Raw genomic sequence first — 71,898 nt, 5'->3', positions numbered from 1 at the left:
CATGTCTTAGTCCATTCAGGCTGCCACAACAAAAATACCATAAACTGAGTGGGATGGATCAAACAACAAACATTTATTTCTCGCAGGTCTGGAAGCTGGGAAGTCCAAGATCTAGGCTCCAGCTGAGTAGATGATGGCGAGAGCCCACGTCCTGGTTAGCAGAGGGCTTTCTTACCGCTGCATCCTCGCATGGTAGAGAGAGCTCTCTGAGGTCTCTTATCTAAGGGCACTAATTCTGTTCATCAGGACTCCACCCTCATGACCTAATCACCTCCTGCAGGCCTCCCATTTCCTAATACCACCACCTGGGGGTCAGGATTCCAGCATATGAATTTTGGAGGGACACAGACATTCCATTTATGACACTCCATTCCCTCTCCCCCACTCCTGGCAGCCACCATTCTACTTTCTGTTTATGAATCTGACTACTCTAGATATCTCTTACACATGTTCTCATATGGTATTTGTCTTTTTTTTAAAAAAAAAAATATGTTTTTATTAGAGAAAGAGGGAGGGAGAGAGAGATAGAAACATCAGTGCGAGAAAAAAATATTGATCAGTTGCCTCCTGCACACTCCCCCAGTGGGGATTGAGCCTGCAACCCAAGCATGTGCCCTGACTGGGAATCAAACTGGAACCCTTCAGTCCATGGGACAAGGTTCAATCCACTGGGCCACACCGGCTGGGCAGTATTCATCTTTTTGTTACTGGCTATTTCACTTAGCATAATGGGCTCAAGTTTTATCCATGTTGCAGCAGGCATCAGAATTTTCTTCCGTTTTAAATCTGAATGACATCCCATTGTATGTATATACCACTTTTTGATTTTCTATTCATCGGTTGATAAATACTTGAATTGCTTCCACCTTCTGGAGAAGGTTAGAATTAGCACATAGTTGTTCCAGGCCTTAGTTTAGCTGAACCTTTGTCAATAAAACAGCACCTATCATCCAACAGGCCCTTGATAAGAATTTACTAAAATGTGTTCATCTCTTACTGCCTACTTACTGTGCTCGTTTGCTAAATTTGTAGCAAACGAATAAAATTTGTGTCAATCTTTGTTATCATGAATATTGTCTTTGGGATGAGCCTCATAGTCTTCAGCATAGTAGTGTTGACCTCAGGAAACCTCTCTGAGAACATTCTCACCTTAACTCCTGCTCTTCCACATCAGTTTCTTTGAAGAACTGGTAGATACTTTTCTGATTGGGCCTTTCAAATTAATCCCCCGTTCCACTGAGAGTTGGCAGGCTCTGTTATATTTCAGAGTTGAAATGCTATTCCTTCCTCACCAAAGTGATATATGTCTTAGTATATTTCCTTTTAATTAATAATGACTTAAGATATTTTTATTTCTCTGGATGAAGCTTTCTCATCAAGAGTCATTATGATTCACTCGGGAAAGCAAGCTGAAAATTTATGTTGCTCATAAATGTTGGAAAAGAAGCCACTTCACACTCCAGTGTAGGAAACTAGAGGTTTGTCATGTGCATGGCCTGTTTGAGAGCTCTTGGTCCTGAAATAAATACGCATCCAGTTAGGCGTCAGTGTGCGCAGCGTTTGTATGCCTGCCACGAGGTGAGACCAGTGAGCTCACCCCTGCAGAACCCAGCTGGCCACTCCCTGCTGCACTGGTGGGCTGTGTTAGAGTTACGTGATCACCTCCAACAGGCCAAGTTGGTTTAGATTTTTAGTTCTCAACTTTTTGGAGGCTTATGACATTCTACAAGAATGTAAATTCTAAATTCTGTGATAATAGACGCTTATATGATGCCAAGCACGAGAGCACATTTCCCGTTTCACTGGTGTGAGTTTAGCTGGGGTACCTAGTCATTCTGAACTGCGTGACTAAAGCAATTGTCCTGCTGTGACCCTCCCCCTGCAGCTCTTGCAGTGGGCGGAGGGCAAGAGTTTCCTCCTCTGAGTAGGGAGGACACGCAGATGTCCTGGAGGAAGAAGCACTTTTTACGATGAAGGGAAACAAAAGTAAGCATTGTACAGGTCTCCTCTGGAGGGCTCAGCTGACCTGGAAGGTCTGGAAATGCCTGGAGCTACCATCGTTCAGAGGCAAGAGCAAGAAGAACTAAATGTTACTGCAAGTCTCTGAAGGACTTGAATTAGAAACCTTTGGAAAGGTCAGAACTGATTTAACCAGGACCAAGGCTTCCACCCAGGGAGCGAGGGTCTGACATACAGAGAATGTGGTGAGGCTGCTCTGCCCACCACTTAGCTGGCTTGGTGGTCGCCGGCAAAGAAGTCTCCTTGCTAAAGACTTCAAACCCACCACTCAGCTGGCTTGGTGGTCGCCGGCAAAGCAGTCTCCTTGCTAAAGACTTCAAACCCACCACTCAGCTGGCTTGGTGGTCGCCGGCAAAGCAGTCTCCTTGCTAAAGACTTCAAAGTCTCCTGCATTTACCATGGTGGTCAAGTTTCCCAGTATGTGTAGTGTACACCCTGGTCTTCCCCAGTTTACTTATTTGATTCTCACTCCGTCCTTAGAAGACAGGCATTCTCTTTTCCCCCTTAAAAGGATCTGGTCCACCTGGTGCCTTAATTTCCCAGTTCCTGATTTGACAAGACCATTAGGAAGCCAGAAAACAAACAAACAAACAAACAAACCCCCCAGAACTCTAGCTGGACGAGCTGTCTGGCACTAGAGAACAAGGTAGAGTGCCCTGCTCCAGGACCTAATAACTGAGCAGATTTAAATCTTATTATAAACTTCTTATTGCCTCCAGAATGCCTGCATGTAATCAACACTTGCAAGAGGTCACCAGTCTGGTGCTTTAACCAGTAGTGAGAATATATTTATGGTAATGGTGCAAGGCATGGTTCTGCTCAAAAGAGGTCCTGGAAATACAGGTCTGTGCCTGGGAAGCCTGCTTTTCTCAGCTCTGATGTTCTAGGGGCATCGCCTTGACCCGCTAACGCTTCTCGTTATAGGTTACTTGCTTAAGTCATTAAATGAAACAATCAGAGCATATTTTGCCACCAGCACTACTCAAAATGTGGTACTTGTGGGCTTTGATTCTTGCTAATTAGCTTCACCCCACAGGTTTGAATCCAACTCTATAAAACAAAGGCACTATCGATAATGCTTTTTTTTTTATCCTCACCCGAGGACATTTTTCCATTTTTTGTTCAGATAGAGCGGGAGGGAGAGAGAGAAACATCGATGTGAAGGGACACATTGAGTGGCTGCCACCCGCACGACCAACCAGGGCCGGGGACAAACTCCAACCGAGGTACATGCCCTTAGCGGGAACCGAACCCGGGTCTCTCTGTACCGCAGGCCAACGCTCCAACCACTGATCCAAACCGGCCAGGGTGATAATGCTTTTTAAACATAAATAATCATTAGTTTGTCTGATATGTCAAACATATTTCATGCAAGTTTACTTTTTTTTAAAAAAAAAATCCTTACCCGAGGGATATGGTTTTATTGATTTTTTTAGAGAGAGGAAGGGAAAGAGAGAGAGAGAAACATTTATGTGAAAGAAACATCCATTGGTCACCTCCTGTATATTCCCTGACCAGGAATCGAACCCACATTTTTTTGGTGTGGGGAACAATGCTCCAACCAACTGCAACTTTACTCTTTTTTATTAGTTATTTATTTTTTATCTTCACCTGAAGACATTTTTGCATTCATCTTCAGATAGAGCCAGAGGGGGAGAGGAAGAAAGCAAGACAGAGAAACATCGAAGTAAGAGAGATACATTGACCAGTCGCCACCCACACGACCCCAACAGGGGTCAAGGAACACACTGCAACCAAGGTACGTGCCCTTAGTGGGAACCAAACCCAGGTCTCTCTGGACCGCAGGCTGACGCTCTAACCGCTGAGCCAAACCGGCCAGGGCTGCACCTTTCCTCTGAAATTGTAGGTCTTGGTTGATCAATCTGATGTTTTACAAGTGGAGCAGAATCTGTTCAAAATAAAACAAGGCTGTTCTCAGGCCGCCATCAGCAGTGGCCTTGAACACAATGATGCTCGTCTCCCACAGCAACCAGGACTGATTTTTCTAAAACTCATGCTTGATTATGTCATTCATCTTAAAATCACTCAGTATTTCCCACCGCCCTCAGGATAAAATCCAAGCTCCTTAATACGAGTTTGCAGAAGAATAATTGGACCAACTTAACCAAATATCCATTGGCCTATTCTCAAGTTTCACATGAACTAAACATTCTTTAGGCCACACACTCTGAAAAGGGAGGCAACCTGCTTATTTATTGGGTGACATTAATCCAAGAGAAGGAAGTGGCAGGCTCCTTGTCCCCCCCAGTACCAGGGCAGAATGTTTTCAAGGTTTAGACGTTCTTTTTTTTTTTTTAACCCTCAACCAAGGATATGTTCATTGATTTTAGAGAGGAAGGGAGAATAAGAGAGAAAGAGAGAGAGACATTGATGTGAGAGAAATGATCTGTTGCCTCCCATGTGTGCCCTAATCAGGGATTGAGCCTACAAATCAGGTATGTGCCCTGACCAGGAATCAAACCCTCAACTTTTTGGTGTATGAGATGGTGCTCCAACCAACTGAGGCACCTGACCAGGCTGGGCATTGTTTAAGTAGATGCCGTACTAATGGCTCCTCCTTGACAGGGGCTCAGTTGCAGGGTCCCCCAATGTCCATCCCAGGAGGATTAGGGGAGTGGGGCTGACTCAGGGCCTAGTTCAAACAGGATGTGTGTTATACTGATCCTCTAGAGCCTGGTCTGTGTCCAGGCCTCAGATTTGCATGAGGTTCCCCTTCTCTGTCCACTGTCCTCCAGCAGGGTTCGGTCTTTTCTGGATTTTCTTCTCTCAGGCTAAGCCCTCACCAGCGGGCTTTATCTCTCACTGGCTATTTCCTTACCCAGCACCCATTTCATCTGTGAGTGAGCAGCCACCAAACCGGGGCCAGTTGAGGCCACACTGAATATGAGTTCAGCTTTACCTGTTCATTCTTGTTTTTTTTCTTTTAAGAATAACTAGAAATCTAATTTTGTATATGTTGTGTTAGAATGCTTAATTAAAAATAACTCCCTGGGTGGATCAAGGAGCACAAGTCTCTGGACCACCTGTGGCCGGCAGGCCACCCACACAGACTCTGCTTCCACCCTGGAGGCGAGGCGAAGGCACGCTGGCGGCGCTCACCACGCTGGATGTGGCCGGGGCAGCCACTCCTCGGCCTGCCAGGACCGTGCCTGGCCCGCGGCGGGCAGTTTGTTTCCTGCTTACTTCATCCACTCCCCGCTCAGCAGCCTCTTCTTGGTGCCGGGGGTCTCCCAGCCCCGCTCTGTCTTTCCTCTCGTGTTTTTTCAGGCCGAGATCCTGGCGATGCCTCACTTGCCTGGTTGCCTGGGTTCTCTCTACCTCAAGGCTGACCGCTCCCTCCTCAGGACAGAGAATCATCTCCAAAGGCGAGAGAGTCATGCCACAGATATGCCGTGAAACCTCATCGCGTGGCACTTCTTAAAAGTTCCTTTATCCTAATCTCTTTTAATGTAAATAAGCAGCCTCCCTAAATGTCCAGAACTTGAAATGTGATGTTCTTGATAATACAGCTTCGTAAGGCAAGGAACCCCTGAAGAGAGGCCAGGTCACCAAATGGACCGTCTCTGGCGGAAGAGCCGTGGCTATGGCTTGAATGACAGCTCACGTATCTGGCCTGTCCAATCAGAAACACGAAAGTTTGACATGTATCACGATGCATAGCATCACCTTCCCAAAATAAACGGAGGCTCTTTGTTCCAGCTGGATCTTATTAGTGGGTTTCCTATTTTGCTCTTGTGCCCCACCCCCCACCCCAGGCAACGCTCCCAGGATGAGCTTCTTATAAGGCCAAGAATGGGTTTTCCATACACTGGCCCTGCACACACACACTCACACACTTGCACTCATACACAATACTCACACTCACACACACTCACACTCACACACACACTCATACACTTGCACTCATACACACATACACATACACTCACACACACATTCACACTCACTCACACTCACACACACATTCACACTCACACACACTCACACTCACACTCACACTCACACACACACACACACTCTCTCTCTCTCTCTCTCTCTCTACAGGTCCAGATGGCTTTCTTAGTAAATTATACTAAACAATTAGGGCAAAAATACTATCAATTTTGAGCAAAATCTTTCAGAAAATAGAAGAGGAGAAAATGCTTACCAAACTCACATTATAAGGCCAATATTACTCTGATACAAAACCAGTAAAAGACAGCTTAATAATATATACCAATAGTCCACATGGTGCAGATGGGAAACTCTGAACAAAATTTTAGCAACAGTATATAAAAAATGACAATATAACAAATATGTGGAGGTTACCCCAGGTTTGCGAGGTTGATTTAACATTGAAAATCAATCAGTACAATTCACCGTATTAACAAAAACAAATCCATGTTTTTATTTCAATACATGCAGATGATGCATTTGAAAAAAATTAGCACCCATCTAGGATAGAAACTCTTAGCAAACTAGAAATAGAAAGGAATTTTCTCGGCCTAATAAGGGGCATCTACAAACACAGCAAAACATCAGACTTAATGGTGAAAGACTGGATGCTTCTCTCTTGAAGCTGGGAAAATGTAAGAATATCTACTCTCCCTTCTCGTCATCATTGTAGCAGATACCCTAGCCAGTACAATCAGAGAGGAAAAAGAAATGAAAAAGTATAGAGTTGGAAAGACAGTAAAACACCAGCTTTGCCGTGCAGCTGTGAAAAGAAGCATCTATTACCCTTTGGGACAGGATGGAGATGACTATGTGAAGCAGAAGAAGCCAGTCAGACAAAGACAAGTATCACGTGATCTCACTTATATGTGGAATCTAATGAACAAAATAAAGTGATGAATAAAATAGAACCAGAGGCATGGAAACATGGAATAGACTGATGAATCTCAGAAGGAATGGGGGAGGGGTGTGGGGAGAGATTAACCAAAGAATTTATATGCATATATGCATTGCCCATGGACACAGAGAATAGGGTAGTGAAGGCCTGGGGTAGGGCAGGAACTGGGTGGAGGGGGGCAGTGGGGGAAAAGGGGGGAGGCATCTGTAATATTCTCAGCAATTAAAGATTATTTTAAAAACCATCTTAATTCACTAAATACATGATCATTCATGTACAAAATCCTAAGGAATCTACAAAAAGCTACTGGAACCCGCCAGTATGGCTCAGTGGTTGAGTGTCAACCCATGCACCAGGAGGTTGCTGGTTTGATTTCCGGTCAGGGCACAACCCAGGTTGTGGGCCAAATCCAAGGGGGGGGGGAGGCGTACAGGAGGTTGGTGTTCTCTCTCATCGATGTTTCTATCTTTCTTTCTCTCTCCCTTCCTCTCTCTCAAAAATCAATAAAGAAAAAAATTAAAAAACACAAAAAAGCTACTGGAACAAATAATTGAGCTTAGCAAGTTTGTAAGATACAAGGTTAATTTGTAAAAATCAGTTGTATTTTCAAATACTATAAATAAAACTCAAATTGAAATTAAGCTGCCATTGTAATAGAGATATGCCATACTCATGGATGGGAAGACTCAATATTATGAAAATGTCCATTTTCACCAAACTGATCTGTAAGAATCAACACCATCACAAACAAAATCCGAGCAGGATTTGTTGCAGAAACTGACAGACTGGTTTAAAAATTGGTATACATGTATCAAATCAACATGCAGTACACCTTAAATGTACACAATGTTATATGTCAATTATATTGCAGTAAAAATAATTTAAAAATTAATATGTAACATTTTTCTCCTCTGCATCCTCGCCCCTAACCTGGACCGAGTTTTGTTTGTTTCTATTTTTTCCTTTCCTTTTTCTTTTCACTTTTATGCGAGCTCTATTGTCTTATTACTGTTCTTCTCGAGGTAGCATTTGGACCCCTCCTTTCCTTAGAACTGTACTGGTGGCTTCAAAGAAAAATGATTATGTGTGATTAGAAATAAAAAACACATCAATTTATCAGTTTTAAAATATTTCCCCCATGAAAAAGAATGTTTGAAAACATAGGATGGGCTGCCTTGGAAGAGATTGAACTCTTAGTGCCTGGAAATGTTCCAGAGAAACTGAACTGTCTTCGTGTAACACTCACTCCCGGAACACCCACCATGCAGGCGCTGGGAATACAAGGCAGACATGGTCTTCCGTCCTCACCGGGTCTTAAAGCTTGGAAGCATGTCCCAGATTACACAGAGCACAGATTTAAACTAGGTGACTCCAACGTTCTCTTCTAGAGGTCTATAAATGTATGTTTCTTGATTTAAAAAATACAACAAAATAGACATTTGTCTAATAAGGCAAATGCTTCTCTTGTGCCCCGTTTGGGGCTTGCTGGTGACAGACTGAGTGCAAAGGGATAAAGAACTCCAACACCTATGAAAACACCCCTCTAGCCTGAACCACAATAATTTGCCTGATTCCCTTATTAATCAAATCCATCTTGTACACGAGAGCTCTCGTGGCCTCTGCCAGAGGAAAATGTCAAACACATGGTCTCAGGCCATTCTTACCCCCGGGGAAAGCTTGGAAGGAACTTTGTCAGAAAACACAAACCCATTTCCAGGAAAGCCCACCTTCTGGCGTTTTCCCCTTTCCCTGGCTCGGGGTGCGGCTTCGGGACTCCCTGTTGTGGGACAGCGAGGCAGCTGTGAGCCAACCCCAGCCAGAGTGCAGATGGCCTGGCATTCTGGGAACATTCTAGGCATATCCCTCCAAGAATTCCACAGAACAAGAACAGTCCCATAAAAACAAGGAATTGCAACTAGACTCGTGGCTTAGGCACCCTGGAGCAGCACAGAGTTCCCCAGAGCGGGCTTACTGGAGTCAGGCTGGAGGAGACAGTTGGCTTCTCCTGCAAACAAATCAGTCTAATTCCCCTGCCTTGTTGGACGTGATCACTGCTCCCTCCCAGACACCCCTTGGGCCCGCAGGCCAGATGCAGCTCTGATCTCTGGGAGCAGGCTTGGGGAGTTTAAGAAAGTGAATGGCCACCAAGTCATCACCTGTTAACAGTTGTGCCCAACGTGCTGTTCTGTGGCCTCCACGCCTTCCCCACGCGCTGTCTTCTTCCGGGGCTCTCTGCCTTCGCTGCCGCAGCCCTGCTTTCCTTCCCAGGGCCCCATGCTCCTCTTCTGTGCAGCTTCCTGGACCCCTTCAGCTCCAGTGATCCCTCTTCTCATAGCAGCATATCCTCTATAGCAATAGTAGACCTTACGTGACAGAATTTTGTAAAAATTATATTTTTTATTAAAAATTAAATTCCAAGTAACTTAGAGATCATATTTAACTCTTTCTCTGCATCTCACCCCGCCCTTAAGCAGGAGGCATTCTCCCCAGGATGCATTTGCAGGTGGTGGGATTAAGAAAAGTTGGGGGGAATGGACTTGAGAATAGTCTTTATAGCAGTGGGGAGGACCAGTGAGAACCCTCCCACTCCCACGAAGACCAAGACCAGGCCTCTCCAACCATCTCCAGGAGGTCACCCATGGCCCTTTTTGTCCCAATAATCTAAACAATTAGAAAACACAATTCACACCCAGTGATGCCTAATTTACCCCGGATCGTTGGGAAATAAACAGGTCCATCTAAGTGAATTTTCCAGATCACTGGAGCGTACTTATTAGAATCCAAAATTTTCAAAATGATTTTCAGAACATCCTTTTCTAAAGGCGGTTAGCATATCCCTGGAGAAGTCCACAGAGATTGATTACAGTGGCTGTATCCATGGAGGATAACTTGGAGATTAAGGAACGGAGTGGGAGGAAGCCTACTTTTCACTATGTACCCTTTTGTACCTTTTGCGTTTTGAATGATGTACATCTATTACCTACTAATTTAACACTAATGGCACACTTCCTTAATTCCTTAAATATAGTTGCTGAACCTAATTTAACTTTTCTTTCTAAATCAAGGTCATCACTGTTGTTTTATTGTTTTGTTCCTAAATAGCACTATTCCGACAGAGGATATTAGAGTTGTAGAGTCGCTAGCCCCTTACTGAATGGCTCCCAGACGTCTCAGCCTCCAGAGGTTTGGGGTTTGGTTTTCTGTTGGGTTTTCTCTCTCTTTCCTGGTAGCCATCAGTTTCTGTTGTTCTCACAGTGACTCCTTAGCAACCACTGTCCTCCTTTCTGATTCGCTCATCTGTTCTGATGTACCTTGGAAGTCGGATGGTCTCAGATGATGAACAGGATTCATTAAGTGGAGATGGGAAGGAGAGAATTCCAGGAGTTTAAAAAAAAGGCTCTCAGCTATGAGGACTCTGGTTTTCATAGAGTGCAGTTGGATGGTGTTCGACTTTTCTCTCACTCAAAATCACGGGGTGCTGAGCCTTCAGACAGCAGGGCCTGTGCGAGGGGGCCTACTGGACCCAAAGTAGCTACCTGCTAGAGGCAACACCTAGAAACCTACCAATAACACATATATTGCTGTCCACAGAAGACACAGTAAAACTACTGAGATAAAACCTAGGAACTCAGGAAGTGACAAAGACTGGTGTCATTGAATATATGGACTTTGTGGTGTTTTTTCCCCCCTCTCTCTGACTTTTCTGCTCATTTCTGGTTTTTGTTTTAGATCTTTGCATGTTTTTTGCTTATTTTTGACACCTGAGTGATCAGATAAGTGGCTTCTAGATAAGTAGAGTTACAATTAATATCATCATTAAAATTATTTTTTTCTCTTTTTATCTGAATGAGGTTAAAATAAAATCCTGGACAGTTAATAAGCAACATAGATTTAAGCAAGAATCGCTCCAAATTCAGAATAAGCCTCACCTCGTTAGTGCTTGAATCTGTCGCCGCAGTGGGGCCCTGAGCATCACTGTCCTGGGTTAAGGTAGAAATTCTGGAATTTTACTGGGAATCTAAAAAGAGAGTTGAAAAGTCAAAGGCAGAGAATGAGAAGAGGCCATACATATAGTGTTAATGTTTAAAAAAAAAAAAAAAAGCTCATTGTGGAAATTACTGGCCAGTAAATTGGATAGTCATAGTAATAAAACAGATGCTAACAGTGAAAATCCATCAACATCTGGAAAGGATAAAGTCACAGAAGATTTATGGAAAGGAGCGAGTTCAAGAGATTCGGCAGAAGAGGAATGCGAGTGAGGCCAGGGGTTTAGCAAAGGACTTGGAACTAGGTAAAGGGTTTGCTCAGCCTGCCACGCCACTTGTACTAGAAGCCCAGTTCAGATCGCTTTGGATGAGAACCTGGTCATGCGGACTTAACAACTGGCTGGGCCATCATACATGAAGGATAATGATATAAATACCCAGAAACAGCTCCAGGGAGTGAAGTGGGGGCTGAGGGCACTTCTCCGGAGAGCAGGACCTGTTCTGGTTGTATTTGACATCTTCGCTAGTGAGTTAAAAGCAGGAACGAACAAGCGTCAAGCAACGTAAAACGCACAGCCACTGCCGATGAGATGCACACACCCACCAGCGAGGAGCTGACCCAGCAGGCCTGAGAACAGTTACCAAAGGGAGCTGGAAATCACCTAGGTCAGGGCAGCCTAGAAAGGGATCTGAAACAAAACACCAGCCACTCTTCCAGGTTGGAAGGGGAAGAGAGGGAGGGGAGTTGGAGGGATCGGAAGTCAGGGTGGCCAAAAGCAGTCGCAGGGGACCCATAACTTTTAACGACCTGACCTGGAAACGAGGAAGCCCAACAGAACAGAGGTCCCATTTTGGAGATTTGTAAATGTATGGCTGTGGTTCAACACATGGGAAATGAGAACTGACCCATTTATTCGGGGTTTCAGGGGAAAGAAAGGCGGCAGGAGTGTGCAGATGGGGCTCTAGACATTTACTCAGAACGTTTAAGAAGTCCTAAGGGTGCACATCTCTGCACTCCTGGAATGTCGAAGTCCTGTAACCTAGCACAGAACCTGACACATAGTAGATGCTCAGGGACTATGGCATAAAGGACAGAAACTCTGTCGAGTTCTTAGCATATGTGAGACCACTGAGTGAAATGGGGCGAGGGTTGTGCTAAGGACCCTCCCATCTTTGAGATCTGGGGACTCTGCGATGGAAAGAAAAAGAGCCAGGAGCAAATAGGCTTTAATCAAACAGCGATGGCTCTGGGGTCCCAGCCTGCCCCTTTCCTGCCTATGAAAATGCAACTGTGGTGCGTCCTTCTGGTTCTCCTGCTGCTGCTCTTGACTTGGGCTAAGTGGCTGGCCACCTACGAGCAAACCTTACTTTCCTATGTACCTGCCCCAACAGTGTTCTAGCTCTGTCCAGGAATGACCCGGCTTAGAGCCATTGTTTTCCCTAACTGTTCAACTCCAAGTTAGCAGCTCAGAGGAAAAACCCCAACCCTTTGTCCTGACTTGTGGCCCTAAATCCCCCGTACCACTAAATCCATTTTGTAGCTGTCTCTAGACTATCTAGACCAGGGCTGCTCAAACTTTCATGTGCATAAGAACCCTCTGGGGAGGGGGACCATGCATTTCTAACACGCTCTCGGGTAATGTCAATGTTGGTCCACAGACCACATCTTTGAAAAGCAAGGCTCCAGAGCAGTGGTGGCCAACAGAGCTTTCTGCAGTGATGGAAATGGTCTTTATCGGCCCTGTCCAGTACAGGGCCACAGGTGGCTGCCTGTGAATACAACCTGACGCGTGAACTAACTTTTCAATTTTATTTAATTTTAATTCAAGTAGGCACAGGTGGCTAGTGGCTCCTATGTGGGACAGTGCAGCAGCTCTAAAGCAATTCAGACACACGTTAAACTGGGAGGAGCACTGGTCTGGAGAACGCCAGGCCCTGCCTTTCTCTCCCCCAGTAAACATCAGTCACGCAGGCGTCGGTGCCGCACAGTACTGCCCACTCCGCTCGGCTGACACTGGAAACAGCGTTTAGTTTATATGGTGGTTATTTTCATTACAAAATCGTATTCCACTTATAGAAATTTAATAAAAAATGACGTTAAGACATTTAAATGAAGCAATAAAAAGATTCGCTACATTTGAGTTTGCCAAACAGTTTTATAGGGTTACAGATGAGATACAATAAGCTGCACATGTTAAAGGTGTAAAGTTGGACAATTTTGGCATATCCCAGGATTACGATCACGATAACGAACATGTCTGTTACCCCAGGAGTCTTTCTGCACCCTTCGCAATCCCTCCATCCTGTGTTGCCCTCCTCTTGTCCATCAACAGGCAAGCACTGATCTGTCCTCTGTCACAATCCCTTAGCTTGCATTTCCTGGCATTTTATATAAATGAAACCATGCAGTGTGCATGATTTTATTTGCCTGACTTCTTGTATCAGCATCATTATTTTAGGATTTATCTCTATTGTTTCATGCATCGATGGTTCATGCCTTTTTATTGCTGAATCCTACGGCACAATTTGTTTATCCCTTCACCTGTTAATGGGCATTTTGTTTGTCTTCAGTTCTTGGCTCGTGCAAAGGTGCTGCTGTGAACACTGGTAAACAAGTCTGTGTGGACACATGTCCTGACACTCGCGCTTCCAGAGCATCAGGGCAAGTCGGTTTTGCCTGGATGTTTTCAATTGCTTCCTAACTGGCCTCCCTGCTTCCACAAAGCAGCCAGAGTTACATGAAAAGATTATGTCCCTCCTTTACTTCAAGTTCCTCAATGGTGCCCTGGCCGGTTTTCTCAGTGGTTAGAGCATCAGCTCACTAACCAAAGGGTCTCGGGTTTGATTCCCAGTCAAGGACACATGCCTGGGTTGCAGGTTCAATCCCTAGCCCTGGTCAGGTTCATGTGGGAGGCAACCAATCCATGTCTCTTTCTCACATGATGTCTCTGTCTCTCTCTCTCTCCTGCTCCCCCTCCTTTCTTCCCTTCCACTCTCTAAAAGTCAGTGAGAAAAAAAAATATCCTCCAGTGAGGATGAACAACAATAACAAAATTCTTCATTGATCTTAGAAGAAAAAGATCCCAATGTTTTACAACGGCTTAGAATGCTATGTGAGGTAGTTCCCATACAACTTTGTCTCATGCACAGGTCCAGGAGCCCAGATCTTTTTTCAGTTCTCAAATGGGCTAAAAACTTCCTTTCTTGGGCCTTTGTCCATAGCACTTCCCTTTCTAGAGTGCCGTCACCCCACGAGGCAGACATTGCAGTTGTTCTTCAACATCTTTGTCTTCTTTCCCAAGGGGGTAGCAGCCCTCCGTGTGAAGGTGGGCTCTCCTTGGTTTCAGCCCCAGGATCCACTCATTCCTCCTGCTATCAGCAGGCCCAAGCAATTATCATGACATCCCTTTGGCCACAGAGGTTGATTCAAGGATGGTCCAATTAGTGCAAAACTCGGGACTTTCCTTCCATGTTTGTGGAGAAGTGTGTTCTCTCTGCCCCTGGATGTGAATAAAGACCTCAAGGCTGGCCTGTTACTGCTAGTGGCCAACTTGCAACCAGCCTGCAGTCAAAGCAGAGCCGCGTGGAAAGGGCGGAGCCGAGCCTGTTACAGAGAAATGGAGCTGGACCTGAGCAAACGGATCCCGAAGTCATAACGTTTGGGAGTTTTCAGCTGTGGGAACAACAAAAATTTTCCCCTTTATTGTTTAAGCCAGTTTGGGTTAATTTAATGTGACTAATGATACTATTTTTCAAAAAAGCAGTTGTCACTGTCACCGCAATGACTGCCATGGTGTTGGCTCTTTGGCCTTGAGCATGACTTTAGTCCTGTTGTATTCCTTCCTGTTCACCCTCCGGGGACCCTCGGGCCTTCCAGGGTGCACCTGGCTTCCAGCGGTGACAAGGCTTCATTCACGCAGCGTGTCCACTCCTTTCTCTTTCCTTAGCAACAAGGCGGGCTCCGTGGTGTGTAAACAGACGGTGCCCACAGACGGTGTGGGCACCAAACTCCTCTGTGTGCTTGGCCATGAGGAGTCATCATGGTGGCTCAGAATAAGCCTCTATTTGTTTGTTAAATTATCAACAAAATACACACAGCGTTTGAAAATCTTCAAAGGGGACTGACGTTCCTCAAGAGGACTCGGGGGTCTGCGCCCGCCTACTGAAGACACTGCCGTGGTGGGAAGCACTCGGGGTTTGGCCCTGGCTCCCCATGTCTGTGGGTGATCCCGGACAAAAGTTTACCTTCGCCGGCACCCCAGTTTCCTTGCCTCTAGCAGGGAGGTTGACTCACCTGGAAAACCTTTATAAGGTATCTGCCGGGACTATAATGCCTTCCTTCCCCACTTCAGAGTGGTTTTGAGGATCAAATGGGATTATTTAGCAGGAAGCACTGTGCGCACAGAAACTGCTACAGTTGTTTTGTTTTCTTGTGCTTCTCTCTCCCTTTCTGGGCCAGACAAGCTCCTGCGTTCCCTTGAGATGTGTCCGGGGGTTGTTCTCACATCTCCGCTCCGTGTCTTCATGGCACCCTCTCTGTGAATCGAACAGGGCCCGTCCGCCTCCCTGGCGAGACGGGCCAGCTCAGGGTTGGTGCCCGGTACACAGGGAAGACATCAAGTGAATACTGCCAGCGAATGGACCCGAAGGCTGGAGGTGAGGAAGGTGGGGCCTGAGAAGACGGGACAAGGAAGCCAGGTGTTCCTCCCCTACTTGATGGTTCTGAGCCTGGCTCTGTTGGCACCTCCCTTTGGTGGCGTCTACCACAGCCTACGTCAGTCCACTTACCATCACGGCAACGGCAACAGCAGGGCATGAGTTTGTTCTGTAAACCAGGACTGAGTCAGGGCTTCACTTCCCTAAGGACTTCCCGGGAGTGACTGGAGAAGCGGGGGCTGCTCTCACCTTCGGGGCCACCTGTCCCTGTCCCACGGTCCTGCGCCGTGAAGGGTGGCTCCTGGCTGTTCTCAGCACCCCTGAAAGAGTGTGCACCTGGGCTGGCTGTCTACCAAGGAGGGGGCTGGAGGACTGGTAACTACAGCCCTCCCAGGGAAGGGGGGGTGGGAAAGGGCTAGGTTTTCTGAATTTTACTGGCCTGGGCCCAAGCTGGGGTGGGGTAGGGTGGAGAGAGAGGGCAGCCGCTCCACACTGTGCTGGGCCCAGATGGCAGGTCCGTGAGAACCACTTAATTGTCCACAGAGAGAGGACATCCCACTTTGGCAGAAAACGTAAGCTAATCAGAAGCAGCCCCCAGTCTCTCTTCCCCTTTTCCTTCCCTCCTTCTGTGAGTTCAGTTTAATGGGCACAAGGAGGGGTTCCAGGACTTTGATGCCTGGCCCTGCTACCCAGCCTCAAGTATGGGACGCGCACAAACGATTCAAGCAGTTGCATCACTGGGAGCGGGTCAGGGAGGTCCTCTGTGTGCCCACCTTGGCCAGGGCTCTCGTACGAGCTCTCACCCCAGCATTCAGGCTGGGGTTGCTTGGGAGAAAAAGTAAGAGGGAGCAGAGACAGCTCAGAGTTTTAGAGGTAAACAATGTGGGTACCGGTGAAATAATTAGAGCTCCCCCATTTCACTGAGTGACTCTGCTGTGTAATAGCTGCATGACCTCAGGAAAGTCCAGGAACCCCTGTGAGCCTCGGTGTACTCCTCTGCGAAATGAAGATCAAGAGACTACCTATGAAATGCCTTGCACTCAGCCAGGGCTCAACAGTGGGGACTCTTCTCTCCCAGGCTGATGGGATGCTCAGGTCAAAGCTTAGGCTAACCCTTGGGCTCCTCTGCCCGAAGTTGTTGTATAATGTACTGATTTTCTCCTACCTTCTTTGCTCTCTAGATGGATGTGTCAATCATGTTAGTCTTACTGTTTCTGTGATTTTTATTGCAAAGTCTTAAAAATCAATTCTGCATTAGTGCTGGTTATAAAACAATCATATGTATATGTTTATATATTTATTTATATGTGTGTATATATTTGAAAAATCTAAGATATATGCCAGTGCAATGCAGTATCCCCCCCCCCACACACACACACACACACGGCTGCGTCACCATACGGGTTGAAACCACAGTAGTTTTTGCAACCCCAGGTGGGCTTCTGAAACAAGTTATATGTAAATGGTCAGCTGGAACAGAGAATCCTATTTGAATGCACTTTTCGGACATTCAGCAGCTAACTGCAGGTATTTTCAGAGGCCTCCAGCCCTGTCCCAGGGTATTCTCATTTGCCTATGGCCCTGGGGCTCCCCACCATTTCTCAGAAAGGATGTGGCTGGGGAGCCTCTTGCCTTCTCTCTCCGACGTGTGCAGTCTCTCTGCATCCGCAGACATCACTAGCCACATGTTCTCACTGCTAGGGGAGCGTTCGAAGGCTGGGTGGGGTGTGGCGTGGAGAATGTATCCTCTTCTGTCCTCTGGCTCAGCCCCTTAGTCCACCTAAACCGTGCGCACCCGCCAGAGCCTGGGCCTGGGGTTTTAAGCACACTCCAAGGCGGCCACCAAGTTGAGTCTTCCTCGACCTTCCGCGGAAGCGCTAGAGCCAGTGCGGCTGGGGCGATCCAGATCCCGCCGACTTGGCCCTGGAGTCGCCAGAGCTGGGTTCTGTTGCAGTCCCAGCTCTCACAACGTATGTGCTCCGGAGAAGCCGCTTGTCCCTGTTATATGTCCACTGCTTCCTCAACTCTGAAATCGGTGGGGAGAAGACTAAGAGGACCCCTGTCCGCATCCAGATTCAGGACTCCCCAGGGAAGCGTGGGCGTTGCGCATGGCCACTAGGTGGCAGTACTCGGAAGCGAACGGAGCTGGAGCCCCTGCCCGACACAAGGGCTGGGCAGTGCCCAGGGCGCCTGAGAGGCGCTGGTGCAGACTGAGGGGAACGCTGCCCGATCCCTCCGTCTGCGGACCCCGCACATTCACAGAGCACCAGCCATCTTCCCCCGCCCTTTGCCTCCCGGCACCTCCTGCTCCGCCGCAGGAATAGGTGCACATCCCTCTTTTCCCTGACAGATCCTCCCTCCCTACTTCTCAGACAGCTTTCATTCTTGTCGCCTCTGTCTCCAGCCTCGGATCCACCTTGATCATGACACTTAGCCACTCCAGAGACACACCGCGGTCTGTCTCCATTCCGGGATTACCAAGTCCTTGAGGACAAAGACCACGTTTTCTTCACCTGTTTCCCCAGTGCCAGCATGGGGCTGGGACAATGCCTGCTGCTGTATATTTGTTTTTCAGATGAATTAATTGATGACTGGAGCTTGGGAAGACAAACTAATCTCTTATTTAATGCTTTTGATCTGCCTTAATTCTTAGTATTAAGAGTTATGCCTTTTAATATCCAGAAGTATTACTTTGATGGGGTTTTAAGCTTCATTAGTAAGGGAACTCTTGGTTCAGACAAAAACCTATGACCGCCAAATATATAAAACATGAGAGTAGAGATACTCTGGGAAGGGGAGGGCTGGAACTGAACCTTCTCTTGCCTCCACCCATTCCTGGGGCAGGGAGCACTTCCTTAGCATCTGAGGGTTTTGTAAACATAGTTTGATAAGCACTCCCCTGATTGTTGTAATAATTTATCTTCTATTTATCTTCAGTTCATAGAACAGATGAATGACTTGGGAAAGATTGCATTTCGTGGGGCAGGAAGCCTTTTCCTATCATCATACAATCTTGGCAAACCATGCACACTCTGTGGATTTTTGATTGATTGACTAGAATTGAGTTAAAATGACAGACTTTGAAGCCAAGTATTGCTTTAGAAGTTGGAGAGAAATGGCTTTTCCTGGCTTTTTCCCAAGGTAGATGTGGGAAGGTGGTTAAGGAGATGGCTGTCCTGATAATGACCTCTGTTCTGAATTAATTCATTGTGATCTCGGAATCAGAGAGGGGTGGGGGTGGCCACAGGGCCAGGTAGCCCCCCTGCAGGACTGGATGTTGAATCCAGGATGTAACCTCAATCTCTCTGAATATCCCTCCTGGGTCAGTGTATGACAGAACAAATACAAAAAGATCAGTCAATCACTGTCACATTGGAGAATCTAAGTTAGAAGGTTTCGCTGGGTTCGGCTCAGCTGATCAAAGGAAGAGCCTTCCACTAGCACACCTGACGCAGGTCGGGTCGCTCTCGCCGTGGCAGGGGGCTCCCTTCTCTGGGGGACAGGGCGGCCATTGCCAGAGAGGGGTCCCTTACATCCAGCCTGTCTCCAGCCCCTCCCTCTCTGATGGCTCCTCTCCTCTGCACAGAAACGTGCTCAGAAATCTCAATGTTTCTTTTTCCATTTAACATTTTTAAAAATTCTTTAAAAAAAAAAACTCTCTCTTTACCCGGTATCTCTTTAAATCTGTTCTTTCCTTCACAGCCAAGCCTCTTGAGAGCAGCCTTGTTCTGTCTCTGCTTCCTGACCCCACTGACCCCGCAGCAATCTGGCGCATGTCCCTACCACGACATTGACACTACTCTTGACTAGATCAAAAACTGTCTTTTTGTACATCCAGCTGCCGGCAGGTGTTTACAGAGGCCGCTAGCCCTGTTCCCGGGCTACTCTTATTTGCCTGTGGCCCTGGGCTCCCCACCCTCATCCATCTCTCAGAAAGGATGTGGCTGGCGAGCCCTCTCCCCTTCTCCCTTTGAAGTATCCAGTCTCTGTGCAGCCCCAGAACATCACCAAGTCCAGGGCTCAGACCCTGCCGGCTTCCTACTTGAAACCCTTGCCTTTCTTGATTGTTCAGGACCACTGTCCTGGTTTGCTTCTTACTTCTCTGGATACTTCTCTACTCTCTTCTTGTTTTGCTCTTAGCCAGTCCTCCACCTTGTGTTCGTCTTTCCCCACCTACTCTCCCTGGCTGCCTCATCTGCTCTCTGTCCTTCCTGCCAGCATTAGCATTAGCGGGAGCCTTTGCTCATTTCCTACATCCAGTCCACAGCAGAGTCATTCCACCACCCACGATAGCTCAGATCCACTGCCTTCTCCATCCTCTTGCTACTCCTTACCCATGATTTCTCACCTCTCCCTTTTTTTTAATCCTCACCTGAGGATATTTTTCCATTTCTCTTCAGATAGAGTGGGAAGGAGGGAGGGAGGGAAGAAGGGAGGAGGGGGGGGGAGAGAGAGAGAGAGAGAGAGAGAGAGAGAGAGAGAAGAGAGAGAGAGAAAGAGAGAGAGATAGAGAAACATCGATGTGAGGTAGACACACAGACTAGTTGCCTCCCACATGACCTCGACCAGGGCTGGGGACTGAACCACAACCGAGGTACATGCCCTTGACCAGAATCAAACCCGAGACTCTTTGGTCCACAGGCCGATGCTCTAACTGCTGAGCCAAACCGGCCAGGGCTCTTTCTCATCTCTTTAAGATATCTGCCACTGATCTCTTTGTTTTCAGCTTCAATTTTATAAAATCTCTCCTACACAATGCCACAGGTCTAAAATATAATTTAGACCATGTCATTCCCTTGATTCAGATATTTCTGTGATGTCCTTGTAGCCTGCAGGATAACATCCAAGCTCATTGACAAGGTCCTTACACAAGGCTGTTCTCATTCACGGCCCAATGCAACCTGGACCTCTACCTCTCCAGCCCCCTGGATGTTTATCTCTCTCTCTCTCTTTCTCTCTCCCCCCCCCTCTCCCTCCCTTCCTCCCACTCTATCTGAAGAGAAATGGAAAAATATCCTCAGATTAGGATTAAAAAAAATAGAGAGATGAGAAATCATGGGTAAGGAGTGGCATTCAAATTCACTGTTAGAGAAATGCTACATTGTTCCGAGGTCCCGCTATGATTTCCTGCAGACATTCTATTTCTTCAGAATAAAAAAGAGCCTCCTCCTTACCTGTACGTCTTACCTATACTTGTAGGCAGCCATCAAAACTCAGCTCAGCTGTTCCCTCCCCGAGGAGCGTTCTCAGCCCTCCGGGATCCGCCAGAGGTTTTCCAGCGCACACTTCCAGCTCAGCAATCCACAGACTAGACTGGGATCCTGTGCTTGGTGCCGTCCCCACGCACTGTACTCTGTGAGCTTCTTTAAGACAATGGCTTTTAAAAAACATTTCTGTCTCCCCAGTATTTACCATAGCCCCAAAGGTGCTCAACAATACCTGGAGTAAATTAGCAGCAACGGCAATGCTTGTTCTGATTTCTCCGTGGGGTGTCCTTTGTGGCTGCAGAATTCCATTTTGAAAGTCACCACTGTTTGAAATACTGGCTGATATGCACAGCGTTTCGGCCCCTATGGTTCTTCTTCTTTTAGAGCTTAGGAACCTGCATTTTATTTTATTTTATTTTTTATTTATTTTTACTGTTGAAAGTATTACAGGTGTCCCCCTTTTTCCCCCATTGACCCCCTCCTGCCTTCCCCAGCCTAGCGCCCATGTCAATTGGTTGTGCATATATGCATAGAAGTTCTTTGGTTTATCTCTTCTGTCCCTGTGGTTCTCACTTGGGAGATGACAACACGGTCATTGCTCCCAAAGCCCCTCCCATTTTTACAGCACCAGTCCATTCCTCTTTGATGGTGAAAATGAAGTCCAGCGGGTCATTGCCTTTGCGAATGCAGTCCTACTCGATGCAGTGAAAATGCCGGTGCAGTAGATGAGAAGTTACCAGATGAACGAGCTTTCCGGCGAAGAGTTTAGAGCACACATCTCCCAATCATGTCTAATATCTTAGCATCTGTCTGGCTCTTATTTATTTATTTTTAAAATATGTTTTTATTGATTTTTTTTAGAGAGAGAGGAAGGGAGAGAGATAGAAACATCCATGTGAGAGAGAAACATCAATCAGCTGCCTCTTGCAAGTCCCCCCATTGGGGATCAGGCCCGAAATCTGGGCATGGGCCCTGGCCAGGAATCAAACTGGGACCGGACCTCCCGGAACGATGCTCAACCCACTGAGCCACACCGACCGAACTGACTGGCTTTTAAATGTAGACAAGGAAAATATTACTGATGCTCATCTCCTGGCTAGGCATAATGTAGTATACTGCCAGAATATCTCCCCTGCTTCTCTCTCCGTTTATCATCAAATAAATGCTTCATCCCTGTGTACATAGCCTTCTAATACATTGCCACTTTTCAGAGTTCTGTCCTGGGGAGTGATGTTTCTGTACTCTCAAAGCCCTGCCCTCCCTTCTTTCGGATTTTTTTTTAACATCAAGTGAAGAATTGGTAATTAACAGAAAGACAGAAGTCAGTTCCCTCATTTCACAAATAGAGATAAACTGACTTGCTTAGTAGGAGTAATATTACAGCTCATTTTTATTGTTTCACTATGCTAAGCGCTTTATATATATTACCTAATTTTATCCTCACAACAGTCCAATGGAGGAAATGTTGTTGGTGAACCTAGTTCACAGGTGAGGAAACTGAGCCTCGGGGAGCTGGATTTCCATGTCCAAAGCCACACAGCTGGTGAGAAGCGAGGCAGGTGCCATTTCTCTGAAGGACAAACTCTGCTGCCCAATACTATAAGGGTGCTCCTTTCCCGATGGCTTTAAATGTATTTTATTCTTATTTCTTCTTTAAATTACAGTTTACATTAATATTACCTTGTAGTAGTTTCAGGTGTACAGCACAGTGGTTACACAATCATATACTTTACAAAGCGCCCCCCCCACCGTATTTCTGTAATTACCTGGTGCTATACATATTCATGATGATACAGTTGACTATGTTTCCTATGCTGTACTTTACCTTCCCATATTTTATTTTTATTTCCGATTGCTCTTCACTTGGCAACAGCTAAAGAATGCCGGCCAAACAGTTAAAAGGCTTAATGGTTCATAAACTCTCCAGTGTACATCAACTACCTATTTTAAACGTGAAGACTTTTACGCAATTCAGATTATCGGCACTGTGCGCGTGGGTTTTCATAGATTGACGTTCTTAGAACCACACACCTGTCTTAGAAATGAGCAGTCCAGAAGATAGGAGGCACTATTTGTAATGACATGGAAAATTTCCCCACGGCTGTGAAGCTAAATTAAGAAGGAACTGATTAAGCAAAGTAAAGAGAGTGCTATTGGTCCTTTTAGTGAAAACGCTGTGTTTGCCCAGCCAAAGAGCTGCCTTTTCGGAACAGAAGTCAAACACCTGCTGCTTCGGAAAGGGAATTTCAGACCTGGCTTCTCAGAGTTATTGCTGATAAGGGCTGACCGTGAAAACTTCCAGAAATGGACATCTGGACCAAGAGTTTATCTTCCTCTCTGCTTATTTTTCTGTTTGTATGTATGCCTTAGCTGGAAACGTACATTCGACTCCAGTCCAGGGCTAGCTCCCCTCTTTATTTCTGGAAGGAGCATGGTTTGGGTGTGGCTAATCTACATAAACAATGACCCCCACCCGGCCTGATCAGCCTTGGTCTCTAGGGGGAGGCGGGGTGCTGGTGGTCTCTCTGATCCCTCCCCTCCGATGGTCTGGTCCAGTGTCCCATCACCAGGATTCTGTGGACCCTCTTTCTCTCCCTAGAGGGCAATGATTACCTAGAGAGAAATCATTTGTATAAACCAGTGAATGTCCAGCCTCAGGCCTAATGCTGCAGCTAGGCTCACTCTGTCCTCTCAAAGGGCCGGTTGACTGTGGTCTCATGCCATCTAGAGTCAGGGGTCATGGGTACATATTCCTGCCTTGAGAGCAAGCCATCTTACATACTAATCTGACCATTCGCTGGCCTACAGATGGCACCCCATCACCTGTAGCTTCCTCAACCCCAGCAGATGATCGATTCGCCTCCCTCTAGAGTCCAAGGCTCATCAGGAGTCTGTATTTTTAAACAACCTTCTGAGGTAGGGTGACCAATCGTCTGGTTTACGGGCCTGAGGGGTTTCCAGGAAATGGGATTTTCAGTGCTAAGGTTGAGGAAGCCCTGGGAAAATTGGGGTGAGTGGGTTAGCCTGTTTTGGGGTGATCACAGTTTACAGCAGGAGTCAGCACACATGAGCCCACAGGACAATCCAGCCTACCGCCTGTTTTTGTAAACAAAGCTTTCTTGGAGCGCAGCCAAGCTCACTTATTTACACATTGCCTATGGCCGCTTTTATGCTACTACAGGAGCAGAGCTGAGGAGTTAGGAACAAGACCATACGAACCACAACATGGGAACTATGTATGGTTTGTCCCTTTACCGAAGACACGGACTGACTCCTGATTTATAAGACAAAACCCAACAACCCAAACCCTTCATCATAAGCCGACTGCCTCGTCTTGACTCTTCTCCCTCATTCAAGTCCTACTATCTATTTATAGCTCCAGAAAAGGACCAACTGCTTTCTCTTCTACTTATTTCTTTTTTTCACATGCTGCTTCCTCTACCATGAATGCCCTTTTCACTCTGCTTGCTAATTGCTTTTGGTCCTCCGACAGAGCACAGCTCCTTCTCCAGGAAGTCTTCCCTGACTGACCCCATCCCACCCCCAGCTTCAGGGGCAGGTGCAGCCTCCTTGCACACCCCCACCTCTGCTGACTGGCTTGTTGGTTTCACCGAGCAGGTTACCCTGTTATCCTTCAGGGAGAACACGGTGGTGTGTTCTATCCCTAAGTTTGACTCCTTCCATGGGAGAAACCTAGTAAATCTTTCCTGAAAAATGAATCTATAAAATGGCAATAAGATTTCCTAGGAAAGCCCTGGCCAGTTTGGCTCAGCCGTTAGAGCATCAGCCCGCAGTCCAGAAAGGCCCAGGTTCGGTTCCCACTAAGGGCACGTACCTCAGTTGCAGTTTGTCCCCAGCCCCGGTTGGGGTCGTGTGCTGGGGTTGTGTGGGTGGCAGCCAGTCAATGTGTCTCTCTCACATTGATGTTTCTCTCTCTCCCTCTTGCTCTATCTGAAGATGAATGCAAAAGTGTCCTTGGGTGAGGATAAAAAAAAAAAAAAAGGCCCTGGCCGGTTTGGCTCAGCGGTTAGAGCATCGGCCTGCGGTCCGGAGAGACCCAGGTTCGGTTCCCGCTAAGGGCATGTACCTCGGTTGCAGTTTGTCCCCGGTCCTGGTTGGTCGTGCGGGTGGCAGCCATTCAATGTGTCCCTTTCACATCGATGTTTCTCTCTGTCTCTCTTCCTCTCCCTCCCACTCTATCTGTACAAAAAATCGAAAAGTGTCCTCGGGTGAGGATAAAAAAAAAAAAAAAAGAATTTTCTAGGAACTGTGTGTATGTGTCTTAGCAAGAAACTCCAATTGTGACTCCAGCTCTGCACTCAACCCCCTTCATTTGTGGAAGACACATTGGCTTGGGGGTGCTGGCTCCAGACAATCGGTGAGGCCCCGGGGCCCAGTGAGCCTGGTTTAGGGAGGGAAGAGGGCACGTGGGTGACATGATATTCTTCCCAGTGTGGACATGGACAGTAGGTACTGCCCAGGACAGAGAGTTTGTGTGAGCATAGTTCTCGGGATCACAGTAAAAGTTGGGTCACAAAATCTGAGGGGATTTTTATTTTATTTTCTGAGAATAACTTTTGTTTTCTTAGAAAACTTAAGGAGAAATATGGGAATTCCCTTTTCTCCCCTGTATTTTTTCTATTTTTCCCAAGGCCTGCTTGTCTCCAAGTATACCACATGTGATAGATTTTTAGATTAAACGGAGTTATGTTTTATGGCTCTAAATTAATAAAATGGCTTTAAATCAGCAATGACATCGAAAAAGTATTTGAAGGATGGTCATTTTTTTCCAAAAATTTGTTTTATCTTTTAAGAGGGTTTTTGGGGGATCTGTTGCTTTTAAGATTTCCAGAAACTTCCCTTCTCCAGATGAAGGATCCTACTCCCCGAGCTGGGAACGGAACCCCGAGAGCAGCTCAGCTCAGAGTGCGGGAGTCTGCTTGCCCGACTCTCCAGGGCGCGCGGGAGACTCGTTGCAGTGCTGCTCAGCCAGCGGCGGGGAGCAGCCCGGAGCCCAGCGAGGGCCAGCCAGGACCAGCCCGAAGCCAGGCCACAGGCTGTCACACAGGTCCACCGCAGCACCAAAGGGAGCTTGTCCAGCGTCGGATGGATTTGCAGACCTTGACGTCACTCTCGGAAAAGTGGGTTTGGCAAGAATTGACAATCAGTTACTGTTCAGGCTGCTGACTTTGCCCTCTGGACCTTTTGTTCCCAAAGCTCCTGTGTGACAGACCTGCTCTCCCTCTCCGTGTGGCACAAACCTGAGATAAAAAGGAGCCCGGACTTTGGGAAGATCCTGGTGCAGGAGCTCGGGCCTGAGCATGCCCAAGATGCAGGATCTAGGGCAAGTTGTTTACCTTCTTAACCCCGATTCTTCTTCTGTAAAATGGGTGTAATAGTTTCTACCTCAGAAGGAAGTTAAATGAGATCCCATGTGGAAATGTTTGAAGTTCCTGGTACATGTCAGATGCCTTCAGGCAGGCCTGGGGGAGGCCCTGTGAGTCTGAGCAGAGTCACAGGCTATGATAGGTGGGAAGCTTGCCTTGCTCTGCAGGGCACGGGATGCTGGACCCAGCCTCACACCTCCTTCTTCCTGGAGACTCCCCAAAGCCTAGCACTAAACTTCCCGGCCAGTGGCTCTTGTGGCCCTGCTGGAAGCCAGGGGTTCAGCAGACCCCGAGGACCACTGGACAGCTCTGGGTCCAGGCGCTCCTCCAGGGTTGATCCTCGGGGGCCCCTTCTCGGTCCTCAGGGCTCGCCCACATTTCACGCTCCTGGAGACTCAAAACTATCAATGCTCCCTATTATCTTAGGCCCCCCAATCACATCTCCAATGTGTCCCCTCTTTTAATCTCCCCATGTTTGCTGGAAAGCTCCACTATACCATGGATATATGGGCACCCCAAACTCATGTCCACACCTTAACTCATGTTCTTCCTCCCTTACACTGACTCCTTTCCATGTGGTCCTAATATGAGTCAGTGCTACCATCCGCCACCCCCTTGGCAAGGCCAGAAGGTGTGGAGCCAGCCTGAGCCTCCTCCCTTGCCCGCCCCCCCATCTAGTCAGCCACAGAGTCACTTACGCAGCCCTTGATGCAACAGGTACTTACTGAGCGTTGCTGCGCGTAAAGCACCACACTGTGTGCTGGGTAGAAAGTAGTGAACAAAATAAACATGGTTTCTATCGGCTGTGGGGGGACAGACATTAAACAGATAGACACACAAATTAATACATGCTTATAAATTCTGATGAGCGTTAGGAAGGGAAAGCATAGGGTGTTGTAGGGAGTAACAGGAGAACCCAATTTAGATCGGGAGGTCAAAGAATGTGTACTGTAGTCTTCAATGACCAATAACAGAATCCCAACGTAAAGTAGTTTAAGCAAAAAGGACGACTTGGTTGAAGAGATATGGGGGGTCACTCACAGAAGCAAGGAAGGGCTGACAGTCTAGGCCTGGAGAAAGCTCGGAGGGTGGAGGGTGTGTCCAGAGACTGGCACGCCATCTAAACTCTCGTCTCTTCCTCTTTGCCATGTCTCTCTGAGCCAGGCTCATTCTCTCCTGCTCCCGACAAGCTGTCTCCACACAGCGGAGAAATGACATATAGCCAAGCAGCTCTCCGATCCGAGGGCAAGAGAACCTTCCTTACCACTTCCAGGTAGGAAAACTGAGGCGCGGTCCAGCCGGGGTCAATGCCTATCCCACAGCCAGACACTGAGGGCTGTTGCCTAAAGAGAAAAGGTAAGCTGAGGGGGGTCATCATAGGACTTATTTGAGGAGGTAGTATTTAAAGCAATATGAGACCTGAAAGATAAATAAGATTTAACCAGGAAATAAGTGAAGAAAGAACATGCTAAACAAAGGAAACATCATTCATTTATTTATTTATACGTAGCACAAATTTATTGACGATTTACACATCCCTGGATTACTGCGGTAAATATTATAGTGAATATTGCAATATAACTGAGAGAAAGAAAAATATAGCCCCTGCCATCTTGGAGTTTCAAGAGAAAAGATGGGAGCAGGAAACGACCTGTCAGGGGCCCGCGGAGGTTCAGGCCCCGGGACGAGGAGCGAGAGACCAGCTGCACAGGGAAAGCTGGGGAGGAGAGGAGCATAGGTCCGGGTCCTTGCAGGCCACGCCAAGGCTTTGAATTGATCTCATACTGCAATGAAAGGTCACTGAAGGGACACTCAAAAGGAACATGATCTTGTTTATATTTCTAAATATCACTTTGTCAAAGGGACTGTGAAGGAACAAAAGGTTAAGGATACCAGTTAGAGGACTATTGTTATGGGTCAGGCAAGGAAGGACGGTAGCTTAGACTAAAAAGGTAAGAAGAAGAAAAGAAGTATGAGGTGCCTCAGTCCTCCCTCATCCACGGGGGGACGTTCCAAGACCCCCAGTGGATGCCTGGACCTGCAGAAAGTATTGAGTTTTATACATACTATGTTTTTCCTATACATACATACATATATACCTATGATAAAGTTTAATTTATAAATTAGGCACAACAGGAGATTAACAACAATAACTAATAATAAAATAGAATAATTATAACAGTAGACTATACTCAAGGTTATGTGAATGTGGTCTCTTTCTCCCTCTCAAAATATCTTATTACTGTACTTACCTTTTCACTTAAAGAAAGCAATTTACACCTCCATTTGGCATATTGGAATTGTCAGCATCACTACCCTGGACTTTGGGGCCATTATTAAGTAAAACAAGGGCAACTTCAATGCAGACACTGTGGTACTATGACAGCCAGTCTGATAACTGAGATGGTTACTAAGTGACTGGCAGGTGGGTAGTGTATGCCGAGCAGATACACTGGACAAAGGGATGGCTCATGTCCTGGGTGGGATGGAGCAGGGTGACGCAAGATTTCATCGTGTGACTCAGAAAGGCATGCAATTTAAAACACATGGATTGTTTATTTCTGGAATTTTTCATTTAATATTTTTGGACCGCAGTTGACCATGGGTAACTGAAACCAAGGGAAATAAAACTATAGATAAAGGGGGTCTACTGTATGTCCAGCAGTTAGAATAAATAATGCCAGGTTATAGATTAGATGTGGGAGATGAAAGAGGAAGATTAGATGACCCCGATTTCTGTTTCGAGTAACTGAGTGGTTGAGGGTGCCCTGTACTGAGATGGGAAAACTAAAGAGGAGGAAAGAAGAGTTTAGTTTTGGACTTGTTCAGTCTGAGGTGCCTATGTGACAGCTAAGCAAAACATTGAGTTGGCAGGTGCGTGTGTGATTTAGATGGCATATAAAGACAAGGAATAGATTACTTCAATTAAGAAGAATGTAGAGTGAAAGATGAAACACAGGAGTGAAGACCTGGGGAATTTCAACATTTAGAAAACAAATAGATGTTAAGAAAAAAGTGTCTGAGAAGAAGCAAAGACTATGGGAGAGTATGGTATTGAGGAGCCAAAAGAACACACTGTTTCAAGAATAGAGGTGATCAGTGATGTCAATGCAACTGAACTCAACTATCATAAAAATGTCTGTTGAGCCCTGGCCAGTTTGGCTCAGCGGTTGGAGAGTCGGCCTATGGTCCAGAGAGACCCGGGTTCGGTTCCCCCTAAGGGCGCATACCTCGGTGGCAGTTTCCGGCCCGGGTTGGTCATGCGGGTGACAGCCACTCAATGTGTCCCTTTCACGTCGATGTTTCTCTCTCTCTCTTTTCCTCTCTCTCCCTCCCACTGTGTCTGAACAAAAAATGGAAAGATGTCCTCGGGTGAGGATAAAAAAAAAAGTCTGTTGAATTTAGTGATCTAGAGGTGTTCGGTGGCCTCAGCAAGGACAGTGCCAGGGGAGTGAGGTGTGGGGTGGGAGAGAGTGAAGGGGGCCCTTTAATAGCAAATGTATCAATTTCCTATTGTGTTGGAGGTCATAATCAATGAAACGATATAAGAAAAATAAATAGAAGGTGTAAGAAGTTTAAAGGAAGAAAGAAATTGGTCATTATTTGCAGATAACATGATTGTCTACACGGATAATTGAAAATAATTCACTAATTACTGAAACAAAGAAAATTTAGCAAGGTTACTTGATATGAGATTAATATACAAAAGTCTATTGCATTTTTCTACCCAGGCCAAATAGAAAGAATAATTTTTTTAAAGTGAATACCTATAATAGCAACAGCAACAACCATTCAAAACAGAAGGTACCTAAACATGTGTAAGATCCTTTGGGAAAAAAAAACCATAAAATTTTACTAAAAGACAATAAGATCCAAATGAATGATATTATTAATGATGATGAAAAACTCAATATTAGAAAAATGTCAGTTTTTCTAAGGGATACTTGGAGATTTAAAAAATAAAGTAAAATGGACACAGATGCAAGTATATATGTATATTTGCTGGTAAACAATAGATATTCCTTAAGACTCCGTGTGCACAAACATCTTCATTTTTATAGTATGCTTAGGATCTTCTTTCAACTCATGTATCTGACAAACTTCTACTCATCCTTCAAAACTCTGAGCAGACCTGATTGCCCCGCCTCTTCCTGGCCTTCACAAACAGAATCATTCTTTCTCTCTTATGAATCTTATGTTTATTTCAATTATTACTTGGGATACAGTGTATTTGAATTACAGTTTTATATGTCTACCTCAAGCTAGACTTTCAACAGCAAAGTTAATGTCTTGGGAAATGATCAGAAAGGAAGGTCAGCTATGGAGTTTTCTAAAGGCCTGAGTTCTTAATAAATATCTTTTAGCCTCGCCAGTGTGGCTCAGTGGATTGAGTGTTGTCCCATGGACTGAGAGGTCCCGATTTGATTCCCGGTCAGGGCATATGCCTGGGTTGCAGGTTCAATCCCCAGTAGGGGGCGTGCAGAAGGCAGCAGATGGATGTTTCTATCTCTCTCTAAAAAATCAATAAAAAATATCTTTTGAATATTAGAGTGCTCAGGATTAGCCCAAGTCCATGGGGGAGGATCCCGAGAAGATCATTTATTCTGTTCTTCCTCCACCATCCTGGTCTGGTTTCTGGGAGACTTCAGAAAGCCTCAGAACACGAGGGTCTGGGTGTTGGGAACACAGGCATGGACGCACTCCCGGCGTGGACACCGCAGGATGTCCTGATCCAAAGCCAGGAGCTCCAGTGCCAAACAGACTGTGGGCGCATGGCCATCTCCTCCCTCAGGACCCTCTGGCCTTCACAAAGGATTCCTTTCTTAAAGGAGTCACCAGGCCATTGTTCACAGATTGTTAACTACAGAGGAGAGGTCGGCCGGCAGGGGACTCAGAGCCAGAATCCCAGGAGCTGTCATCAAGTTAGCATAAATCAGAAATGCAGGAAAGAAACCTCTGAGGTAGCAGCATTAAGCAACGAGGGAACACGATTTATTTGACAAAACACTTTTAATTTCCAGCTAAGTTTTCATCAAACCCATGAATTTTATCGAGGCAGAGGCACCTGGATGTCCTCTAAAGCTCCTGCAGTATAAATTCTGTATTTATGCAACGATCTTCCTTCCACGTTGGAGGGGCGTTTATAATCTCCTTGAGGTCAGGGACATGTTTCACAAACTTATGCATTTATTCAGAGCTTTGCACATAGTAGAACACACTAAGGACAAACTGATGGATAAATGAATGAAGCAGAAGATACATTTATGGTTAAAAACCTTACGTTTAAGACGAGGGGAGGGGTTTCTCCCAGGCATTTCCAATAGCATTTCTGGTTTCACTTTCTTAAGTGTATAATGGAAATCAAAATGTGTATGGGCATTTTGCCTTAAAATGATCCTAAGAAGGATCTCTCTGCACCGGTTTCCAAGGTCTGGGACACAGTTAGTGATGGAGGCTGAGCAAATGGCCCTCCAGAGGGATAAGAGATCTGTGTTTATAGAGCAAATACTCCTTGAGCATCCACGTGCGCCAGAGTCTGTTCACGTCATTGGAAGGGAGCCATGCAGGTGTCCCTGAAGGAACCTACACTCTGATTGTGGAAGTAAACACGCGCAAAGATAAAACCACAAAGGGATGGAAGGGGAAACGAAATGCTGAGTGAGAGCTGAGCTTGTAACTCCCACTCTCAGCTTTGCAAACCGGCCCGGGTGTGGACATACCGAAGAGGGGTCTAGCTGGAGGGAAGAGAACGGAGCAGATGGAGAGCCACTGTTTAGTTTTACTTCGCTGGTGTTTTTGCTAGTTTTTTTTTTTTTTTTTAAATCAACTGTGTGGATGTTGCTAAAATAAGGAGAGATTCATACTGAGATGTAAGCGACATGCTCCCACCTTTGTGGACTCTTCCTAGAGATACTGCTTTAAACTCTTCCAGCTGTTCATTCTGCTATATAATCTCTCTAGCTCTATTTCTTCATTTATACACCCAGAACAGCATCCACCAACATTCTGCTTCCCTGGACGAGGATTTCAGTCTCCGGGTCCACCTCTGCCTTGCCAGATGCTCTAATGCACTTGTCAGTATTCTAGTTTCCCCAAATGTTAAGTTCCTTAAATAAATATGCATGCCTTTATTTCTTTCTCGTTAATCATGGCAACTTCAAAAGAAAGCTAATTATGATTTAATGAATGATTATGTTCGTGAAGGGCCACAGGAAATGCCTCCGGACCAGCAGCAGGACAGGCTGATAGCACCTAAGGTCTGGAGGGGCAAGAAGGGAGAAGGGAGTGAGCCCATGAGCCCTGGAGCCTGGACACGGGGTGCCTATCAGGAGCTGTGGTTGCAGAGAAGCAGGGCATTGCCAGGAGGGAATGAGGCTTAGATGCTCCGTCCTCTCCTACCCTCCCATCTGCTGCTGTCTGACTCTTCTTACAAGGGCCCTAATGCCATCATGGGGGCTCCACCCTCATGACCTCATCTAAACATAATCTCATCTCAAAAGATCCACCTCCAAATACCACCACCTTGGGGACTGTATTTGGCAGGGGTTTTGGGGAGAGAGGCTCACACATTTAGTCCATAATTATACTTTAAATTTTCTGTTATATCTATGTTCATCTGGATATTATCTTTTGTGTTTATCTGTATGTTTATCTTTTTCTCTTGAACTGTCTGAACAGAGACCTATCTTATTAATCTTTTGAAAGAACCAGGTTTTAGTTTTACTAATCTCCTTTTTTGATGTTGTAATTTTCACTCTGTCTCACTGATTTCTGCACTGGATTTTATTGTTTCCTACTATCTTATTTCCTTGAGGCTGGGCTCTGTTGCTGCTTTTCTAACTTTTTGAGTTGGTGGCTTAGCTCACTCATTTTCAATCTTTCTTGCATCCTGATAAATATTTTTAAACTACACATTCACCTTTAAGCTCCAGTGTTTTCATTATCATTCAGTTCTAATTGTTTTGCTATTTCTTCAGGAGTTAGTTTTTTTTTTAATCCTCACCTGAGGACATTTTTCTATTTTCTGTTCAGATAGAGCGGGAGGGAGAGAGAGGAAGAGAGAGAGAGAGAGAGAAACATCGACGTGAAAGGGACACATTGAGGGGCTGCCACCCGCACGGCCCATCCAGGACCAGGGACAAACCGAGGTACATGATCAGAATCGAACCTGTGACTCTTCGGTCTGCGGGCCGTCGCTCTAACCGCTGAGCCAAACAGGCCAGGGCTCTGTTGGCTTCTTCGATGGCTTCATACCTGGGCAGGTCTGTAAGTGTTCTGTGTGTACTCAAAGGAAGAGAGCGCCATCACGGGCTTCACTCGTGGATCCGAAAAGGCAGCGTGGGGGATGGCACCTCTCCTCATCCTCACCGGCAGGGACAGCAGGTTCCCCGAGAGGTGTGAAGCTGGGCCAGTGGGCACCTGGTGTCCCTTTCCCACTAGAGTTCTCCAACTTTCCAGCAGGTGGGCATCCACGTCCTCATGGAGGTTAGAGGGCAGAGGGCAGAGCACCAGAGTGCAGAAAACCCAGGCTTGAATTCTGGATTTCGGGCTGTTCTTAAGAAGGTCCCTACTCACCGTAACCTCCAGCAAGTTCTTTTATCTCCCTAAGCTGGGGTTCTGAACCGTAAAGCAGGGATAATCATACCTGCCCAACCTAAATCCCAGGGCTGTGGGGGTCCCAAGGGAGGAACTGTGTGAAAGAACAGCAGTGTGTGCCAGATGCCAGACTGCTGCAGAGTCTCTAACATGCGTTAGTTTCAAGCATTCGGTTTAAGAGGTGCTACACAGAGCTTAGACACCGTTTGGTGAAAATATCGGCCCGATTATGGAGCTCTGGGGTTTTTTATGAATTTGAGGCCATCTGCTCCCTTTCCACTCGTGGGTTTGGGTCTGCTGAGTACAGGCCTCTTTGAATGATTATTATGTTTGAAGGATGTTTTATTTAATGAAGTGTAAGCTGAACTGGGATTTAGCTGTTAATGTCTCTAATTTTTTTTTTTTTTACAAGTGCTGTAAGAATTTTATAAGCAGTTTTATACTTATAATAATATTTCTTCTCTACATCTGTAAGAGCAGCCCTGTATCTGATTTCAAGCCTTCTGTTATCTAAGTCTAGGGCAGAGAGAGAGAGAGCGAGCGAGAGAGAAATACAAATATGATTGAGTCTTTGGGGAACATCTGTGAGTAAGTAAAATTTCATTCATATCAGGTTGAGTCCAAGCAAATTCTTAAGTTCTGCAGGAGAAAAGGGAGACGGACAATAGCTATTTGTGCTGCTGTTTTGAGCAGATGCGTTTAGAAGTGAGGTGGTTTTGGTGTTTGGGAGTGTGTAAGGTTGTTATTTGTTCAGGTAGTCCCCGAGGCATAAACACGCACTTTACAAACAACCCTCACCTAAGACCGGCCACCACCACATCAAGGGCATTCCCATCGCTCCTGCCGCACCCGACTGTTTCAAGACCCTGGGTCAGTCGCCTATTCATGCAACACACACGTTAAGAGCACCCGGTCCAGTTCCAGAGGCAGTATGGGGCCATGTCTGAGAATGTGGGTTCTGGATCCATATAGTTGGGGTTTACATTCTGGCTAAGCAGCGGTGAGACCTTGGATAAGTGGCTCTTCAAAGACCAACTGGAGACAATTATCTTTTATCATAGTTCCGTAAATAGTTGTGCTTCTCCCCTTGAACTTTATTCCTTACAGACACGAGGAATCTTGAAAATGATTGTGACTTTCCTCTTGCTGTTGATTACCACTGAAAGCTCAGAGCCAACTAAACACGTGGCTTCTCTCCGGCAAAGAGGACTCCATGAGAAGCATCTTGCTAGCGATTCTGTACGGGCTGTGCATTGCTTCCTTCTTTTCTCCTTGCCTTGCTGAGTTTCCTTGCAGATCTTTCCTGCCTGGCCTTCATCTGAGCCATTCCCTCTCCCCCATTGCCTTTCTTACCACCTGGCCTCAGCAGAAGCATTAATTATTTTGAAAGTTCAGGAAAAGAGGTTGTAGTACCAATGCCTTTTCTCCCAGCCTGCAAAGTCATGGATACAAACAGATACACGAGGCTCATTTGATAGCAGCCGAAACCCCAGGGCCAAAGATAGGTTACGACCTGGGTGAGGTCTAACCCCCACATCTCAAGCATCTCACCAGCGGGCTGCTGCCCAGCCCAAGCCCTGCCACACGCCTTTCCCTGGAAGACTCACTCACGGACCCAACCATAGCGTTTGTCTGTGGCTACAAAGTGTTCTCTGCAGCACTGTGCACGATTCCCAGGTTTGGTTGCCTTCCAACCCCACATTCAGCTCGCCTATCTGCTCATTAGGTACAGACCTCAGAGCAGGCTACTCCTGGAGCCCACCTGGCATTGCCTGGGAATCAGCTGACCCTTGCAACAGGGGACAGGAACAAAAGACTGGACCCAGAAACCGCAGCGGGAGATGAAGAGCATTGGCTTGTCCCACTCAGGAAGTAAAAAAATGGACCCAGGACCCAGCTCCCCTTGTGGGGTTATCAGATTTAACAAATAAAAATGCAGGCTGCCCAGTTCAATTTGAATTTCAGATAAACAACAAACACATTTCAGTGTAGGTGTGACTGACCGGTGCGATGTTTGAGCATCCTGTGATTTCTCCGGCCACCCTATCCCAAGGCCCTACGAGCCGCTGTCAAGCCCACTCAGCACTCACAGAAGCCACAACGCCACAGACACGCTTGGCCTGTGCAGGATTAATCCACGGCCAGGCGTCTGGGAGGCAGTCACGGGTCACACGTGACTGCGTTGGCTGTGTGGCTGAGAACCACCCCAGCTGGGGAGGTAAACCAGAGTCCACAGCCCCGGGCTGCAGAAGAGGAGGTTTCCAGAAAAAGATGAGAGAGGATGCCGGCTCCTGCTTTTACGAGAAGGGTCCGCCCAGTGTTCTGGAGCTTGGCTTCCAGGTCTCCCACATGTTTTTCTTGGAGCAACGCACTGGGAAGCTCCGCGCCACGGCCCGCGCGCCCTGGACGGGGAAGCTTCTCCCGCAGAGGAGCGCTTTATGGAGCGGGTTCACTCCTCCAGGCTCGGGATGTGTCTGTTGCCGCTGTGAAAGGAAAAGGAGGTGCAAGCCGGAGAGGAGACGCCAGCCCAGAAGTCCAGGAGGCGGCCGTCCAAGGGCTCTGGCTGCAGCCGCCTGGAGGGCAGATCACTGACCCGAGCAGCCTCCTAGATAGGCCCCTGCAGGGATTTCCAGTCCTTCCAGAGCAGAATGATCCAGAAAGGAACGATAATAAAAATTCCTCACACTTCAAAGCTTACAAAGCGTTTTTATAGACATTCTCGTTAGGCCCTTGAGGCAGGTGCGAGGCAGGGAGGCCTGAGAAGGAAAGTGAGACACGGCTTCCTTGGAATGAGGAGTCTGGTGACAGGTGGAGCCGGGATTCAAACCAGGAGTCTGGGCCTCACTCCAGAGATTTTTTTTTTCCCAAGATGGTCAGATGCCTCGTTGTTCCTTCCGGGGGCTTGGATGGCCGTGGACAAGCTCTGAGCAGTGACCAGCTGTCCGGTTTGTTCAGAGACCAGGCTTTCCCTGGACGTGGGACTTTCAGTGTGAAAATCAGGGCCGCCCTGGGCAAACTGGGAGGCTGGTCACCGACTGGTGCGCCAGCAGGGGCTCTTTCTCCGGACCGGGGCCGCCGAGTCAAGGCCTTCGCCCGGGTGAGCAGGGACGGGGAGAAGGTGCGGACAGGCACACACCAGTCTCCCTTTTGTCTTTGCCCAAGCGCAGCCCTGCCCTCAGGTGCTAATCAAACACCCATACGAGTAAACGCAAAATGGTAACTGTGTCAGTAATCATTTGATTTGGTTGCCATGTAATAAGAACCAAACGGGAGTCATACCCAACGTTAGGAGAGCTTGGGAGTGGGCACGAGAGGCAGGGGCGTCAGAGTGATGGCGGAATGGAGATTCCGAGGCCAAGAAGAGGTTAACCAGGAACAGGGCAAGACCCAGAGAGAGCTCTAGGCAAAAGGAATGTTCCCTCATTTCAGGAGGGAGGACAGAACAAAGGTTCTCAACGGGAGTGGTTTTGCCTGCCCCCTCCGCCACCCCGGGCACATTTGCTCACATCTGGAAATGTTTTTTGTCACAACTTAGGGGGAGGATTGCTACCGACATTTAGTAGAGAGAAGTCGGAGATGGTGCCAGACACCCTACAGTGCACAGGACGATCCCTGCGACAAAGGATCACCAGGCTGGAAACACGGAGGTCCCTGTTGGCAGAGCAGTGTGAAGGGGACAGGGTGTGAGAGCAGGCTGGACACCCCGAAGGTCTTATAGGTGTGCTGACATGATCGGGTGATTGGAAAGACCAATTAGCTGTAGTGTGAAACAGACACGAGTGGATGGAAGTGGAGAGACTGCTGTAGAGGTCCCGCTGACGATGGTGGTAGCTTGGACCCGGGCTCAGTGATGAAGAGGAAGATTGCTGAGTAGATTCCTCAGCCGCTGAGAAGGCACCATAACAGGACGTGGAGGAGAAGGAGCTAGCAATCCTGACACCTGGTTTTCTGGCTTGAGAGCCTGCGTAGGTGGTGATGATAGTTGGCACACTCGATTCTACGTGCATCAGCTCATTCAATCTCACCACCCTCCGAGGAAACTGAGGCACAGGAAGTAGACTAGTGCACTCAACTAAGGGGCTGGGCCGGTGGGCTCCGGTGCTTCCAGTCACCAGTCTACGGCTCCAGCTCTACGTTGCCTCTCTGAATAACTATGTTGTCCACTCAGCGGGGAACAGGGGTCGGGGACCAAGTCTGGCCAAGGCCCATGAGCTCACAGGTGAGCATGCTGAGTGCGAGGTCCCAGTAAGGGAGTTGGAGATGCAGTCTGAAGCCCAGAGGAGAAACAGTTGTATCCCCATAACCTAGTACCATCCTGCCACATAATAGGGGCTCAGGAAACAGCTGTTGAATGAACCAGTGGCTTTATTAACTGATTAAAAAGTAACATTTATTGAGCTAGGCTATTTTCAAGGCACTTGCTTGGTGCTACATATACAGAGACAATTGAAACACAGTCCTTGCCTCTGGGGTCCTTGCAGTCCCCGGGAAAAACTCAAGAAGGAACTCTTCCTCTCTCTCAACTCACCTGAGGGCCTAAGGAGGCAAAATCTTTGGGCTGAGGAAATTCTTTGGGCTTCCCAGACCCTGGGACGGCAGAATTCAGTTGTCAGGATGTCTCTATCCAGTTAGCAACACACCAACAAATAATCCCCCGAAACCTGAGACGTGTATGCATGTGCGCGCGCACACACTCACTCACGAGTCATTCCCACGCGCTCTTCCCACCGGGACCTCTGGGGGTCTCTCTTTAAACCACAAATCCTGCCCCTGCTTCCTCTCTGCTCAGGCGGAATAAAATGAGGGGCTCAGCCTGAGACATGGTAAAGAAGGTCTTGAACACTTCTGCCTAATCTTGTGTGGCCACCTGAGGGCAGAGAGCTGGGTAATGGGCCCCACTTTGCTACGCAGGCAGCCCCGGGCTCATCTGTTTCCTGCAATAACGGGAAGCAGTCTGCTTGTGGGAGGGTTCAACGCAGGCTGTCTGCTTGTCTTACAGGAATGGCATCCTCAGGTGCAGCTGCATAGTTTGCAGGGCCCGGTGCAACATGAAAATGCAGGCCACTTGACCAGAAATAAGGATTTCAAGATGCGGGGCCCTTCTGAGCATGGGGGCAAGCGGCTGTGCCCTGAGTGCACCCCAAATGCCTGCAGAGCCTTGGGCGGTGGTGTGGGAATCCGGGCAGAATGAGCCTGGAGTGTGCCCTCCCCCCAACCCCACCCCTGCCCAAATTTTCCCCCTGCTGCTGTCTTTGTGGAGGGAACAGCACATTGTGGCGCTGAATCAGGTCCCAGGAGGAGCCGGCAACACCAATGTCAGAGTCAGTGGCAACCACGGCAGACCACAGGAGCACCTTCCAGGGGACAGCACAAGAGCTGACCCCTTTTTCCTGCAGTGGATTAGAAAAAGGGCTGTCAAAGAGGAGGAGACCGGTCCTTCTTTACTCCCCCAGCGGCCCCCTCAAATCCCAATGCCCAAGACCACTTCTCCACCTTCCTCCCTCATGCCTAAAGTTCACCGGACTTCGTACCCCAGGGTGCTGCTCTCGCTGTCCATTTTTCCTCCTCTACCTGATTAACTCAGCAAATATTTCTTGAGTGTCTGCTATCTTCCTGGCACAGCTCTGGGCCCCAGTGATACAGGGTATGGACCGAGGAAGCCATACTGGTTAAAATACCGGGAGGCATCTCTACCAGTTGGATGGAATAGGTGCTCCCCTAGGTGATCCTCCATTGCTCCCCTCCCTGCCCTGGCCACCCCAGCCCTTTTCCCAGGCCTCCAGGACCTCCCAAAGATCCAGCAACAAAAAGACCTGCTCAGAGCTGTGGGCAGCATGAGCTCTGAGTGGTTGCAAAGGAAAGGAAGGTAAGGGGTGAGAGATTTGGGGGGTTCAGGGAAGGCTTCTTGCAGAATGTGACATCAGAGCCAAGACTGGAGTAAAGTGAGGGAATGGCACGTAAAGATCCCGGGCAAACGAATTCTAGGTAGAAGGAACAGTAGATGCAAAGGCCCTGAGGTGGGTTGTGGTGCTAATTTCAAGGACACAAAGAGGTCAGTATGAGGAGAGCAAGGGGAAAAGACAAGGTGGACAGGAAGCAGGGAGCGCATCCTGGGGGCCTGGTACCTTACGGTCTGGAATTTGGGTTTTATTCTGAGAGTGATGGAAACCAGTGGAGGGCTTTCAACCAAAGAGTGACAGGGAATGATTTACACTTTTTTACATTAGATTTTTATACAGCAGTTTTAAATTTACAACAAAACTTAGAAGGAAGTACAAAAATTTCCCATATACCTCCTGCCCCCACACAGGCATAGCCTCCTCCATTATCAACATTGCTCACCAGAGTGGTACATGCGTTACAGTTGATGGACCTACACTGACACACCATAATCACCCAAAGGCCATAGTTTACCTAACGGTTCATTTTTGGTGTTGTAAATTCCATGGGTTTGGATAACAATGTATCATGACATGTATGCCTCTTTATAATATCATACAGAGTATTTTGACTGACTAAAAATCCTCTGTGATCTGCCTATTTATCTCTTCCCCTCCCACACCTGACAACCACTGATGTCTTTATCATCTCCATAGTTTTGACTTTTCCAGCATGTCATAGAGTTGGAATCATACAGTATGTAATAGATTCAGATGGTCTTTTTTCACTTAGTAGTATGCATTTAAAGTTTCTCCATGTTTTATTATGGCTTGGTAGCTCATTTGTCTTTAATGCTGAATAATGTTCTTTTGTCTGGATGTACCACAGTTAATTTATCCATTCACTTGCTGGAGGACATCATTGGTTGTCTCCAAGTTTTAGCAATTTTGAATAAAGCTGCTATAAACATTTATATGCAGGTTTTTGTGTGGACATAACTTTTCAAGTCCTTTGGGTAAATACCGAGGAGTGTGATTGCTGGATCTTATGGTAAGAGGATGTTTAGTTTTGTAAGAGAAGGGCCAACCATCTTCCACAGTGGCCGCACCATTTTGCGTTCCCACCAGCAATTCCTGCTGCTCCAGCGTTTGGTGTTAGTGTTCTGGGTGTTGGCCATTCTCACGGTGAGCAGTGGTAGTTCATGGTTCTAATTTGCATTTCCCTGATGACATATGATGGAGGGCATCTTTTCATCCACTTATTTGCCATCTTATATACCTTCTTTGGTGAGTGTCCAGATCCATTTTTAAATCAGGTTTTTCCCCCCTATTTTTGAATTTTAAGAGTTCTTTGTATATTTGGACAGCAGTCCTTTATTAGACATGTCTTTTGCAAATATTTTCTCCCCTTCTGTGGCTTGTCTTCTAATCTCTTCATACTGTCTTTTGCAGAGCAGACTTTAAATTTAATGAATTCCATCTTATCAAGGACTTCTTTCATGGACTGTGACTTTGGTGTCGTGTCATCATACTCGAGGTCATCTAGATTTTCTCCTACGCTGTCTTCTCGGAGCTTGATAGCTTTACATTTTACGTTTCTATCTATGATCCACTTTGAGTTAACTTTTGTGAAGGGTGTAAGGTCTGCGTGTTTCTCTCTCTCCATTCTTGTCTGTGTTTTCTGTCTATGGATGTCCAGTTGTTCCAGCACCATTTGCTAAAGAGACTGTCTTTGATCTATGGCATTGCCCTTGTTCTTTTGTCCTGATTAACATTTTTAATTTAATTTTTAAATTATTTTTTATTGTTGACAGTATTACAGATGTCCCTATCCCCCCCCCTTTACCTCCCTCCACCCAGCCCCTACCCCACCCCAGGCTTTCACCACCCTATTGTCTGTGTCCATGGGTTATGCATATATGCATATAAGTCCTTTGGTTAGTCTCTTCCTGCACCCTCTTCCCCTCTGAGATCTGTCAGCCTATTCCATGCATCCATGCCTCGGGACCTATTTTGTTCGTCAGTTTATTTTGTTCATTAGATTCCACATATAAGTGAGATCATATGATATTTGTCTTTCTCTGATTGGCTTGTTTCACTTAGCATAATACCTTCCAGGTCCCTCCATGCTGTCTCAAAGGGTAAGAGAGCATTATTTTTAACACCTGCATAGTATTCCATTGTGTAAATGTACCTCAGCTTTTTTATCCACTCATCTACTGATGGGCACTTGGGTTGTTTCCAGATATTATTTACATTTTAACAGTTTTCTCTGGCTGCCATGAGTGGAAGGAGAGAAGCCAGTGAGGAGGACCTGTGTAAGTCCAGTGACAAGTTTCTTGTCACACTGGAGATACGTGCTGGGGCTTCAGAAAGAGGGATGGTGGACAATGACTTAGCACTTGGCTCCAGGTCTCCTCGGCTGAGTCCACTGTACTGAGAGACAGTTACTGCATAAATACTGAGTTCCATATAAGGACAAAGTGGCAGAGAGGAAAGTATAGAATAATGATTGTTGGATGAGTAATGAGGCCCAAGAAATGAAGTCGACTGCTTCCCACCGCCCGCGCCCACCCTTCCCTCCCCCACATGGGAGCTGGCAGCTGTGGGTCCCCGCCAAGCAAAGGTGAGGCCCCAGCTCCAGTTCGACTGTGCTTAGATGCAGGATTCTGGACGTAGGACCGAGGAGGGCATATGAGAGGGACACAAAGTGACCAGAGCTGGCTCGGTGGAAGTGCGTGCTCTGCTGGGCCAGGTGCCAGTCTGACAGATCCAAGCTGCGGGAGAGTGGACTGTGAGATGCAGAGATGGGAGGGTCTTGGATTTGACTGACAAGGCTTAGCAAGAAGACAGGATGCCTTGTACGAATGTGGCAATACCGCCAAATACACCTCCTGAACCTGAACAGGACATCGGAGGCCCCGCAGAATCTGTTAAAGAACAAGGAATGCAGCATCTGGACTTGGCTTTATGCTGCCTTCAAGAGAACCGTCCTTGCCTTAGAAGCTGACACCTGGCTCCTTTTTCATGAACTGATTTAAAAGAACACACAGCCCCACTGGGTGGCTCAGTGGACTGAGCACCATCCCAGGGTCTGAGAGGTAAGGTTCGATTCCTGGTCAGGGCACATGCCTGGATTGTGGGCTCAATCCCCACTAGGGGGCGTGCAGGAGGCAGCTGACCGATGTTTCTCTCTCACATCAATATTTCTATCTCTCTCTCTCTCTAAAAAATCAATTAAAAAAACTTAAAATGATACAAACTATTTTATTTTTGTTTCCCAATTGAAATCTTTTCATGATAAATTAAGTGTAAAAGGTACACCCTCTTGGTTTGTGGCAGCAAAGGGCGATGTGAAAATATTCACCAGGATGAGAGACCGATTAGATTTCTCAGGAATGCAGACTATTTGGCTCTTGGAGCCTAAAACGCTTCACTTACTAGCTGGTGTTTGAACATCGTGGGTTAAACATCTGCCTCTAACTCTGACTCTGATTTGCTGTCAGAGTTTAACCCTTCCCAACTGCCCATACGAGTCTTGTGACAGGAGGTGATAGAAGGCAGGAGGGAGAAGGACACAAGGGGGCAGCCAGATGGAAGGAGAATCTGGACTTCTCGTCGACCCCCGAGGAGCGAGCGGGGAGACGCTGGAAAGCCTGTATGTGCTCATATAGATAGCCCGTTCACCGATGGCTGAGATTCCTAAGATTCCTGAAAGTATTTTTAAACTTTGACTAAGTTTACAGATTAAAAAGTTGTCTGACAGTTTAAAAACAAAACAAAAAGAAGAGTCTACCAGAGTCGGAGAGAAGGGCTTAGGTAACACGGCGCCTGGTCTCCGCCACGCCAGCTCCCAGGCACAGCGGGAGCTCTGGTCTTCAGAGGTTACCCTCAGCCTCGCCACCACTTTCATCTTCAGAGAAGTGCCCCACGCTACGACCGTGCCCTTTTGACTTATCTCCTTGTAAACTATGCCCCAGAACAGGGAGGTCTCTCTAGTTCACTGCAGAACTTCTCATTGACTGTGTTCGTTAAGAAAAAAGCTGGTCAGAATATCTTGAAGTAATTTTCTTCCTTTCCAGCTTCTAGATGAAAACAAGCCTCCTAGGTCTCTCGGGTCCTCTCTCTCCCTTGCCGCCCACTCCCAGTGGGCTGTCCGTGCCCTCAGTGTGCCCTCAGTGTGCCCTCACGGCATCTTACCTGCGCCCCCACCCCCTGCTGCTTCCCTGGGTGGCCTCCTGGTTTCCTGTCTGTCCTCCCCCTCGGCGCCGTTGTCGTCCACACTACAGACAGGTTCGTCTTCATCCAGCGCCTGAGGCCCAGGAGTGGCTGCGGAAATGGTCACCAGCTCGGAATCTCTGACTTTTCCACCATCTGATTCAGAACTCCACAGGTGGCCCTGGACCCTATGCGTGAAGTCTGAGCTCTGTGGCCTGCCCCCCGAGACCCTCCCTGACCTGGCCCAGCCCTCCTGTCATTGTCACCCCACTGGACGTTCCATTCTGGCCTCACTGAGGGATGGCTTCTGCTGCTCCCCTGCGTCTTGTCCTTTGCTCATCTCCTCTCTCTATGCAGTGCTCTGTCCCTCGGACGCTACCTGCTCTGCAGACCAAGCAGTGCTCCTCCTTCTGGAAGCTGCTTCTGACCCCACGCAGCCAGATACGCCCTCCCCTTCCTCTCCACTCCTTAGCACTCATTTGCCCTTTCTGGTGTAGAACACGTGGTCATTTGAGCACATGTTGTCTGAGACTGTGCACACTTGGAGAGTGACATCTGGGTCCTCACTGCATCAGCATATGTCAGGTGCACATCAGGATGGCTGGCATTAGCAGGCACTTGGCGACTTCAGGCTCCCTTTTCCAAGATGAACCACTAAAATCTCTGCAGTACGACTGCATTTTTTTTTTTTTTTTTTAGAAACCCAGGGATTTCACAATTGCCTCTCTCTGCTTATTTTAGGGATGGTGGCATGAGGTAACAAAACACATTAGACCTGGGTCTGTCATGTAGTACCTCAGTGATTTTAGAAAATTTGCAGGTGGTTGAGGCCAGCCAGGGACCCAAGTTCTTTTTGCTTCATTGCTCTAATGTTGCTTAGATGAACTCAAGCTTACTCACCAGCCCCACAACCACATCTATTTTCAGATCCCAGGAAGGTGGAGGAGAGAAGAAATAGCTCCCTTAGTAAGTGCTTCACTTCAAAATTGCACATATCACTTTAATTCCAATCGTATCCTCTAGAACTTAGTCACCTAGCTGCAAGGGAGGCTTAGAAATGTTGACCAGACCTGAGTATCTGATTCTCCCATTATCCTATTAAGAAATTATTTTGGAAGAATGACTATGGTGGGACAAGTACCAGCTTTTGCCACATTTACTTCACAAAGTTGTTACAAAGTATAAATGCAAAGATTAGAACGGCACCCAACATTATGTGCAGCAAAATCGATATTTATTCCCTCCTAATTTGTCTCGGTATTTCCCACTTGCCTAGCAGCCTTCCACATAGCAAATTCTCATTGTATTTTTTATAATTGAATGCTTAAATGAATGAGCTCATTTTGAAGGCCCATCATTTCTAACGAGATAAAACCATTTATAATTTGCTTATGTGCTGTTGTATGGAAGCTTGCTGCTAAAGCAGCATACCAATGAATGGATAAAGAGCTCTCTGTCTACATCAACGATCTGCCAAACTAACAGAATTATCCTGAGTACCTCTAAGCCTTAAAAATTTCCAAATGAGGAGGACTACATTATTAAGGATTTGTGGCTTAGTGTGTGACGGCTAAATTCTACTTTATGTGGAGCCCTGCTGTTTCTCTAGAGAGCAGATGGCACAAAAAGGGATCCACACCAGCCCCTCACATTCTTTGGTTTGAGCACGCAGGCTTGGGCTGCCTCCAGAGACATAGGATGCAGCAGTGTGCAGGCAGGAGGTCCCAGGAGAAGCCGAGCGGGACCGTGGAGTGCGGTGGAAGGTCACGGCAGCCTGTGACTCCCGGGAAGAAGCACAGGGATGGAAGTCTGCACCAGATCGGAAATGGGCAGCCCACCTGGCAGGAAGACCCTCAAAGTCAGCTGCTGTTCCCTGGAGCCTGCTGATACTGCTTTAACTGGTGAAGCCTCAGGCTCCTTTGCAGGAAAGTTCTTAAGCGGTGACTCAGCAAATGACAGAATGTCCAGGAATTGTCATTAAAAGCAATCCCCAGGGCTCTGGAAAACTGAGCAGGCTGACCTAAATAGAAAAGCAACTTTTGGACGTCTAGAGGGAAGCAACAACTACTGTTGCACTAGACGCATGGTCCAGAGGAAGCGCTGGAAACCTGCAAACCATCCTGAGAAGCCCTGTGAGAACCCAGGGCAGCCTCCCCGGGGGCCCGAGTCAGGGGCAGCTGTGGCTCTAACAGCCCAGATTCCCAGGGCTCTCCTGGTGACGTCCTCTGTCTTATCTCCTCACCAGGGACAACTGTCCACTCCCTCTGAGTTCTTCAAAGTTGCTGTGTTAATCTCTTCTCTTGAAACCTCAGAATTTGTATACTAAAATATTTCCTGAACTTGGATGCTATGTAATCGTATGTGTGTGCATATAGATATGTGTGTGCATATATATGTGTATGTTTAGGGATTTCCCTAAACATTCATTTACTCAAATAATGTTTTGGGGTGCCTACGATGCCAAGGTGTAGTTTCATATACAAAAACCCAGCAGTAAATAAAACAGACTATGTACCTACCGTGATGAACAAAGAAATATTACATGGTGTGTGGGTGTCTCTATATATGCTATGTGTACACACACACACACACACACGCACGCACACACACACAGTGACTGTCATGTAGTGAGTACCCAATAATTAGGTGCCCAATAAAAATGAGAGCTAATATTTATTGAGTACCTATTATGTGCCAAGTGCTCCTTAAATTCTTAATAACCCTAAAAAATAGGAACTCTTGCTCTCTTCATTTACAGACAGAAAACTAAGGTGCAGAGACAGCGCACAGATCAGAATTAGTAATGTGAGCTCCAAGCCCCGACACTGTCTCCAGAGGTGCATCCTTATTCTTCCTCTTGAAAATGGGCTGTTTTTATTAAAAGGCAGACTGTGAACTAAACCTGCCGGTGCTATTCTAAGAAGAGCAAGTTTCAGGAAAAAATCTGGGAAAAGAGAAACTGAGAAGTGGGTGGGGGACAGGCCTGTGACACTGTCTGTGGGCCTGCAATGCCATTCTCCTCTTCCCGTTTTGCTTCTGAGTGTCTGGGGACACCTAATGTAAGGGAACAGCAAACTCAGTCCCAGAAATCTTACCTACAGGGCCTGAATTCAAAGCCACGGTCTCAATATGATCCCGCTAGCTATTGGTCTGAAATCACTAAAACCTAAGCTCAGAAACTGATATTTCAAGCGATTGCATTTATGAACTCACTAGATTTTTTTTTTTCAATCCTCATCCGAGGACATTTTTCCATTTTTTGTACAGACAGAGTGGGAGGGAGAGAGAGGAAGAGAGAGAGAGGGAAACATTGATGTGAAAGGGACACATCGAGTGGCTGCCACCCGCACGACCAACCAAGGCCGGGGACAAACTGCAACCGAGGTACATGCCCTTAGCGGGAACCGAACCCGGGTCTCTCCCGACCGCAGGTGGATGCTCTAACCGCTGAGCCAAACCAGCCAGGGCTGAACTCACTAGATTTTGTACATAATCAGGGGAAAATGAAATCCTGGCAATGGAAACTGTGATATAGAGGAGGAAGCAGAGGACGCAAGGAACCTATGGAACATTCCTTACTGGACCCCACTCCCACCAGCCGGAGGACACTGACCACCTGCCTGGCTGGGCTCCGCTGCTAGCAATGTCCACTCTATGGCAAGCATTGAACTCCGCCTGGAGGGCGTTGCATAGGATTAACGTAGAGAAGAAAGAAGTTATACACAGGAGCTGGCTGAGGAATACTGTTAAATGAGAGAAATTGTGTTGGTGTAGATTTTAAGGATAGGGCGTGTGGCTTCATTTGCTAAGTAATCCATGGTCTGAGGGATATCAGATGGGCTCTCAATACAAGTAGAGCTGGCTAGACTCTGGGATGCGGCTCAGGGGCATCCCCTGTGATGCACTAGCTGGTGTAGTGTTGAACTAGAGCCCACTGCGTTTGCGGCTGTGTGTGGGCATACTGGGTCATGTTGGGCAGGAGCATGCGGGACGTACGGGTTTAAGTATACTCTGTGTGCGTGTTCTATGCTAAGCAACTAAGAAGGAGAATGTAATAGATACCACGTGGAGCAGTTGCCTGAGTCACAGCAGTGCCTCCCTCTCCTAGTATAGCCCCTAACACTCAGGGTGGGCCCATGAAGTCTTTGTCTGTATCACCCACTGCCCACCCTCCACCAGCACCACCTCGATAGTTGGATGCGGTGGTGCTGCCAGAGGCCGGGCACGAGAGAAACCTTTCCTGGATGCAATAAGGAAGTCTGTATGGAACTTAAAAGCAATAATATAACCAACCAGAAGTCAATCTGCTTTTTATTACCGCCATGTGCTGACAATTGTAAACAATGTCGGTGATAAAGAAACCCTTCCTGAAAACATCTTTTGTTGCTCTAAGTTCTGAGCAATTGCTCCGTGACGGCTGTGTTTTAATAATATGCATGTGAGCTCCAGAGGAGCACGTTTTATTAGTTACCTTTATAACCTGCAGCCTACACGAAAGTTACCAGAGAAAATCCCAATTGTTCAGTCAGGCCCCAATACACAGGCTCAGCCACGCAACTTGTTTCCAGTAAATTCCCAACAGTTTGCAATCATTCAAGCTCACTTTGTGGGCCCAGCCCTGCAGTGCTACAAACTTCTTGTCTAGCTGCAGATTCAAAAGAAGCAACGATAGCACAGTGATTACAAACATGAAGAAACAGGACTTGAATGACTTGAATTGTGTGTCGTGAATGTCAGGAGGAAGTGCTGGTCTTACAGACAGGACTCCAAAGGGCAGTGTCTGAATGCCTCCACCGTTCCCACCCAGAACTGGACGCTCCAGTGAATAGGTCACATAGCCTTGATGTTTGTTACTATTCAGACACCGACTCTGATTTCTGTAAAGCAAAAACTTTGGGAGATTTCATTAAAAATGGTTAAGATGTTTGATGAACATTCTATTTTACTAGAGAACTTTCCACCATGTCAAATTTGAAAGCTCTTAGAATACCTAAGACATCGCAAGTCCTTGAATTTATTGTGAAATGGCATTATTGGGAATCTTTGCTAAATTTACTTTTATGTTTAAAACTTTTCCTATGTATTTCATTTGTTACTTCATATGGAAGAAAAATTTTAAGTTAAAATTAATAAAAAGTGTTGTTTGGTCAACTATGAGCAAAAATAGATGGGCCTATCTTACATTGCCTATTGAACACGGATATGTGAATATTGATTTTTGACAAATTTACAAGTTTACGAAAGTTACAACTTGAAAACAAATACGAAAATGTTATTCTGCACTACTGGCGACAGACCAATATGCAAGTACAAATTTATTTCCTTTTTTCAAAAAATACAGTAATATAATGAAGCATACTATTTCATCACTTTTTTCTTGTATTATACTGCAATAGGTATTTTATTTTGTATTTTTCTTCTTAAATTACATTTTATTGGCATGACTACACATACGAGGTTCAATAATAAACTTTTTTTCACTGTGCTTCTTTTAGGCCATTATTGTTATTAGCTGTTATTTCATGATTACTGAAAATAACTTTGTTGGGGAGGATGTTAAAAAAAATGATCCACTCTGCCCTGGCTGGTTTGGCTCAGCAGTTAGAGAGTTGGCCCCGCAGACCAAGAGTCTCGGGTTCGATTCTGGTCAAGGGCACATACCTTGGTGGTGGTTCAGTCCCCAGTCCTGGTCGGGGGTCATGTGGGAGGCAACAAATTGATGTATTTTTCTCACATCGATGTTTCTCTCCCCCCCCGCCCGACTCTATCTGAAGATAAATGGAAAAATATCCTCGGGTGAGGATTAGAAAAAAAATTATCCACTCCAGCTGGCCGGTGTGGCTCAGTTGATTAGCATCATTTCATGGACTGAGAGGTCCTGGTTCGATTCCTGGTCAGGGCACATGCCCAGGTTGTGGGCTCAATCCCCAGTAGGGGGCGTGCAGGAGGCAGCAGACTGATGTTTCTCTCTCACATCTAAGTTTCTCTCTCTCTCTCCAAAAAATCAATAAAAACATATTAAAAAAAAAAAAAAAAGACCCACTTCAAGTGTCTAATGTGCCAGGTAAATCACTTGCTGGTTGATCTAAGGCACTTAACTGACCCGACCAGTACTAATCAGTCCTCCTGCAATGCGACCCATGGCCATGAGAGACATGGGGTTATGAACGGCACCATAGAGTCCAAGTGCATGAACTCTCTGGATCTGGCAGTGTCCTGCCCTGCCCTTCCCACAGCTCCCTTGGACCATGCGGGAGACCCCAGAATCATCCCAGTAAACCACCTCTGCACCTGTAGAGGCAGCATCAGTGTCTACACCTGGGAGAACTGCCTTTCTTACCGAGCTTTCGGGTTGTGGACCCAAACCAAGGTCCTTCTGCCCAGTGCTCTCGGCGTCGACAGAACAAGATTGTCTGATAAAGCAGAGCAGAAACGACGCTGTGACCGAGGGCTGGAGGAAGGTGAGCTGGAGCTCGAAGGGCGCCTTCTGCTGGACGGGAGGGGCTGCGTGCTTTTCGGTGTCTGTAATTCTCTTCTGCTGCGCTTCGCCCATTGGCACATGCCCCTTTTTGCACACGAGGCCATTTCAGTCTTTGCACCCAGCCCTCCTTCTGCAGCGGGAAATCCTCTGCAGTTCCTGTAAGCACACGCAGCTCCTGACGTAGTTTAGGTATTAAGAAACAATAGGATCTTCTGGATGATAGCCCAGTGACATTTTCACACAAGACAGGGCCAAAGGTAGAGGAGGAAAGGGAAGATGGGAGAGCCACCACCAGCCAGAATGTCTGAAACAAACACACACACGCCCGTTTCCCTGCTCACTGGGCTCCCGGTTCTGGGTCTCATCTTCAGAGTGGGGTTCAGCTGACTGGCCCTGCCTGTCTGAGGATCCCACAGACCTCCCTGTAGCTCCGGGCTGGATGTCCTTCTGTGCCCCCCTGCCCCTCCTTGCCAGAGCTTAGCAGTGCCAGAGAGGAAGCCATCTGCTCTCAGTGGGGTCCAAGGGGAGGAGAAGGGAACAGACTCTATTTCTCCTACTTTTCTTGAGTCTGCAAAGAGCAGGCCATGGCCGCCCCTCCCCGGGCCTTGTTTTCTGCACCAGAAGCAGCAGGACTAGCAAGCCAGCTACCGTTGCTCCCTGAATACAAGGCGCCAGGGAAAGGCTCTATTTTCATACCAAACCTGGTTTCCTGGTGGGCACACAAATTGTTGCCTGTTAAAATAGCAACTCTAGCAAAAAATGTCTCCAGTCTGCTTAGATGTGCTTCAAATTAGGAGCTAGCCTTGCAGTTAAACCAACTGACTGCTTCTAATGAGCTGGAAACAAACCTCCCTTTAAAGCTACCAGCCTTTGGCCCAGAATCATCAGCTCAACTAGAAACATGGGGCCCTAAAGCAATGACGACCTTTGGCTCATCTACCCTACCCTGGCCATCATTATTCCTTCCTCTCCTCCAGCCCCTGCAGGCCAGGCACATGTGCTCTCGTTAATAGTAATAGATGACATGGGCCAAGCCCAGGCCTGGGGGCATGGTCCCTGCCCTCAGAGAGCCCTTCTTCAAGAAGAGGAGACAAACATCGCTGTCAACGATTTCCTTTGACTGCATGCTCCCACCTGCCCCCCATCCCGTGCCTTTTCCCGCACAAGGACCAGAATCACAGGACCAGTTTCCACAGCCTCTACCCACAAAACTGAAAGGCAATGACACAAACTCAAATGCCGCAGGGGACCAGACAGGTAGTCATCAGAATAGCTGACATTTCGTCAGACACAATGGGCTGCCTCCAGGCCTGTGTGCTGGCTGTTCCATCGGCTGGCACACTGTTCCCCTCCCCGGAGTCTCCCCAGAAGGGCCCTCTTTTCAGTGGGGGTTTCCTGACCACCCTTTTCAGATTGCACCCCAGCGTTCTCCACCCCCTTCCCTGACTTATCTTCCTCCACAGCATTTGTCATGATGTTTACTATATAATCTACTTTTTGTAAAAAAAAAAAAAAAATCCTCACCTGAGGAAATGTTTCCATTGATTTGTAGAAAGAGAGGAAGGGAGAGAAAGGGAGAGAGAGAGAAACATTGATCGGGTGCCTCCCGTATGCGCCCCTACTGGGAACCAAACCTGCAACTTAGGTATGTGCCCCAACCAGTAATTGAACCCGCAACCTTTCTGGTGTATGGACAATGCTCCAACCAGAGCCACCCGGCCTGGGCTATACTCTACTTTTTCATGTTCTGTCCCCCACTGTGCTCCCCACATAGGTGTTGTGAGGGCAAAGATTTATCTGTTTTGTTCCCTGATGTATCCCCAGTACTACTGACTGTAGTATATAAATATTTACTGTATAACCAAAGGCCAGGCACTGTACTAGACACTTGCACGTATTAACTCACGAATCCTCACAACACACCTATGAGATATTTTATTATGATCACTATTATTATTTCTGTTTTGCAGATGAAAAGGCTGGAGTGCGAGAGGTTGTTACACAGCCAGCGAGGGTGGGGCCAGGACGCAGACGGGGGGTGTGGCCGTGCTCCCAAGCACATCCCTGCTTCTGACACGCTCCGTACAACACGGGCTGGTGGAGCTGTGACAACTGGAAAATGCGTATCCTGCCTGAAAGCATTCCACTAAAAAAGTCCTGTGCTGGACCCAAAAAAGGAGTGTTGACCTTATTTAGCCCTCAGGCCACCAGTTAGATGAGGATCGACCTAGAGTAGAATTGTAGACAAAAATAGGCTTTTATTGGATGGGGCAGGAATAGAGTTTAAAGAAATGACCCAACCACACCTTGGCGTTGAAGAATCCACAGGTGTGTTTTCCTTGGCTGTTCGCCCTGCAGCACGGGTCTGTGCTAAGGGACATCGATGGGGAGCTGTTTGGGCAGCAATCTTCTTGTGCCAGTGGGATCCTTCCTGGAGAGCTCATCTCGGGGCCACCCAAATGACAGGCATGCTGTGGATTGTCACAGGCAGGTTCGCTGGGCCAGCAGCAGCTTCACAGAGCCACAAACATGTCCATTGTCTTGGCATCTTATGTGGCCTTAAGACACCTTACTCTGTGTTCTCCTGGACATCCTCAAATCATGAGTTCCTTTGGCAGTTGGGTAGTGTGGCTAATATGCCAAGACACCCAGGTGCTCAGACCTCGGCCATTCACACTCGGGGGTCCAGTTCCGGTGGGCCCGGGAGGAAAATGTCAAAGCTTCAGAAATGCCTTCAAACAATAATACTCAGAAGCCACAGACATTTGTTGGATACCAGAGGCCACGCTGACATCATGACCCAGACTGTAGGAAAAATAAAGAGGACCTTTTCTCTTCTGTGAGTCAGCTATGGCCAGATAATAACCAGCCCAATCTCTCCGTGCAACTAAAAACGGCCAGAAGTTATCAAGTCCTGTAACCTCACTCAGTAGCCAGTGATGGAGCACCTGGTGCTGTAGGGTGGTACAGACAGGCACGAGACAGGTATGTCCCCAAACAGTGAGCTAAGCAATGTATCAGACGTGTGGGCAGAGGAGGCAGGGACATGATGTTTGTTGGGGAGACGAAGAAGCAAAGCAGAGCTAAGTTGGGTGGGGTCGTGTTGAAGGGAAGGGTTCTCCAAGGGGGCTGCCAGGTGAGCAGGTGGGCAGAGGATTCCTCGCAGACAGGAAGGACTATGGAACTGTCACAGTGTCCAGCCCGGGGCAGGTTCCCCGCAATGCAGAGGGTGCCATGACCCCAAAGCGCTCGAGCACAGCCTAGTTCTCCGCCCACATGGGCTGAGGCAGACGAGCGAGCCCTTCCACCTTGGATGCCTTGGGACGGGGCTCACCTTCGGCACTCTGCGTCTCCCTGAGCCTCTGCCTCTGCCGGCGATGCCGCCAGCTTCTCTGTGCCCAGGATCTTGGGCAGGCCCGAAAGTCAGACACACTTGGGCTTGGACTCCTGCTCTGCCACTGTCTGTCTATGTGGACCTCACATAACTTAATGACTCTTCCAGGAGTCTCTGTCTCCTTATCAGCAAAACGGCATGGTGTCTAACTTGGAGGATTACTGGAAGAATTAAATGAGAACAGGCGATTCTAGAATGACACGTATTGTGTTAGCACCGAGAATTCAACAGGATTACCTCTTAGGAAAAGTGCTTTGCGAACTACAGAGGTCGAGGCAAATTCGTGATTACGATTTTTGTTCAATGTTAGCTCCACGAGAGCAGGGATTTTCGTTTTGTCCACAGGTAACCCTCCGGAGTCCAGGACGGTGCCTGGCATACAGCAGGCACTCAGTATGCCTGTGGCATAAATGAATGAACATTGGCCCTGAAGGAGGTCTACGTGCTGGGAACTCAGCGGGCGGCAGGAAGCGCCTCCTTTACTTGGCCAGGACCTGCGAGTCTGCGGCTCATGGGGTGGGGGGTGCACCCCTGGCTGTTTTTCTGGAGCTCAGCCTCAAGCCCCAGACCTAACCCTTCCAGGACCTTCTCTAGTTCAGTGGCAGGCTGGGGGGCACATGCGTGTTCCTACCGCTCCCCAAGCAGGCTCTAGTCACCCTGCAGGCGGGGGCGATTTCGGGTCTGAAGGTGTCAGGAGCGTAAGAGAACCAGTCTTGGAAGTCGTGGCTGAGACGTGAGCAGAGTACTGGGTGCTCCCTGCACGTCTGCACTGGAGCCTGAGATAGCTGTGGGGTCCAGAAAATCTCAGAATAGCCATTGGCTTCACCACAATTCCAGGCTGGGGCACAGCACATACCCAAGAGGGGCCAACCAGGCAGCTTGTGGCATGGAAAAGTCCTTTGGGGAAGAAAAGTGAAAATCGTGATACAAAACCCAGACTTGTCCTTTGGGGAAGAGGACTCCCACGGTGCAGACAGTGGCTGGGGCCCAGGGTGGTGAGGCCATGGTGTGGATGCTGGCTCAGCGCTGGGGAGCCCCGGTGTGGGAGCTTCTGAATGTCCAGAGGGTTTCTTTTTTTTTTTTTTTTTTTTTTCAGGTAGAGTGGGAGGGAGAGAGGAACAGAGAGAGAGAGAGAAACATCGATGTGAAGGGACACATCGAGTGGCTGCCACCCGCACAACCGACCAGGGCCGGGGACAAACTGCAACTGAGGTGCGCGCCCTTAGTGGGAACCAAACCCGGGTCTCTGAGGACCGCAGGCCGACGCTCTAACCGCTGAGCCAAACCGGCCAGGGCTGTCCAGAGGGTTTCAAAAGTATCCCACTCACCAGGATATGAGCGGCCTGGGCAGGGGCCATGGAGCGTCCAGGGGCCTTAAATCACAGGGCCCAGTGTGCCAGGCACTGGGCCGTGCATCTCAAAGACGGTATCCTGCTGAGTTCACCACACGTCTGAGCAAAAGGCACTGGCACTCCCCCTGTACAGGTGGGCGCTGAGGCCCACAGGTGTAAGGTGTTTGGCTCCGTGAGCCATGGAACCGGGGTGTGAATGCTGGTCTGTGTGATTCCAGAGCGCATCTAGCTGGGGCCACACAAATGGGAAGGATTCTGACCTCTTGAGGGGCCAGGGTGGTGAAGAGGACACGATTCCAGCCCTCAGGTATTTGAGGTCTGTCCGGGGAGGCTGGCCACGCTGCCGCGTCCTGCACCGATGCTTTCACATGGACGGAGACGGGCCGAGAACCCGGAGCACTCGGGTGCCTTCCAGCCAACCCCGCTCCTGGGGCAGGCACCCTCTCTAACATCCCAAGAGGTGGAGGTGGAGGCTGCTGGGGTCCAAGGAGACAAGAGGAAGCCGGGAGGCTGCCCAAGCTCCTGCAGGGCTCACACCACTTGTTGCTTCTGTCTTTGGAGTCCCTTCTTTTCTGTCCCAATCACCCCTCCAGGAGGTGCCCCCTCCCCCTCCCAGGGTCTGAGACTCTTCCTCAAGGATAGACATGGTGCCGCTTTTCAACAATAACCAGGGTACACTTAGAAGTGGCTTTGGGACACAAGGGAGGGAGGGTTGGGGGAGAGAAAGCGCTCAGACCTAACCACATCCTGGGTTATCCCAGCCCCATTCCTAAGCTGCTGCCAAGACCTGCAGCCCAGCCATCATGCCCACGTCCTGCTGCTGTCCTCTGCCCCCCTCCCCCTCTCAGGCTCAGACCCACCTCTGCCACCCTAGGACCAAACTCAGGGGGGCCTGGGGAAGGTGTGGTGAGGAGACCAACACCAGTGGGCAGTGTGAGGCAAACCCCACCTGCTATCTCACCAAGAGTGTATTTTTACTCCCTCAAAGTTCCAAGATCAAACAGCCACCCTTGGATGTGTTCCCCGGGAACCGCGAGCTTTGATGGAGACTCTTCCCGTTCATTGTATTCATTTCCATGCTAAGTTAAAGTATACGCACATTCTGAATTACCCACAAAGCCTTATAACAGGACTGGGCTTCAAGGCTGTCCTTGACACCGGGCATAACAGTGCTGTAATGGGCACACACAGACGGTCTGGAAACGACGTGATGTTCCGTGTGAAGGCTGGTGCTGTCTTCACACCGCGGCTCTGCAGCTCCCCAGGGGGTCCCCCTGTATCGCCCAAAGACCTCGTGCCAAAGAACCTGACCCATGGCTGCTATTTGATGGGAGGCGAGCGGCTCTCGGCCAAACCGCCTCCTCCCTCCCTGTCCGTTAGACACTTTGGACTTTGCTGTGTTGCTCTGATGATATTTAATCTGTACATTTACTTTACACGTAGCATTGTATGATCTAGCACTTTATACCTATTTTTATGTGTGTACATATGTAAGTAACATTTTTTTCTTGTAACTTATGTTGTGAATGTTATTCAACTTATGCCTGCTGAGCCACCCACGGCACTTGGCGTCAGGAAGATGGAACAGGAAGGCTGGGTGTGACCAAGGATGTGTCCTCCTTGGATAAGGTGGCCGGTGATGCCACGGGGAGCTCTTTGTTCCTGGAGCAGAAATGAGCTCCGGTCTGGGTTTGGCCACTGCAGTAGATGCCACTCACTTCTGGCCACTGCTCCCTTGGCATATAGGCTTCTACTTCTGAAGTTAGGGCTGCCCAGCGAGTTTTGGCATCTGGCACCCCCCCTTAGCTGTGCCCCCACACTGGCGGGTCAGGGGCTGCTGGGGGATGAGAAGGAGCGTCAGTGGGAATGGCCTGGGTCACAGACATGCCCGAGGTGTCTGGCTGCTGCTGGCCCCCGGTGCCCTCCTCCAGTGAGCCTGTTGGTGGGGGTCGGGGCAATCAGCACCAGTCCACGCAGGCCCCTGCTGGAAAGAGGCCAAGCTGGCCCACGCTTGCTTGGACCGTTCTTGCCCATCAACACGGCAAGCACACACAGTCCCATTAGACCAGAGATGCCACAGACCTGGGGTTAGAAATTGGGGGACTGACTCCTTTTCAAGGGCAGGAATAAGGCCAACGCCACCTGGCAAAGAACATTTCTGAAACCGCTGGGGCCTCCTCCCTTCAGGACAAGGTTGCCTCTGCCGCTGGTACAACGGGCTGGTCCTCCCTTTGCCTTCAGGTCCAGGTTCGTCATCGACATCAACAGCAAGCACTTTTACAGCTTATACAAGATGTTCACATATAGCATCTGATTCGATCATCAGAATAAAGAACTCTGGGAGAAAGAACCCACGACCCAGAAAATAATGTGTCTGGAAGCACAGTTATAAAGTGGACTCCGGAGACCCGAATCCACACCTTTGGAGCAGAGCCCCGCCCTCCCACGGGCGCTGCGTCCCGGTCCCCGGTCCCCGTGCGCAGGGGAATTCTGCAGCCCTTGCTGCCTTCGGGACACTCACCGCAGAGGCCAGGCCGTCACTTCCCAGCGTGGCGCGAGGACGCGTCTGAGTCACTGCGAATGCCTGCTGGTTTGGTTTTGACTGAAGAGAAGGAGCTGGAGAGATTGGGCCAGTTTCTGTTCCTGCCCTTGCTCGTGGCTGGTGACGTCCCTGGAAGAAGACGATCATTTTATTCCACCACAGGGGTTTAACCCTTTTCGGGGGGGAAGGGACGAGAGCAGGGAGGAAGGAAGCAGGTGAGATATTAACTTTTCGTCCTTCACCGCTGCCTTGAGATTGTGAAATGCCTATAACTCAGGGAACAGGACATTGGTGATTCTCAAACCTTATGTTTTAAAACAGAGAAACCTTTTAATGAGAAATTTCACTTGGAAACCCATACTTAAGCAAGCACGAGCAGAGATTCTATTATCAACAAGGAAGGGTGGGGAGGCCTGGAAGAGCACCCACAGTCCCCAAGCTGCCCCCTCCTGCTGGGCTCCTCACGGCACGGGAGCAGCGGGAGAACCGCCCGGCCAGATCACTTGCCAGCTGGGAAGGCAGTGACGAACAGCGGGCACCCAGGGCCCAGCAGTGAGCTTTCAGATCATGTCAACACCAGGCGGCAGGGGCTGGCACAGAAGGTGCCAAGAGAGCAGAGGCTGAGTGGCTGGTGCCGGGAAGCAGCTCAAGGAGGGATGGTGGTGGCATACCTTTTAGAACACTTTCATAAAACAAAAATGAAAAAAATGTTCGATCAAAACTCTAATGATGTTCAAAGAGAAAATCACATTCACGAGGTCACTGCCAATTTGGGCCGCATCCCTGGAGGCGGCCAGCGTGCTCTGGAGCCCAGAAGCCGGAGGCACCGGGCTGGTTCTGTCTGGCGGCCTTGCTACCCACCATGAACGTGTGCGTCTCCCGGGGAGTCACGAGCCCTCGGGAAGCCCCCCGCTGGCCCAAGTCAGGATGGAAGGGACAACAAACTACCCCCAAGCCACCCATGACCAAAGCCCACCTCCTAGTGGAGACAGCTCCTCAGACATCAGACTGTCTCCTCCCTGCCACCCACTCCCTTTCTCTCTGGTTACCTGTATCTCTCTCTGCACCCTTCTCCCCCTCCAAAACCTCTTCAACATCTAGAATATTTACAGATACAGAGAAGCACCACAGTATATGGTCAAGTAAAAAAAAAGAAAAAGCAACTTACAAAACAGTATGTGCCATATAATTCCACATTTATTTATAAAATGAGGTTATTGGGAGGGAACACCTCTTTCCTGCCTGAGCTCAGAAAAGCGCTGAGGAATAAGATCCAGAAGCGGCTTGGGGTGCGGGCCCTGGGGCACCCCAGGGCAGGGCGGAGGTCCCCAGCGAGCCCAGCTTACTCTGCCTGAGCCAGCACCGTCACTGTCCCTCCTGGGCTCGGCAGTGAGGTGGAGGAACCTGCCTCCTCAGGGGAAACAGGGCAGCGCTCAGCGTTCTGGCTCTTGCTTAGCCCGGGGCAGATCAAAGCAGAGGCGTGGGGCCTGGTCCCGGCCAGTTCAGAGGCGCGCAGCAGCTCTGTCTGCGAGGCCGGACAGGGGTCCTACCTCCTGCCCACCCCAGGGAGTGCTCGGTTCCTCCCTCCGGTCCCTGGGCTCTTATGGGACCCAGGATGGGCTCAGAGGGGGAACTGTGTACGCATTTTTCTGGGAAGATGGTCCAGTTTTCCTGGGATTCTGGGTGGGGCCCACAGCCTCCAAATGATGAAGAATCATGGTTCCCGGAGTTGAAGGAACTGGATGTTTTGTCTGCAGCCTTGTTCTCATACATGTGAAAGGCTACTGTGTGAAAGAGGCAAACACCGCCCGGCTCCCCCGGGAAGCTGGACCCAGCGGTCAAGTGCAGGGAGCCGGGTCCAGCCCTACGGGCCCCCGAGGGGGTGACCTGAAGACAGCACGGACTGTGGCGAGCTCCCCGTCACAGGAGGGTCTGGTCAGTGGCTGTCCGGGGTGTTGGGGAGCCAGACAGACCAGCTGGTGGCCTCGTGGGGCTGGTGCAGCGTAACTGGACAGGCTGGAGGAGCAGGGGCCTCTGAGACCCTCTCAGAGGCGGGGGGGGGGGGCGCATTTTGCTGCGAACTGTGGGGAGAAAGCCTCGGTGTGGAGACGTGGGGACTGACTGCTTGCTGGCCCGTTTCCTGCCGACCACGGAAGAGGGCGTCTTCCACAGGGTCTGGAGCCCCAGAGCTCAAGTCTTCAAGAGCTTGGTGGGGGCTGGACACCCCTGATTTTATCCCGCTGACGGCCCACGGGCTGGATCTACACCCCCTCCGGGAACCACAGACTCTGTCCGTGTTTGTCCTTTTAAGGCGGATTTTCTCCACTATAGTATGTGCGCTGTGATGGAAAGTGTTCATGGATTTTCTCCAAAAAAATAATTTTGAAACATATATAAGAAAATTATTCATTATGTTTATTCAGTTATTCACATCTCACCCAAGGATATGTTTTCACTGATTTTGAGAGAGAATGAGAGAGAGACATATCGATGAAGCAGCGACGTGACAAACATCAGTTGGTTGCCTCCCATACACACTGACTGGGGATCGAACCTGAAACCCAGGTACGTGCCCTGACCGGAAATCACACTGCCACCGTTGGGTGTAGGGGACAACCCTCCAGCCAGCTGAGCCACCCCGCTGGCTAGGGGTCACGTATGTTTATGAAAGGCCCACCACATGGGAAACGCCGTTGTTCTGGGAAAGTGATGCTGGAATTTCCAGAAACAATCAGTGTTGGTCCAGCATTTACCACCCCAGCTCCTGCTGACAGCTGCTGTGTGCTTAGTGATCACTGACGCAGCTTCTGCGTCTTGCCTTCCAGTGTGAACATATGTGTCTTTTCTATGTGGTCAGAATTCATCGCGTGCTTTTGATTGCCACAGGCATTTGTTTCTTACGGCTCTGTGGCTGAAAGGAGCAGAATTTCACGTGAAACCGGCACAGGGTTCTCACCCTGTCTGAATCAAATGAGCAAATAGACACAGTACTTCAAAGGGAGGGCGAAGTCACGACCTTTGATTTCTGCAAAACTGTCGGAGGGGAGCTGTTCCCGACGAAACAATGGTTTTGGAGCAGCCTAATCAGAATTATCAGAGGACTATCACCAACTCGTTCAGAGGGGCAAACACTGCCTCTTATCCTGGCTGTCCCTGTTGGTGACGCTGCCACACCCTCGCTGGCCACCTGGAGGGAGCTGGCTATTCCCTAACTGGTAAGTCAGTCCCGAAGGGCCGGAGAGCCCGGCACAGCTCGGGGGCCAGCCTGCTCTGCTCCTGAGCAGCCGGGCCGGCCTCCCGCCACGCCCCTCGGAGCACTCCCACGGAGCGGAGCGGGTGGTAGAGGGAGCCCCAGAGTGGGGAACTGGGCCCTGGCCTGAGGAGCTGTCGTGGGTGCCAAAGCCAGCCAACGGGCCTTGTTTTTCCCAGAGGAGGTGAAGCAGGAGTCCTGCCTGCAAACTAGAAGGTGCTGGGTTCGAGTGTGCAGGCCGGCCTGGCTCACGAGGGCTGCAGAGGGAGTCCAGGGGGAGGTCAAGGCAGGGGGCCACTGTCAGCTTCCTCTTCTTGTCTTGGTAGGGTCTATGGCTAGAAGCTCACAGGACCTCTGACCCCTTGGAAGGCTGCAGCTGCCGAAGGGGAAACCCGGCCTGGGTCATGGCACTGGCCAGCGTCCCTAGTCCCCGACCTCTGATCACACTGTGCTTCAGCTTCCCTGGCGATCTGACAACTCCAGGGTGAGGCCCAGGGCCCCTGCCACCCTCGTTCTGCCTCTGTCTCAGGCCACTGGAGACTGGCTCGTAGGAGGCACGCTGACTTTGAAATCAGATCTGCTAACTTGGAAGTCCAATCTCTTTCAATATTCACTGCATCTTGCCCCCCTCCCCCCCAAAGGGCCCAGTGTGCACCGTTCGTTTATACCGGAGGCCATCGTTTATGAGCTGCCCTGTAAGTCCTGGGGTCACTATGTCTGTACGACACATGGACTCATGAGGCTCAGACGGGCTGAGTGACCGGGCCGAGTCACACAGCACGGTCAGGGTTCAGTTCAAAGGTGTGCACCTGCTCTCAGGAATTCTGAAGAATGTTCTCAGAAGGCAAAGGGTTTAACAAGCTTCTGCCTCTGCTTTGCTGCGTGCAACCCAGCTCTCTGTTCTGAGAAAACAGGACTTATATCTGGAGGCAAAAAAAAGCAAAAGTGTGCCATCTGGGAGGCCGGGAAGGGACCTCACAGGGAAAGGACGATCCTGACAACTCACAAATGTGGGCCTGTGTCTATTCTTGGGTGGTCTTTTAGTTTATTTATTTATTTATTTATTTATTTATTTATTTTTAAAAGACCTATTATCTCTGCAATTGTCACATAGTATTCATTCAGTAGTGTCTTAGATTTCTTTATTTATTTTTAAAATATGTTCTTATTGATTTTTAGAGAGAAAAGGGAGAGGGAGAGAGAGAGAAACATTGCCCAGCTAGCTGCCTCCTGCACATGCCCCAACTGGGGCAAACCACAACCTGGGCATGTGCCCTGACCAGGAATCGAACTAGCGACCTTTTGGTGTGTGGGACAACATGCAACCAACTGGGCCACACAGGCCTGGGCGGTACTGGGTTTTTAAGGTAAAACATGGGGGGTTCGTAACAATTTCTTGTTTGGGGCGGGCCACTTGGATTGTATCCCACACTCCAGGGTTTGTGTTCCCTGTCCTCTGGGTGGGAGGGATCTGACTGGGGCTGCCCTCCAGCCTGCTGACTGCCACACTCTGTCCTCTCTCTGTCCCCAGAGCTTCCTGCTCCAGTCTCCAGACCTCACTCTTGAAGAGCCAGCCGTTTCCTCCCCGGGACTGTCCCTGCTATGGCACCGTCCTCTGCTCGATAGCAGCAACATCTGGGCTTTCTGCTCCCCCGCCCCCAGGCAATGGAGGAGGATGGCTAGGAAGGCGCTCCCAACCTTGTGACCCTGGGGACAGAGCCAGCCCCTGGACTTCTCTTCTGCCTGGCAGCTACCCAGGACTTCTCCTCGAAGGTTCCGCTTTGCCCCATCGTCTGTGGCTCTCTGGCGACCATGGCCCAGAGCTGAGAGGCAGCCAGACACCCTGGGCATCCGTGTGCCCCAGGCAGACGGTTTCCACGAGAAGACTGGGAAACCAACAGCCAACCAACTGCCCAGACAGAAGAAAATAGAAAGTGCCAGGAGAGGAAGCGGACTCAGGGGCAGGCTGGAGCAAGGGGAAGTGTCTGGAGACTGCTGGGTCCTCCCTAAGTCCCAGGCTGGAAGTACCCTGAGCTGGGGGGGCCCATCATCCAGTCACCCTCTTGCGTCACAGAGGGGGAACCAAAGCCCAGAACGGGGAGGGAACCGCCCAGAGCTGCACAGCTCCTTAGAGACGGGCAAGACAGGGACACAGAGCCTGTGCCTCCGGTACACGCTGGGACCCGGGGGACAAGGCCTGCACCCCCGATGGCGCCCCCACTCTGTCAGTGATGGAAATGTAGTATTTCAAAGGGCATCCTGATCCAAAAATGTGTCCAAGTGTTTGACTGCTCTCGAATTTCAACAGGCAATTCCACTTCAGGAGCTTCTACTACATCTGAGCCATGGGCCCAGGACTGCTTGGCCTGGGCAGGTCACAGGTGAGGGCGCGGCCAGCCTCCGAGTGTCCCCGAAACGTGCTGTCCAGTCAGGGAGACCGCTGTACGAGGAGAACACGCCGAGGCCTCGCAGGACGAGGCTGCTTACACCAGCACGTTTTGAAAGAAGGGTCTTGCTCTGGCCACTGATTTCAAGTCCCTCCCCCACCCCGGCCCAATATTCTAACAACTGTCCACTCGGCTCCCGGGGGTTGATGGGAATGGAGTGAAAACAAAGGGAGAGAAGTGAAAACCCCTGGGTTTCCATTCTAGTGGTGTTGTTCCTGAGCTGTGTGAACTCGGGCTAGTTCCTTCACCTCTCTGGGCCTTCTTTTTCTCATGTAAAATGAAAAGGGGTCTGCATGAGCCCTCAGCTCCTTCCAGCCCCAAGATCCCAACTCAACAAACTCAAGGAAGACCTGCTCACACCGGCCCAGCCTGGGCTTGCTCCTGCATGGCTCCCTGTGGCGCTGACCTCAGAGTTTCTATTCACAGGGACAGGAAAACCATCCTGTAAGGAGAAACTCTTTTTTTATTTTCTTTTACTATCTCTCATCATGTTACCTAGGGAACACACAGGTCTTGGTGGCCTCAGGCTACTCAAAATTAAACCAACTTTCTCTATGGGGTGAAAAATTAGGGTTTTTTTGCATCTCAATGGCCTCTACAAAGAAACCACTTGGTCTTTGACACGGAGGAATTCTGTATCTGACTCTGTGTATTTTGTCCCTTGTTCTTGTCACGGAGACTCTTTCTGGTACCCCAGTTAGAAGCCTGCACTCCGACCTTCAGATGTGCTGTTGGGTTTACGGGAGTGTGGCGGTGTCTCTTCGGTTGCGGCATCGTGTGGCCGCACCGTCCTGGTCGGGCTCTCTCCTGGAGGGCTCAGCCTGCCAAACAAGACCGGTCTTCAAGAAGCCTACCTTCCACTTCCTCAAACAACAGCCTGACTTCTGCTTACGTCGCCTTGGCCCTGACAACGGAGACGGAACCTTCAGGAGCTGGATTCCTTATAAAGTCAAGTGGTTCCCTTGGATGTCATCCACCTCCACCTACCCGCTCTGACGCAGAAGAGAACGGGTCTCTGCACAGCGACCAATCCAGGCGGCGCTCTCGGGGATGCCTGGCCTTATCTCCATCTGTACCCCCTTCCCCGACCCTCCCTCAGCCTCCATGCTGGGTCCCAGGTATGAGCGAGCACTGGTTACAAAATGCTAAGCAGCAACCAACCAGAAAACCTCATGACATCCTCAAGGGCCCTGTGGCCTGGCTCAGAAGTGACACCCTGTCATTTTGGTCTCGTGCCTTGGCCAAAGTACACCACGTGGAGAAGGGAAATACTGTGCTTTTGGGGCAGGACCTCCAACGTTACGTGGAAATGGCTTGGAGACCGGGAGGGATGGAGAATTGGGGCCGGTGATGAATAACCCCCTGCTCTCCGTCCTCCGTGCAGAACCCCCTCTGGTGCCTCCTCTCCCTGATCAGACCAACCCAAATATGTTTAAATCGCTCCTATCTGAAGGAACACGTGTTGTATATTCCTGGAAGCGCTTATCACCCCCTATCTCCCTTCCTGCATTCTTTAGGGACTTCATCCTAAGAAACAATACAAAATAGAGAAGTGTGTATACAATATAAAAAGAATATAAAATACAGATAGTGTTGTTCCTAATGGTGACACTGAAGGCAATATGAACTTTAAAAGAGGAGGGAGAATTTGGCAAACTGCTACACGTGGCAGGTGTTTATTATACAGTCATCCTACAAATGGCTATGCAAACGATGCAATACTATTTTTAAAGCCATTTGAAATAAAGTTAATGGAAAAAAATAAAATATAGACCACACGTACAAGCCAATTATAATCGTGTCAATAAAATAACCATAACATGTAAAACTGATGAAATCTGAATAAGGTCTGTGGGTTGCGCCAACGTTAATTTCTGGTTTTCACATTAGACTATATTGATGTGAGACATTACCGTTGGGAGAAACCAGCTGAAGAGAACGCGGGACCTCTCTGTTCTATTTTTTCAACCTCCTGTTAATTTATCATTGTTTCAAAATAAAAATAGTTTTAAAAAAAGTTTTTCCCCTTTATTGATTTTAGAGAAAGAGGAAGTGAGAGAAACATCCATGAGAGAGAACATTGATTGGCCACCTCCTGCCTGCCTCCCACTAAGGACCGGGCCCATACCTGGGCATGTGCCCTGACCAGGAATCGAACTGGTGACCTCTTGGTGCACGGGTCGATGCTCAACCACTGAGCCATAGCGGCCGGACTGAATAGAGTTTTTAAAAGCCCTTAAACACACACAGAAAGAAAAGGCCTGAGAACATTGAAATGGCTATATTATGTGATAGAATTAGAAATGATTTTCTTCTTTTTTTCCCTAAATTTTTTCCTTTTAAGGTCAATATGTTATAATGCAAGGGAAATACCCAGCGTATCCTTAAGAGAGGAATTCTAGATCCCCTCAACTGGGTCTGCACTCCCCCCTCCCGAGTGTCCCTCCGGCCTCCCATGGTGGCCCTTTCCAGCACTGACCTCAGCCACCTGCCTGGTAGTGCTCTCCCCGAGGACATCTCCACTCCCCGAGGACATCTCCTCTCCCCAGGACACCTCTGTCCCCGACTAGTGCCACCAGAGCTTCATACACACTGACTCATATATTCCACAAACATTCTACTGGCCTCTGGGGTCCAGCACGGATTTGGTCAGGGAGTGTGGGTGAGCGCTTACCTTCCAAGGCCTCCCAGTCTCTAGCCAGGTGTGTGTTTAGTCCAACACAGCAGAGCTCCGCACCGAGATGGACAGGGTGGTGGGAGCGGCCGGAGCGTCAGGTTTCGGGGTGGCCTCACCGAGGCGCTGACCCTTGGCCTGGCCCAAGAGGCCAGGAGGAGGCAGACCGGTGGCCAACTCAGAAGGGTACTTTCCGGGAAAAGGACAACCTGGAACAAGGACATGGGAAGCAGAACAGAAGATCATGCAGGTACACAGGGCATTTTGAACCCATCATTTTCATCCTGAGGATGTCTTCAATATAAATATTTTTAGTTGGAGTTACATAGACATTAATGAATGTTTGTTTAGGAAATATTTGCCAGCGTGAACTCTGTTGAGCCCATTTATTTTGTTCGTCAATTTTTCTTTCTTTTTTTTTTTTTTTAATCCTTACCCGAGGACATTTTTCCATTTTTTGTTTAGATAGAGTGGGAGGAAGACAGGAGGAGAGAGAGAGTGAGAAACATCGACGTGAAAGGGACACATCGAGTGGCTGCCTCCCGCATGACCCAACCAGGGCCGGGGACAAACTGCAACCGAGGTACGTGCCCTTAGCGGAACCGAACCCGGGTCTCTCTGGACCACAGGCCGACGCTCTAACCACTGAGCCAAACCGGCCAGGGCTGTTCGTCAATTTTTCTATAAAATGCAGTTAGACTGTTTTCTGTTTTTCCTGACTTTTGTCACCAGAATTACTTTTGCCATTTGCCCCTTTTTTTACGTTGCCATGCGCAACAAAGATTTCATTCATTGATCTGCTTATTTGGCTCACATCAAATGTACTGATGAAAGCTTTGCCATCATGAGGTGTGTTCCTTTATTTCTGCCAGCTTTGATTTTCCTGGGTCAAATTTTATACAAATTAACATGGTCTAGGAGATCTTATTACTTTGTTAATTTGGGGGATTAAAAACCAATTTTACCATGTATGATTTTTTGCCATGGTTGTTTTTATTCTGTTTTGATTTTTTTCTACTAGGAATATAAATTGAGTCAATATTGAGTATTTTTGTTTCTTAGATTATCTTTTATTTTGTTTGTTTGTTAGAGAAAACGGAATAAACTTGTGAGACATTCGGAGAGATGGATGGAGAGGGAAAGCGCACAGGGGCGGGACTGAGGGACTCGCTGCCAGACCCGCACACGGTCTCACTCTCTCCTTTGTTTGGAGAACAAAACGCACCTCCTTTAAAGGAAGACAAGGAAGTCCCAGCTCCCTAAAAAGTATCATTCACAGAGTCTAATGCACAATGAAAATCATTAGACGTGTGAAGAAACAGAAAAATGCAACCTGTAGGCAAGAGGAAAAGCGGTAATTGCCAATGGAAGATTTTAAATAGGGGGCGAAGGCATGAGTTGTTTATTTTAGAAGGACCACTCAGGTGCCAGTGACCTGAGGACCCCTGACAAAGGGCTGGCCTAGGACGAGGCAGTGTGTCCTGTTAGCAGAATCTCCTAGTGCCTCCAAAGGAAGGTGATAAAGACAGACCAAGGCTCTGCAGATCTATGAGATTTGTGGTTGCATTAAGATCACAAAATGTCAGAGCTGAAAAAAAATCTTAGAGAGCATCCCATCTAGCCCCTCTCCTTCCACAGGAAGGTGCTAGGACTCAGAGAGGATAAGTAAATTTTCTAAGATCCCAGACATCTTCAAGATGAACCAGGATTAGAACCCACACCTCAGAACTTGCCTATATCACGTAGCCTCCCCCCGACTGCCTTGTGCTAAAACAAGGTCTCCGATATGACTAACCATGTGCGTTCTTACAGGGGAAAATCCCAACCATAGTTTCTAAGACAACACCTTCATTTCTTCTTTCTTCTCCCACGTAGAATGAGGAGGGTTCCAGGAAGCTGTCAGAGGGCAACAAATAGTCATCACAAGCCAGGCACTTAATGCCTACTCACATAAAAGGCTTCTAGATTTCTAGAGATGTGTTTGAAAGTCACATTTGAAATTGTTTAGTTCTTGCCCAGAAGCAACATGACGAGGCTGTGGCTGTGGCTTTGATCCATGTAGTGCCCAGTTACCATCATCCAGAGGAGAAGAAAAACAGATCCATGACCTCACTTAGCACTTGTGAAGGAGGCTGCTGGCAACACACAGCCTCAAGGCAAGGATTGCCGTGGACGGACCACGCCCTCTCCCTGGTCCTGGGACTAACACAGGCACCAACAGTGTCTCTGCAGGTCTTCCCCTCCCAAGACAGCCACCACCCTCACCCCCAACGCATCCACGGTGGCCCTGGTCCAATCTCTCGGGAAGCACTTTCCAAACTTGACATGTCTGACAACAAGATGGGCTTCCTCCTGGAGAAGTAAGTTCCTTCCTGGTCCTTAGAGCTGCTCAAGCCAGGGGTTTGGAGGGCCAAATGACCAGAGGGTTCAACCCCATTGGGCCTTCAAACCCTTCTGAGGTCCGGCCGTTGTCTGGGACGTGGTGCTGGTGCTCAGGGCAGGGTGCTAAGAGGACCGGAGTGAACCAGGTGGGGTTGGCCATGACCTCTAAGGCTCCTCCCTACTGTGCAACCGATGGAATTCTCTTACTGGTTATAGAGGGAAAGAGGCTCACCTTTTTCTTTATTATTTTTAAATTTTTTCTTTATTGATATTAGAGAGAAAGAGGGGAAGGGAGAGGGAGAGATAGAAACATCGATGAGAGAGAACATCGACTGGCTGCCTCCTGCACGCCCCCCACTGGGGATCAGGCCCACAACCTGGGCATGTGCCCTGACCAGGAATCGAACCAGTGACCTTTTGGGTCGACGCTCAAGCACTGTGCCACACCAGCCGGGTGAGGCTCACCCTTATACTAAGCAACCACCACGGGCCAGGGAGGTAGAATTGGTTTTGCACACATCACATTCAATCCTAGCCCCAGCCCTGTGAAGCAGGCATCCTCGTGTCTTCTGCTTTTGCTAATCAGGAGGCTCCAGATGTCAGCAGAGGCAGCGAGTTAGGTATTAACAAAAGAGAAGGGAGAGAGCTGACTAAGCCTGATTAAGTCTGGAGGTTACAGACACCCCAGGGGCAGCTGCATCCCTAATCCCAAGCAGGCACCAAGAACTGGCTTCCCCATCTAAGGGGTGGGGAACAACACACAACCCTTTATTCCCCCAGATCACCAGTGGGAGGGAGAACCAGTGAAGGGCAAATCCTCTTGCTGAAGCATGCGCAGTAGACACTAGGAGGGCACACGAAGGGGAGGAGTCTAACCTGGGAAAACCTGGGGAAAGGATCAGATAGAATAAGAGTATGGAACCCAGAAGATCCGGGAAGGGATTGGGTACGGGGAGGGCCTAGCACAAGCCCAGAAGAATTAGAGAAAAGACTGATTATTTTGAGAAAGCCCATACTCTCTCCCAAACACAAGGAAATATGGGGAAAGTTTAACAAGGCCTGAGGTTCATTCGTTCACGCTTCTGCCCCCTTCCAGCAGCTGTGCGGGCTGGAGTGCACCGCGGGTCGTGGCCCCTGTGCCATAGAGCCTTGGCGGCGACGTGCAGATGGGGACATGAGACAGAGTTCTCACCTCTGGGCCCTGCCTCCTGGGCTTGGTGAGGACAAGTGTGGGTCTGAGGCCCCAGAGGCGGGACTTCTGCAGCCAGACAGAGCTGAGCCACCTGGTTGTGGCTAAGACATCGGGCACCCGGGGACAGTCCTTTGTTTTCCCTCCAATAAACCTTGTACAATTGCTCACATCCTCCTATGCGTGGGTCCCCGAAATGCTTTTCTTGTGACTCCATGGAAGAATCCTATTTCCACTGGCAACACAGAGATCAAGTTCTGGCCCAAGGTCATGTAGCTCAAGTCCAGATCCCTTTGACTTCAAAGGCAGTGCTCTGGTGGCCTTCGGAAGTACAAGAGGGACAGGCCCTGGGGAAGCTCTGCGTCCTTGTGAATCTGTCACCGAGTGTATTCACGACGTGTACCTGGTGCATGGGTAAGGGGAGGAGGTCTGGGAGCACAGAAATATGTTAATGAGGAGTAGCCACTACTTGTGTATTTCCAACCCACATGTGGAATTTTCAAATCTTTACAAATCAACCATGGTAGAAGGCAGAAACCACAACAGAAGTCGAGGGTGTGCATGTGATTGTGTGTCCATATGGTTGTGTGTGCATGTGGCTCTGTGTGTGTGAATGTGTGTGAGTGATTGTATATGTGTGTGTGCGTGTATGTGTTTGTGAGAGTGTGAGTGTGTGTGAGTATTGTGTGTAAGTGTGTATGTGTGTGAGTGTGTGAGTAGGTGTGTGTGAGTGCGTGTGTGTGTGTGTGAGAGTGAGTGTGTTCGCTCAGGTGTGGCATGTGCATCGGCCTGTGTGATGATGGGCTCTCCATACACAAGGTGTGTATATGTCTGAACAGACTGGGCAAGCATGGTTTGACAGGTAAACAACTGATTTCATTTTGTAAAGCACAAAACCCAAAAAAACTCCTGGTTTTAGTTACAAGATAGTCTTCAGAGAGCTAAGTGATGGGGAATGTTACCTTTTCCTGGGGTTTCAAAGCAGTTATTTTACCATTTAGATGCACATGCACTGGCTAACTTTGAGCTTCAAGAACCGAGCACAGGGAAACATCTATCCTGATGTACTCAGTGAGTAACTCTTGCTAGTCAGGTTCTCTGGTAACTCTTATCTAGGGACTGCATGTGTTGGGGCCATGGGAAACCAGACCTGCCCAGGGGGCTTAGGGTGGGGCTGGGTGAGGGGAGGGCAGACAAGCGGGTAGATTTCAAGCCAGAGGACCTTCTACCTTCTTCATCTGCTCCTTCTGGAGCTGCCAGAACTTAGCAAGACCCAGGGGGCGACCAGCATATTTTTGAGAGTGCGTCAGTCCTCCCCCAGCGGACACGGGGGTGAAGAGAAGAGCCCATCGAAGCCGCCAGTGACCCCAGAGGGAACCAAGAGGCCTGAAGTTCAGTGCAGAAAGGGCCACCTGCCAGGCCTGGTGCTTCTGCACAGGGCTGAGCCAGAGGGCCCTGGCGGAGGATTTCCTCATCCAGGCCCGGAGCAGCCCTGCAAGCATGCTGGTGACCTTGCAGGACTTCTCTGGCTCCGGAGCAGGGAGGCACCTTGGGGGCCCTCCACCTCCCTTCTGGCCCAGCCCAGCACGCGCCGTGCATCCTCGGGACACAGCACACAGCACACAGCACACGGCTCAGCCCGCAGCAGAAACCCAACACGGCCGTTAAATGAATGAGGGCTTCTCTACACCCACTTCCTGCTCTGCCCTACAGTAAGATTTCCTGGAGTAACTCAAAAGGCAATTGTCCCTTTTGACCTTCTAAGCCATCAAAGGAAGTGTGAGTTCTACTGGACAGTCGAGAGTTCTAGGTAAATTCACTTTAACTCAACAAACACTTATTGACGCCCACAGCACCGCAGGTGGGGGTCCGGGTAGCAGGAAGCAGGGGGGTGGTTCGGCTTGGACGTCTGCGCGCACCCGCGGCCGCCGTGGTCAGTAACCGGTAGGACCAGGGGCAGGACCAGGGCAGCCTGAGGGCTGTCTAAGCAAAGCCGTCCACTGGCACCGGACCGGCCCTCAGACGGAAACTGCTCGCCGTCCTGACAGTGGCTGTGCATGCGCCCGGGCCGGGCTTCTGTAGGAAGTTGGGTCAGGCTGCAGAAAAGCTCCTGGACTCTGGAAGCCTGTGACCAGGGCAAAAGCAGACACCTGGAACGATGAGGGACCCCTTCCTTCCTGCCTCGTTGACCGGGCCACCTGTTGTGTGGTGTAGAGAACAAGATGTTTTTCAGCTCAGGAAACCGCAGTCGTGCCCACAGAACCTCAAGAACACTGACGTTCTAATTCAGCACCCCTAACCCCCACCTCCCCACACCCCCACAGTAAGGTCCAGCTCCTGCAAGGCAAGCTGCCCTCCACCTCCCGGCAGGACCGATCCCTTCTCCC

At 48.7% G+C, this 71,898-nt stretch overlaps 1 long non-coding RNA gene across 1 annotated transcript; it reads right to left on the bottom strand.

Moving 5' to 3' along the window:
- Positions 1 to 57,556: 57,556 nt before the first annotated feature.
- Positions 57,557 to 69,936, bottom strand: LOC118637870. The gene is made up of 4 exons (XR_004960966.1): positions 69,683 to 69,936; positions 67,736 to 67,836; positions 65,941 to 66,149; positions 57,557 to 57,698 (listed from the first exon to the last, which is right to left on the bottom strand). It is a non-coding gene; the product is annotated as an uncharacterized LOC118637870 (long non-coding RNA).
- Between the last annotated feature and the right edge of the window lie 1,962 nt (positions 69,937 to 71,898).

The sequence above is a fragment of the Molossus molossus genome, unplaced genomic scaffold, assembly GCF_014108415.1.
Source record: "Molossus molossus isolate mMolMol1 unplaced genomic scaffold, mMolMol1.p scaffold_m16_p_20, whole genome shotgun sequence".
Taxonomy (NCBI): Eukaryota; Metazoa; Chordata; class Mammalia; order Chiroptera; family Molossidae; genus Molossus; species Molossus molossus.
The sequence above is the reverse complement of the archived record's forward strand: the minus strand, read 5'-3'. Positions and strand labels throughout refer to the sequence as shown.